This window comes from Zingiber officinale, chromosome 6A, assembly GCF_018446385.1.
Source record: "Zingiber officinale cultivar Zhangliang chromosome 6A, Zo_v1.1, whole genome shotgun sequence".
Taxonomy (NCBI): Eukaryota; Viridiplantae; Streptophyta; class Magnoliopsida; order Zingiberales; family Zingiberaceae; genus Zingiber; species Zingiber officinale.
In genome coordinates this window covers 15,356,089-15,428,177 of record NC_055997.1, presented here as the reverse complement: position 1 = coordinate 15,428,177, position 72,089 = coordinate 15,356,089, and the positions used below count along the sequence as shown (strand labels likewise).

At 37.1% G+C, this 72,089-nt stretch overlaps 3 protein-coding genes, 1 long non-coding RNA gene and 1 pseudogene across 12 annotated transcripts; 4 read left to right on the top strand and 1 right to left on the bottom strand.

Annotated features, from left to right (window-relative positions):
* Window positions 1-13,708: 13,708 nt before the first annotated feature.
* Window positions 13,709-14,362, top strand: LOC121994639 (probable E3 ubiquitin-protein ligase ARI2). The gene has a single exon (XM_042548601.1). It carries the CDS (start codon window positions 13,709-13,711, stop codon window positions 14,360-14,362), a length of 654 nt encoding a protein of 217 aa, XP_042404535.1.
* A 3,179-nt stretch (window positions 14,363-17,541) lies between these two features.
* LOC121995928 lies at window positions 17,542-18,347 on the top strand (annotated as a pseudogene).
* Window positions 18,348-33,717: 15,370 nt separating this feature from the next.
* LOC121995929 lies at window positions 33,718-35,784 on the top strand. Its single transcript, XM_042549717.1, has 3 exons — window positions 33,718-34,130; window positions 35,102-35,285; window positions 35,363-35,784. Exons 2-3 carry the CDS (start codon window positions 35,118-35,120, stop codon window positions 35,669-35,671), a joined length of 477 nt encoding a protein of 158 aa, XP_042405651.1. The 5' UTR covers window positions 33,718-34,130; window positions 35,102-35,117; the 3' UTR covers window positions 35,672-35,784.
* Window positions 35,785-36,186: 402 nt separating this feature from the next.
* LOC121995923 (protein FAR1-RELATED SEQUENCE 5-like) lies at window positions 36,187-47,029 on the bottom strand. Of its 9 annotated transcripts, none has more exons than XM_042549711.1 (10): window positions 46,887-47,029; window positions 46,580-46,784; window positions 46,145-46,511; window positions 40,262-40,366; window positions 38,066-40,170; window positions 37,913-37,972; window positions 37,738-37,830; window positions 36,888-36,983; window positions 36,721-36,782; window positions 36,187-36,498 (listed from the first exon to the last, which is right to left on the bottom strand). In XM_042549711.1, the coding sequence occupies exons 4-9, from the start codon at window positions 40,347-40,349 to the stop codon at window positions 36,732-36,734; spliced, it is 2,493 nt and encodes an 830-aa protein (XP_042405645.1). In that variant the 5' UTR covers window positions 40,350-40,366; window positions 46,145-46,511; window positions 46,580-46,784; window positions 46,887-47,029; the 3' UTR covers window positions 36,187-36,498; window positions 36,721-36,731. The 9 variants fall into 9 exon arrangements, 8 of the variants coding, with proteins under 8 accessions (XP_042405645.1, XP_042405643.1, XP_042405646.1 ...); XM_042549709.1 differs by having other exon boundaries at window positions 46,145-46,471; XM_042549712.1 differs by having other exon boundaries at window positions 46,145-46,464.
* Window positions 47,030-59,907: 12,878 nt separating this feature from the next.
* Window positions 59,908-62,857, top strand: LOC121993756. Its single transcript, XR_006115396.1, has 2 exons — window positions 59,908-60,274; window positions 62,658-62,857. It is a non-coding gene; the product is annotated as an uncharacterized LOC121993756 (long non-coding RNA).
* Window positions 62,858-72,089: the final 9,232 nt, after the last annotated feature.

The window sequence follows — 72,089 nt, the reverse complement described above, 5'->3', positions numbered from 1 at the left end:
CCAAGGATTTTTTTAATACCTACGATCCAATCACTTCCTCCCACGGACTTTATGTTCTCTCGACCTTATAGTTATTTTATATTTATTGAATAATATCCAAATTTTAGATGTGAGACTAAATATCAATCTATAGGAATTATCTTAGCGTTTCACTAATAGAGTTAATAATTAATTAAAATTTTAGTTTAGTTTAGTAATTTTAAAATTAATATTCTATATAGACACACTAGGAAATTAATCAAAATTTTAGTTTAGTTTAGTAATTTTAAAATTAATATTTCTATATAGACCAACCAGGTAGAGGTCAAACCACTTTCTACTTAAAAAACAGACGCTCTATCCACTGAGCTATAAGCACACGTCTTAATTGTCTCGTTAGTATTATGTTTTCTCAAACTTATTATTTTCTTATTTCATTAAAAATAGTATAAACACAAACCAAACTTAACTTGTTTTTTATCAAGCTCAACTAACAATATTATCCTCTACGATTTATGTCACTGTTGACCTTGGGATAGATTAATGGGAGATGTTTGGAGCGAGTGCGGTCGTCTTTTTGCTGGCTCTATAATTTATGTCAAATATTTATCTAATATATAAAATTATATGTATTATCAAAAACACCAAATATATTGATGAATATTTCCTTTATTACAGTCATACTTGTTGGCCAACACGACCATTTGCCATTTGAGAAAATACCCAAATGAACGAAGCAGACTTGCAAGTCTTGGTCCTCAAATTATTACCTTATTAGGCTTGTCGGCCGTTCCAACCCTAGCTTCACATATATACTTCAATTTCTCTCAAGTTTGTTGGGTGGTAAGAAGTTGGATGTATTCCTAAACAATTTAGGATTTAATTTTTACACTTGATACACCTACAATAGGGTCATCTTAATGTTCCATGAGACTCAGAATGTCGGAGTATATCTTCTCTCATGTCTTAGTCACTTGCAGAAGTGACCCTAGGTAATTTTTGTTTTTACACTTAAAAACCTAATTTATGTTGGGACTTTCGGGCCACAAAAATCACTTTTTGCGTTGCGGAAACCCCGAAGTCTTGTCACGGATCCGTGCGAAGATATATAAAACTTTACATGTACATGTTTCCTACCCTAGATCTACACTAGATCTACAAGAAAGTGAGTATACCTTTGAAGCGAAGCCCTTCACAAATCCCGCTCGTCCAAGGTCCGTCGGATCTCAGGTGTGTTCAAATGTACACACCTTTAGAAGTATCCACACGAACAAGAGATGAAGAAGAAATCTTAGAGTATGCTAGCACCCCAAAGGAGTCTCAGGAAGGATGAGAGGGAGAGCAAGAAGGAAGAGAGGAGGAAGAAGATGATGCCTTGAATGAAAAATCTATTCATTCCATCACTAAAAGTGGTCGGCCACTTCAATGAGGTTTGTAACCTCCATGGACAGGGGCGTAGCCAGAATTTTCGATTAGGAGGAGCAATTTTCAAAAATTCATGAAATGAGGAAGGAATAACTTACAACTCTTGGAAGATCATTGATTTTGAGAAAAATAGAGAAGATAAAATAGAGGGGAAGAAGTAAAAAAAAAGAACTTTACTTTCTTTGTTAGCAACCTTGACTAGTTTTGGTGAGCTCGGCAATAACACAAAGAGAGCAAGGTAAGACAAGACATGACTATTTTACTGTGCCAATAAAGTCCTAAAAAATACCAAAAGAGGAAGAAGATAGGGGGGTTGATGGTTGCAATTGATCTTGTTACTAGAAGAGGGCAGCAATTGGTGTTACATTTCTTGCTTGCTGGAGAAGAGAAAGGAGAAGAAAAAAGCTCTTGTGCTTTAGAAGAGGAGAGGAAAAAATTGTAGGTTTTCTAATGTTGGAGAAGAGAAGGAGAAGAAGCAAACGAGGAAGAAGAGGAAAAAAAATAAAAGAGAGGAATGAGCGAAGGGGTGGCATACGGTACAGTTAGGATGTAACATGTATAGGGAGAAGAGGGAGAGAAAAAAAATGAAAGGTTGGGTCCAAAATATCCTAATTCTTTTTAAATCGTTTGAATTCGTTTGAACTCGTTTAAACATTAAACTTGGTTCGGTCATAACTCAACTTCAAATCAATTCCAATTTGAATCAACATAATACTTATCTCCATATCTACTCGTTAAATTTAGTTCAAACTCGATTCAATTTTAATTTAGCTTCCTTACTTTGTGCCCTACGATTTAGTTCATCAATTTATTATTATATATTTTATTTTTTAAATTTAATACTTAACATTTCAAATCGTGATATTTCCTTGTAGAAGTGGTACCAATGGATAACTTAGATCACGAACTTTCCAAATATATGACCAATTTTAATTTTCTAACTACTCAAAGTGATTATATATATATATATATATATATATATATATATATATATATATATATATATAAAATGTGAGAGGGGGCGGTCGCACCCCCTCTCCTTAAGGTGGCTACGCCCCTGTCCATAGAATCTCAAGAGTCAAGACTCTTGGTTTCCCTCATGAGGTGGCATACCATGAAGTTGCCTTGATGATGTGACACATCATCATTGGCCAACCCTATGCCAAGTCACAATGACATGACATTTGGTCAAGTCAAGGTCAAGTCAAACTTGACCCTTCATCTTCCCTCTCAAGTCAAGTCAAACTTGACTTAAATTCTCCCATGGTTGATTAAATCCAACCTTTGATTTAAGTCAATTTAATTTAGTGAATCTCTATCGATTAAATTAAATTGATTCAATGAGTCATAATCTAAACTAAACTCATTCAATACATGAAAAAAATTGAGTCCAACTCAATTAGTCTAATTTGAATTACTCTTAATCCAATTTGGTTCATCATATGAACCTATCCTCCATCTAATTACCCTTTGTGTGTGACCCTATAGGTTCTTGTAACATTGACAATGCTCCTAAACCCATTTAGAAGCATAAGTAATGAGCGGTATCTAGCAACACATCATTACTACTCAAGTTACAAGAATGTTGAGATCCAACATCACCTTGTGACTACTAATTGTGACCCTTCACAATATATGATAATGTCCTTCTATCCTTGACATCTAGATTGATTAAATTGAGGCATAGACCGTGTCATCCTCTAATCAATCTATATCTTGAACTCCAAGTAGACTCACTATAAACAAATGAGTTCAATATCTCATATTGACTCATTTGGGCATGACCATGCACTTAGTGGTCTCACTCTATAAAAAATGATGATGTCACTCCCGTCATATAGGAGGGATAGATCTCATTTACATCACTCACATCCCTCCGCATAATTTGTTACATACCCAGTAATCGCCTTTATAGTCCACCCAGTTACGGGTGACGTTTGACGAAGCCAAAGTATACAACTCCTTATGTAGGGACCATGGTGATTTCAGGTCCAAGGACTAATAGTCATACTAATAGTCACATGAGAAAGTATATGAAACTCATATAACGATTCATGATACTTTCTCATGGCGGGTCATTCAGTATACATTCTCCAATGCACACCCATATGTCAACTTGATATCTCTATATCCATGACTTGTGAGATCAAGTCATCGAGTTGACCTACATGCTAGTCTCGTCGCATTAACATTGTCTCTGAATGTTAATACTTAACTAGGAATGATTAAGAGTAGTGTTCTCTATATTATCTCACTATCGATTCAACCAATCGATTGATATAGATATGAACCTTCTACTCAAGGACGCTATTATACTTAGTTATTTGACACCAATACAAGTAAGTATAATAACCATAAAGAAATGCCTTTATAAGCATATAGGAATATGATACATCGAGTTCATACAACAATCATCATATGATTGACTCTAGGGCTCTAACTAATAATCTCCCACTAGCACTAGTGTCAATCAGTGTAGGCTCTAAGACCCAATGACCTAGTGTGACCATCATGCTTTCTCTGTGCCAAAGCTTTGGTCAAGGGATCAACGATGTTAGCCTCTGTGGGTACTCTGCAAATCTTCACATCTCCTCTATCGATAATCTCTCGAATGAGATGGAAGCGCCGTAGTATATGTTTGGTCCGTTGGTGTGAGCAAGGTTCCTTAGCCTGCACAATTGCTCTATTGTTGTCACAATAGAGCTCTATAGGATCTGCTATGCTAGGAACCACCCCAAGCTCAGTAATAAACTTGCGGATCCAAACTGCCTCCTTTGCTGTTTCTGATGCAGCAATATACTCGGCCTCTGTTGTAGAATCAACAACTGTGTCCTGCTTCAAACTCTTCCAGCTCACAGCACCACCATTAAAGCAAAACATGGACCCAGACTGCGATCTATAGTCATCCTGGTCAGTTTGGAAGCTGACATCACTGTAACCCTTTACAGCTAGCTCATCATCGCCTCCATATATCAAGAAATATTCTTTAGTCCTTCTCAAGTACTTAAGAATATTCTTGACCGCTATCCAGTGACACACACCTGGATCTGACTGGTATCTGATCGTCATACTCAAAGCATACGACACATCAGGGCGAGTACATAGCATGACATACATGATAGATCCTATGGCTGAAGCATAAGAAATCTTATCCATGCGGTCTCTCTCCTCTCTAGAAGAGGGACTTTGAGTCTTCGAAAGACTCACACCATGTGACATCGGCAAAAATCCTTTCTTGGAATTCTGTATGGCAAACCGTAGCAATACCTTGTCAACATATGTACTCTGACTTAGGCCAAGCAATCTCTTAGATCTATCTCAACCTTCTTGTAGACACAGGGTTCATCTTTATTCTTGATGAAATCAAACTATTTGATCGCATCATCGAATCGAAGATTCCAGCTCCGAGAAGCTTGCTTTAGCCCATAAATGGACTTATGCAACTTGCATACTCTGCCAGTATGCTGTGGATCTACACAACCCTCAGGTTGTGTCATGTACACATCCTCGAGCAAGTTTTCATTCAGAAACATGGTTTTGACATCCATCTGTCAGATCTCATAATCGTGGTATGCTGCAATAGCAAGCATGATCCGAATAGACTTAAACATCGCTACTGGAGAAAATGTTTCATCATAGTCAATACCATGAATTTGCTTGCAACCTTTAGCTACTAAACGACCTTTATAAATAAGTCTATCCATATCAGTCTTTCTCTTAAAGACCCACTTACACCCAATGAGTTTGATGCCTTCAGGTGGATCAACCAGAGTCCATACTTGGTTGGTGTACATGGATTGCATCTCAGATCTCATGACCTCTAGTCACTTCTCAGAATCTGGTCTCTTCACAGCCTCCTGATAGGAGGTAAGCTCATTCTCAACGAGCATAACGTCATCATGGTCAGACAAGAGAAATGAGTATCTCTCAAGCTGACGACGTACCCTATCAGACCTGCGAAGAGGTAGGTCTATATGAACTGGTTGTTGTTTCTCAACTCCTTGTGGAACAATCTCATCATCCACAACACTTTGTGGTTCCAGTTCAACTTCCATCAAGGTTTCAATGCTATGGTCCATATCTTGAACTTCTTCAAGATTGAACTTACTCCCATTAGTTTTTCTAGAAACAAAATTCCTTTCTAGAATATCCCAGTCTTAGCCACAACTACTTTGTGTTGACTGGGAATGCAGAAGTAATATCCCTTCGTTTCCTTGGGATATCCTATAAAATAGCACTTATCGGATTTGGGTCCCAGTTTGTCCGAGACTTGACGTCGAATGTAAGCCTCACAATCTCAAATCCTCATAAAAGACACCTGGCATCTCTCCCAGTCTATATTTTATATGGTGTCTTTATCACAGTCTTGGATGGAACACGATTAAGTATGAAGGTTGTTGTGTATATAGCATAGCCCCAAAGAGATATAGAAAGATCTGTGTGACTCATCATAGATCACACCATATCTAATAGGGTACAATTCCTCCTTTAAGATACACCATTCCACTATGGTGTTCCAGGAGGAGTGAGTTAGGATAGATTCTCACACTCAGCTAGATAGTCACGAAACTCATGGCTAAGGTATTCACCACCTCGATCTGATCAAAGTATCTTAATACTTTTGCCAAGCTGGTTTTGTACTTCATTCTTGAATGGTTTGAACTTTTCAAAGGATTCTGACTTATGTGTCATCAAATACACATAACCATATCTACTGAAGTCATCAGTAAAGATAATGAAGTACCTATAACCACCTCTGGTAGTGACATTGAAAGGGTCACATACATCACTATGTATAAGTCCTAACAAATCAGTCACTCTCTCGTTGTGTCCACTAAAGGGAGTCTTGGTCATTTTGCCTAGTAGGCATGACTCGCATGTCTCATATGATTCAAAATTAAATGAGTCCAACAAACCATCTTTATGGAGCTGGGATAAGCGTTTGTCATTTATATGACCTAAGCGACAATGCCAGAGATAGGTTTGGTTCATTTCATTTGATTTGAACCTTTTGGTATTTATGTTATAGATGGGGTTCTCTAAGTCTAGAATATAGAGTCTGTTCATCAGATGTGCACTACAATAGAACATATCGTTTAAATAGACGGAACAACATTTGTTCTTTATGATAAATGAAAAGGCTTTCTTGTCCAAACAAGAAACTGAAATTATGTTCTTAGTAAGAGCAGACACATAACAACATTCATCTAATTCTAGTACAATCCCAGAGGACAGAGATAGAAAGTAAGTCCCTACAGCAACAGCAGTAACCCATGCTCCATTGCCTACTCGTAGGTCCACCTCACCTTTCGTCAATGCCCTGCTATTTCTCAGCGCCTGCACATTAGTACAAATATGAGAAGCACATCCGGTATCTAATACCCATGATGCAGAAATAGATAGATTGACTTCTATAACATATATACCTGAAGTAAAAGTCTCACTTCTCTTCTTCTTAAGATCTTCTAGGTAAACTTTGCAGTTCCTCTTCCAGTGCCCGGTCTGACCGCAGTGGAAGTAGATAGCATCCTTGGCAACCCCTCCTTTGAGTTTCAGTGCCTTGCCTTTGCCCTTGTCTTGTGACTTTCCTTTGCCTTTAGGCTTACCCTTGCCCTTATGCTTTTGTACCATCAAAATGGAGTTGGGCCTTACCTTCTTAAGGTTTAGCTCAGTAGTTCTCAACATGCTTAGCAGCTCGGGCAGTGGCTTGTCAATTTTGTTCATGTTGTAATTCATGACAAATTGTCTGTAGCTCTCTGGTAAGAATTGCAAGATCAAGTCTATGACTAGCTCTTGGCCAAGTGAGAATCCCAACCTCTGTAGATTTTCTATGTACCCAATAATCTTGAGCACATATGGACCTACGAGAGTCCCATCTTACATCTTGCACTGAAACAGTGCCTTGGAGATCTCGAATCTCTCATGCCTTGCTTGTCATTGATATAGTTGACGAAGATGTTCAATCATATCATAAGCACCCATCAACTCGTATTGCTTCTGAAGCTCAGAGTTCATGGTCATGAGCATAAGGCATAACACATCTAATGCATCATCTTGATGCTTCTTATAAGCATCTCGGTTAGTTCGTGTGGCAGTGGCAGTAGGTGCCTCCGGAATGGGCTGCTCCAGGACATACAGTTTTCGTTCTTGTGTGAGAATGATTCTCAAATTTCTGTACCAGTCCAGGAAATTAGCTCCATTGAGCTTGTCCTTGTCAAGGACAGAACGCAGGAAGAAGGAGTTCGTGTTTGTCGACATGACAATCTACAACATAAATAAAGCAGAGAATAAATATCATATTCCACTAATCATTTAATTAGACCTTTAATTAAATGATGCCCCTACTGAATTATAGAATTTTTGTAGAATTGGGTCATGGATGTGGTCAAACCACACTTACTAGATTCTAACCAATGAACTATAATTCATGCGGGACAAGATCCACATCATACTACGCCTTGAGTTAACTTTGGCTAAATCGCCCAAGACTTAGTATGATCGGTAGATAACTAATTATTAATTACATCTCTACGCAACTCTTGTTTATATGATCAAGATCCTCATTTATATTAAAACTTGAGTTAGCTTTGGCTAAATCACCCAAGATTTAATATAAATGTGAGTTTGTCCTATTTTCCAACCATTGGAAAAATACCTATAGTTATACTCGATCCAATTGAGTTAACTAGTTATACTTAATCCAATTAAGTTTGTACACACCCAAACTTTGATAGGCGGGACCAAGATTGTCCCTCCGCACCCTACCAAGATAAAATGCGTTGCATTGCTTTGACAGATTCAACAACAACAAATGATCGAGGTAGTGATGGGTATCCGAACTTGGTAGGCATTTCGAGTTGAGTTGATTTAGATCTAATCTAATCATGGATTCGTATCTTATACGCATCAAGGTACTAATTAATTACTCTACATTATCATGCATCACATACACAAGCAATTAATTAAATTTTAATTAGGTCATGGCCCTACTACAATCTTCTCAAGCCAATGAGAAGATCGGACGGTTAACGTAGGGTCAACAACTTCTCCAAGCTCCTCCCTTTGACCACCATGTGTTGCTTGCACCCTCCTCGTCGTTCCTTCTCGAGTCGACCTTCCACCGCCCCATTTTTTTTTGTACATTACAGATATGAAACTCGAATTACATTCGAGTATAAAAATCTATTTACAACAGGAAATAAAAATGAGGGAGGTACGACACACAGGTCGTATAATATATACAACACGCACATCACACAAAATGATGCGCAAGCCATATTATGAATTACAACACATTTAGTCCAATCAAATTGGATTTTTGGGCCATGACCATAAAAAAATCATACATAATTCTAAATTATGTATTTATATAAATTTCTATAATTTTACTACTGTTTTTATAATTTTATGAGTTAAAATTTCTCGACAGTCCCGTTTAGCGATTTTCGGGCGCGATCGCGGGACAATGCCCCTTGCGGGGTTAGGGGCAGTGCCCCTTTTCGTGAAATGAGTATCACGAGTGTCCTACTACGATCTAACAGCGTCTTAAGCCGCTGTCCCAAAACAATTTGGGCGGGACCTAGCCGTTTCGGAAAGTTTTTCTCGGTAGTCGAAGGCTACAAGTGTCCTAGCACTTGTTGTTTCGCCTCTACGAGAAAAATACCCATAAAATCTATAAAAATAGTAAAGTTACAGAAACTTACAGATATGATATTTTTCATAAAAATACAAATGAAACAAGTACACGCTTCGCACGTGGCTCTGATACCACTGTTGGGACTTTCGGGCCGCAAAAATCGCTTTTTGCATTGCGGAAATCCCGAAGTCTTGCCACGGATCCGTGCGAAGATATATAAAAATTTACATGTACATGTTTCCTACCCTAGATCTACACTAGATCTACAAGAAAGTGAGTATACCTTTGAAGCGAAGCCCTTCGCAAATCCCGCTTGTCCAAGGTCCGTCAGATCTCAAGTGTGTTCAAGTGTACACACCTCTAGAAGTATCCACACGAACAAAAGATGAAGAAGAAACCTTAGAGTGTGCTAGCACCCTAAAGGAGTCTCAGGAAGGATGAGAGGGAGAGCAAGAAGGAAGAGAGGAGGAAGAAGATGATGCCTTGAATGAAAAATCAATTCATTTCATCACTAAAAGTGGTCGGCCACTTCAATGAGGTTTGTAACCTCCATGGAATCTCAAGAGTCAAGAATCTTGGTTTCCCTCATGAGGTGACATACCATGAAGTTGCCTAGATGATGTGGCACATCATCATTGGCCGACCCTATGCCAAGTCACAATGACATGACATTTGGTCAAGTCAAGGTCAAGTCAAACTTGACCCTTCATCTTCCCTCTCAAGTCAAGTCAAACTTGACTTAAATTCTCCCATGGTTGATCAAATCCAACCTTTGATTCAAGTCAATTTAATTTAGTGAATCTCTATCCATTAAATTAAATTGATTCAATGAGTCATAATATAAATTAGACTCATTCAATACATGAATCAAATTGAGTCCAACTCAATTAGTCTAATTTGGATTACTCTTAATCCAATTTGGTTCATCATATGAACCTAATCCTCTTGGTTCATCATATGAACCTATTCTCCATCTAATTACCCTTTGTGTATGACCCTATAGGTTCTTGTAACATTGACAATGCTCCTAAACCCATTTAGAAGCATAAGTAATGAGCGGTATCTAGCAACACATTATTACTACCCAAGTTACAAGAATATTGAGATCCAACATCACCTTGTGACTACTAATTGTGACCCTTCACAATATATGATAATGTCCTTCTATCCTTGACATCTAGATTGATTAAATTGAGGCATAGACCATGTCATCATCTAATTAATCTATATCTTGAACTCCAAGTAGACTCACTATAAACAAATGAGCTCAATATCTCATATTGACTCATTTGGGCATGACCATGCATTTAGTGGTCTCACTCTATCAAGAATGATGATGTCACTCCCGTCATATAGAAGGGATAGATCTCATCTACATCACTCACATCCCTCCGCATAATTTGTTACATACCCAGTAATCGCCTTTATAGTCCACCCAGTTACGGGTGACGTTTGACGAAACCAAAGTATACAACTCCTTATGTAGGGAATCATGGTAACTTCAGGTCCAAGGACTAATAGTCATACTAATAGTCACATGAGAAAGTATATGAAACTCATATAACGATTCATGATACTTTCTCATGGCGGGTCATTCAGTATACATTCTCTAATGCATACCCATGTGTCAACTTGATATCTTTATATCCATGACTTGTGATATCAAGTCAACGAGTTGACCTACATGCTAGTCTCGTCGCATTAACATTGTCCCTGAATGTTAATATTTGACTAGGAATGATTAAGAGTAGTGTTCTCTATATCATCTCACTATCGATTCAACCAATCAATTGATATAGATATGAACCTTCTACTCAAGGACATTATTATACTTAGTTATTTGACACCAATACAAGTAAGTATAATAACCATAAAGAAATGCCTTTATAAGTATATAGGAATATAATACATCGAGTTCATACAGCAATCATCATATGATTGGCTCTAGGGCTCTAACTAACAATTTATGCATTTAAAAACCTAATTTATACACTTAAAAGTATATAATAAACTAGATAAGTGCACTTAAAAAGTATCATATTTCATAATTTTTTAAGTGTGAATTGTGATGGTAGTAATTTGATATTTTGCTTGCAACGAAAATAAGAAAAAATGTGGAAAAATTTCTCATGCAATTGCTATTAATCTATTTTTCCAACTTTGTTTGGGTCCATTCAATTCATAATTTATCTTTTATATAAAATAATAAAGAATATTTCAAAAGAGAAGAAAATAGTAAAAAAGAAATATTATTCGAGCGGAGATAAGAAGGTCCTTTGATAGAATTACTGACGATGGAGGAAATGTATGATATATTTTAAGACGGTAGAACGTGACATAAGCTCGATCCCATAATCATAGATTTCTATCGTAAAGCGGATCTTATCAAGTATATGAACGAATTTAGATAATAAGAATTACTTGTGTTGAGTGCCGACATAATTAAAAACTCGATCTTCACCTCTTTCGCTCTACGAAGGAGGTTAAGGACATCATTTGATAGAATCAAAGATGATAGAGAAAAAACACATAACCCTTATGATAGAATGAGATGATTGATAGATTATTTAATTATAAAATATTATGGAAAAAAATGAAATTGAGTCTTATATTCTAGCAGTAGGTGGAATTTTAGGAAAATGTAAAATTGTAATTAATCTGGAATTAATTGATAGATTGAATGGGGAAATTAGAAGCAAAAATCAAAGCATCATTAGAGCAAAATAGAAAAGTTCCTTGCACACATAACGGCGTGATGTAATATTGTACCGAATGAATCATCCTTTTACCACGTGATGTAGATGGACAATGCTATTACTAGTCCAATGCGATATTATGATTTTTAGTTGATACGGATATATCTATGGATCCAAAGGGAACTATGGAGAAGTGGGAGAATATTTTAGGGGGTGTTTGGTTTTTTCATAGGAATAGGAATCGGAATAGGAATCATTGTATTGTGGAATGTGAATGAGCATGAGCATGGATATCACTCTTAAAAGTAATGTTTGGTTAGTTGCATATTTTTTATCGGAATAAATCAAAATTTTCTTTTTTACCCTTAAAGGAAAATACTAGAAAAAAAATAGATGTGATAGAAAGATGAATGTGAGAGAAAAATATGATGAAAGAGAATGATGAGAGAGAAAGTGTGATGAGAAAGAATGAAGAGAGAGAAAGTGTGATGAGAGAAAATGAAAAAAGAGAGTGTGATAAGAGAGAGCATGATAAAAGAAGATGAGAGAGAAAATCTGATGTGAGAAAAAGTATGATGGGAGAGGATGAAGAGAGAGAAAATGTAATGAGAAAAAAATTAGGAGAGACGGTGTGATGAGAGAGATTGAGGAGAGAGAAAGTATGGTGAGAAAGAAAGTATAATGAGAGAGAAAGTGTGATGAGAAAAAAAGAGAACAATGAGTATGATGGGAGAGATTGAGAAGAGAAAAAGTATGATGAGTAAGAAAGTATGATGAAAGAGAAAGTGCGTTGAGGAAAAAAAGGAGGGAGTGTGACAAGAGAGATTAAGGAGAGAGAAAGTGTGATGAGAGAGAAAGTGTGATGAGAGAGAAAGTGTGATGAGAAAAAAAGAAAAAAAAGAGTGTGATGGGAGAGATTGAGGAGAGAAAATATGATGAGAGAAAAAGAAAAAAGAGAGTGTGCTGGAAAAGATTGAGAGAGAAAGTATGATGAGAGAGAAAGCGTGATGAGAAAAAAAAGAGAGTGTGTGATGGGAGAGATTGATGAGAGAAAAAATATGTGATAAAATGATGAGAGAGAAAATATGATGAGAGAGAACAAGGAGAGAGAAGTGATATGAAAGAATAAATAAATAAATATATTTTGATATTTGATATTAAGGGAGAAAATTTTAATTTTAGGTAAGGGTATTTTTGAAATAAGGAAATATTTTGATTGATGAAAATAGGATAATGACTCATTGAAAGGGAGATACATGAGAATGAGTTATTACCCAATTTCAAAGATTCATTTTCTTATTTATATTCCTATTCCTATAATCCAAATAATAATAATATCAATCAATCATTTCTATTTCTATTCGCCACTCATGTTCTTCTAAACTAAACATTCCTCTTTGCACAAGTTAAAGATTTGGGTGTGTTCGCATAGAAAAGATTTTGCTTTTCATCATTGGAGGCGTTCGTTTTGATTTTGCTCTCCGCCAAAGGAAATTTTAAGGGGGTCTCGGGCTTGCAACCAAAAAAGGGGAAGAGGAAAGGTTTTTGGAAAACGCTCCATCTCATACCTTCTCCTGCCAAGTCTGCCTCTCTCCCGTCCCCGTCACCTCTTCTCCTTCATTTCCATTTTCGTCTTCTACTCTTTCCGAGGTCTCGCGATGGTCGTGCCGTGCCTTTCCCTTCTCCAACCCAACCGCTGCCTCCGCATGCGAGGTCTGCGGCGCCCCCGCCGTCTTGCCTAGGGCCTCTTTCCTCGCGGAGTTGGAGCTCGAACCCTGCGAGCTCGCCGATCCCGCCATCGCCCGCATCTACCGCCCCTACTCTCTATTTCCTCATCTCGTTTCCTCCTATCTCACTTTTGCTTCGCTTGCCTTCCTCTCGAAGCTGCTCCGCTGCCATCTCCCAATTCCATCGCCTCTGCCCGAGTCCATCCGATCGCAACGCCTCCCTTCGATTCGCCGTCGAGCCCAGCATGGCAGACGAGGAGGACTACCTTTCGTCGAGTGATTTGAAGGATTGCTACCTCACTGATCATGAAGGCGTTATCGAAGAGAATGTCCTACAGGGCCTCGAAGACGGGCGCGAGGAAGAGTGCCACTGCTCACTGTCGTCAGTTATCACAAAAGAGTCCCTTCTAGCAACACAGAAAGAGGATTTGCGGAAGGTGATGGAGCTGCTGGCTCTTAAAGAGCAGCATGCGAGGACCCTTCTTATTCATTACCGCTGGGATGTTGAGAGGATCTTTGAGTTGCTCGATCAAAAGGGAAGGGACAGATTGTTCTCACAAGCAGGAGTAACCGTTGTCGATAACAAAGGCTTATCCACTTCAGTGAATCCTGTCACCTGTGATGTATGTTTTGAGACCGTTCCTACAGATGCAATCACTGAAATGGACTGTGGGAATACTTTCTGCAATGATTGTTGGACTGAGCATTTTATAGTGAAGATAAATGATGGACAAAGCCGTCGCATTAGATGCATGACACCCAAATGCAGTGCTGTATGTGATGAGGCGAGTATAAGGAATTTGGTCAGTGCAAGGTGTCCAGATATTGCTGATTGTTTTAATAGGCCGTCGGCGCTGCAAGCAGTAGCGATCAGACCTCATCGCCGCCTCAGGCCTTAGGGCCACTGCTACCACGGATCCCGTGCAGTGCTTCACGTCGGCTCTGCTCCTTCTAGTCGCCGCCTCCAGCTTCAGCCATCGGCCGACCCATGTCTTCCACTGCCACCATGGAGTTGCGCTGGATGTCTCCTTCGCTGCCTCACACGGAGGCACTGGGTTTTGATTCGCCGCCTCATGGAGGCCGACGTCGATATCGGTTGACGACTCCGACACTGCTCCTCTCCCCTTCTCGTGTATACATGTCGTCGCCACACAACCCCGAGCCACATCCGGTTCCCATTGTCGCAAACGACCTCTGATCTGTACTATCGTATGCTTCCGACGCCGATCCGCCTTTGTACCACTATTACGATTGTGAGCTGTGGGTATTATTCGGCCTATGAGCCGTTATCTTGTTCTGGCCTGCGTGTCGTTGCCATATTTCTACCTATGCGTCGGTACTGTATTCTGACTGTGTGTTGTCTTCCGGATCCATACCGCACTGGGCTCTGTGTCGTCGCCTCCGGACTGAGCTTCCCATCCAGCTCACATTTATCTACTCTTCTGGATCACGACGACTTGATCAGCTCACCAATCTACTAGAGGGTGTTGCTCAGGGTACGTCAACATACTCATTATTTAGTCATTTCATTGCTCTACTATTATTGGACTGCTTATGTGTTTTTGGGACATACCTTGAGCATCGAGGTACCAGGGACCAGGACAACCTGGTCGCTGGTTACTGGTAGTATTGACCGGAGGTCTCATGACGATTTGGTCAACATTAGAGACAGCTCATCATACCCTCCACCTCCGAGGCATGACAATTTGATCAGCATTCCAGTCACGTCATTTCGACAATTCTATCTTTTTAGATTCCAGATAGATCAACCATAAAATACTCACACATTTAAAAAAATATATAATAATGACGACTCTAATTTTATTCAAGACCTATGCCTTAAGCCTTACCTTGTCTATGATACTTGAATTACTAGGGAAGCTGGGGAGCCATACAAGGAGTTACCGTGCTTGAATTTTTTGTATGGATAAAATACGAGGCAAACTATCTATCTTAAAATTAGTTGGAGGTTAAGATATGAATACTTGATATTTATATAAAAAATTGTCATTTAAATCTCATCTACCCTTAACCTTCTCCTATTTGTAACCACAGGGAAGTTTATGTTGAGAAAAAATAATTTGTTGTCGGAGATTTTTGGAGACTTAGTTGAATTTAAAATTACATAAAAGTTAAATTCAATTTACAATAGAGATGACCTTCTCCTAGCAAGGGCTGGTTTCTACTATGTACCGAAGAGTGGCAGATCGTACTTAGTCGTCGAGCGGACAGATCTGTTAAGCAGTAGGTCTGTGTTGCAAAGTCGAGCAGTCGAGAGCACAGAGTCCGATTGGACAGAGCAGTCGTCCAACCAGAGAGACAATCGAGCAGTAAGGCAGACCGGGCAATACGGTCACGCAGGCAGACATGCCTAGCGAGAGGCAAGTCGGTGAGCAGACAGGCCTGGTGAGAGGTAGGTCGGGCGAGCGAAGCGACAGGGAGGCGTTCGGGTGAAGCGACAGGCCGAGCGGTCAGAGAAGTTGGTCGGATGGATGAAGAGACCGACCGGGCGAGTGGAGAGGTCGGTCAAGCGAAGGGGTCGACTGGGCGGACGAAGAGACCGGGCAAGCTGACCGAGGCCTGTAGAGTCGCAGTTTCCTTGAAATACATTCTCCCCACCTCACTCATTATCACTCGACCGTTTCGATTCTGCATTAAATCCGTTACACAACATCAAAAGGTTGGTTGTTCCACTTGACATGCACATGAGTTAACATGATTCAGTGTATTTCGGGCCCTGGATTTGCACTCCCCCTGGGCACCCACGCGTGAGAGAGGGCTTCTCCTCATACATTTGTTCACATTCTCAATGCATGTGAATCAATATAAACTAACCAACATACCTTGAAACTCTCAAAGTGGGACTAAAATCTCATTCACAATAAAGCTTCTATCCTCTTCCACCTCTTCTTTATTTTCCATTTGAACCTTCCCTTGTAAAGATTTGATTACTTACTAGTTGATAGTAGACATGATGTCCTTAAATTATACTGTCGTCTATATAAATAGTACATTTTTTGATTAATTAATCATTAAAAAAATTCATCTGTTAATTTATTAAAACTGAATCTCAATTCTTAAAAGCTAATTAAAAAAACATCCTGCCGTTCTACTGTTGCTTTCAGGTGCTATCATCTTTCGTTTTACTTCGAATGATACGAAGAAAACAGGCTCAATCTTGTTAACCTCAAATATACCATATTTTATTCTAGTTATACATATTTAGAATGTTTTATATACATGACAAAAATATTGTGCAAATTTCAATTGTTTTTAATAAAAATTGAGAAATCAATTAGATACTTTATTTTAACATAAAATTAGTATATTATGGAAATTTTAGTAAAAATAAAAGGTGATATTGAATTAAAAAAATTATTCAAAATTATGCTATATTTATATATTCACATTTTTTTTAATGAAGTTAAGAGATTGAAAATTAGGAGACATCATTATGAAGAGAAGGTAAATTATCAAAATGAATGCTAACGGGTTTGAACCTGAACCCGTTGGATAAAAAAGATCCGGTAGTGTCGTGACAATGAAAGTATTTGGAAGCTTCCTCCGCCCTAGGAATCGAGGAATGCGTGCTCGATCGTTCCTCATTCATGAGTCTGTTTCGTCTGCATCTCCTTCCTCGATTTGTGACTGTTCGAAGTCTCTCTTCGCCTCGTCCCGATCGGTTTCGGTTCCAGGTACTCCTTGATCTCTACTCTCACTATCGATTAGGTTTTTGTTTGTGAGTTCGTGAGATTTTCTTTTGTGGGTGAACTCACATATTTGCCCTCTTTCGCGTCTGAGATCTGTTTATGTCGTCAAGTTCAACCCTAGAACGATAGAAGATACGAGTATTATTATTTGGGAATTATGATCTCGCAAAGGTATCTCGTTGGATCATTTGATTCTGATTCCGCGTTCGCGAGCATATGCTAGGGTTTGGTTGTTCGACGATTCATTGAATCCCGTTGAATAATTCGTTTAATCAGTGTTTTCAATTCCGATCAGGTTTTGTTGTATCTTCCTCGTTGGTTGTTTCTTTTCTTCTCGTTTTGTAAGTTTCGATTTTGCGGCTTCATAGATGGCAAGTGGAATTGGGGAGTCATCGTCTTCGTCTAGTGGGGATCCGCAGAGCTCTTCCTTCAGCGAAATAGTTGCAGCAATGATGCAAGTAGCTTTGAATGCAACATCTGCTTCGAGTTGGCCCAAGACCCTGTGGTGACCCTCTGTGGTCACCTCTACTGCTGGCCCTGCCTCTACCAATGGCTCCATAGTCACGCTCAATCTTCTGAATGCCCTGTCTACAAGGCCATCGTCGAGGAAGAAAAGTTGGTACCTCTCTATGGCTGAGGGAAGAATTCCACAGACCCACGGTCGAAAATGTCACCTAGTATGAACATTCCTCACCGCCCAGCTGGGCAGAGGCCTGCAACGACGCCACTGCCGCCGCCCGACCTAAACAACTTTCACCATGGGAATCCATGGTTCATGGGCGGAGCTCCGGTGGGCAGCACTAGGTTTGGTAACTACTACACATTCTCTGCTGCCATCGGTGGCTTGTTCCCGGTGCTTAGCTTTCAAGTTCATGGGTTCCCTGCTGCAACTGTGGCTTATGGCCCCGGCACTGGTTTTCCTTACGGGTATGGCCATGCATTCCAGGGGGGCACCATGTTCATGGATTTCCCCGGGAAGTTCACAATGGACAACAAGCTGATGTCTATCTCAAGGCATTGCTATTTCTTGTTGGTGCTCTGGTAATTGCTAGCCTTGTTTGGTTCTAGCCAGTTTATCTAAAGTACTGTCATTGTTGCCGTGATATCATGAATTGCTGTTGTTGGTGTTCTTTATAGGTTGATTGTGAATAGAATCCCATTGAATTGATTGTTCTTTCTTAGTACTTTTGCTAGTTTTTGATTGTTTTTCTTAGTACTTTTGCTAGTGCTGAGCATCTTTATCTAAGATGTTATTACTTGTGCTCTGGTAAGCTGTAATTGTTATCACACATCGTATTTTTTCCAAAGCATGAAAGAAAAAGAGAAACAATACTGACAAGTGTTCAGTTGCAACATGGTTTGCAAAATTGTGATCCGGATCATACGATCCGGAAACACTAAATCAATCAATCTGGATCAATTGATCGAATTTTATAGTAAAATTGACAATGGATTGCATGAATCATATAATTCATGTGAAATTGTTGATCTTGCATTACAAATGATCCAGATGTGTCACTAGAACCAAGCATCCTTATCAGCATCTCAATGGGCAGCAACTATATAGGATGGCGCAAGCGTGCGCAAGGAGGCTGCACCAACAGCTTGTGGAGGGGATGTGAATTTTATTGTCTGTTTCTCTTGGCTGTTCTAGCGGCTTGCGGAGGATGCACAAGGAGGTGCCGATGGCCGCTGTTCTCTCTGGGCAAGGAGAGGAGAGCAACAAACAGCACACTAAATTGATTTAAACTTTAGATTTTTAATTAAAATTTAGTTATAAGCAGCACACTCAATTTAGGCACCTGAACTTCAATCCAGGCGTTGCCTAGACCTCAATCCAGACGCTCAAATAGATTTTTTTTAAAAATTTTTTAGATATATTATATATATTTAGGATTTTAAATTAAAAAAGAGAGGTGTTTTTCACACCCCTCTCTGACATGTCCTTGCCCGGTCCTGTCTTAAATTTTGGAGGTGCTTATGCTTATACCCTTATTCGTTTTAAATTTTTAATATATGTTTATAATTTTTTTTTTATTTTTTTAGTTATAGATTTTAGGAGCTATTATCTATACAAATTTTAAAAAAAAATATAAAAATATGGATCGAAATAAAAATTATATATATGAAACTAACAAGAATACTAACCATTAATAGTAAACACATTTATAAATTAGGAATAAATATTTTTTTTTAAATGAAGAATATATGTAATAATAAAAAAAACAAAATTATATAAAAATAGAAATATTAATCAATATTACCTATAAATTTTGCTCCCAATGCATTTGGTAATGTACCTATTACTTCGTACCACAAATGAACACGTGTCATATAACGAGTGACTCATCTTTTAGCTTCGTACGATGAATGTTGTCACCACTATGTTAGAATAGGTGTTACAGGGTAATGAGAGTATAAGAAAATTTATACAAAGTAATTGCCAACATGGGCAATAACTATTTCTCAACGCTCTTGGTTTGGAACTGGAGGAGTTCGTAATGACATGTGAGTAAAACAACTCTCAACATTCTCACCAAATGTATGCAGTACAAGATTATACCTTGATGTGATGACAATTCCCAAAGACATAGAGTCCATCTAATACATATCTGGTGCCCACAACTCGAACCAATACATTGAGAATAATAGATTGGCTACCAAATTTCGATCTAGATAAAGTTGATCATATGGATTCTTATTTTGTTGAATCTCTTCTATAAGCTCGAATCATACTTGAAACCAACCTTTTTCACCATACCCAATTAGTGGGCTATTGCCCTGAATCCACAATGACCGTTAGGTTGAACGTCAACAGTGTGAGAAATATAATGCTGTAGAGGAACAAGTAATTTCTCAATATAAGTATCAAGGATAAGTGGAACTGGAGAGTGATCATGGGTCGTTTGAATATTGCAAACCTTCGACCCCCTTCCACGTCTTCCTCTCCCTCGAGATGTTGTAGTTAGTTGAGAGACCCTAGATCCTGAAGTGGATGCATCTGTAAAAGAAGGTATGCGACGTCTACTTTGCTCATCTCTACCTGTAGGTCGACCTCTATGTTCTGTGTTATACGAAGGGGTCCGAACTATACTTGAGATAAATCTATCAGATCGAAAAACTTATCTATCATATGCTTTCACATATGTGGATTCATCCCATCTAATATATCAACAATGTAGGATGTCCTGTTGGGTCGTGCTCCCTCATCATTAAATCGATGTACGTGCATAGACAATCTCCTCCAATGAGTGTTGATACTCTGTATCGGAATTGGAATGAAAAAGTAACAGTAACGTGCAAGATCGTGCTCGCATGGTATTCCGTATACAATTTTGATAGAACAGTTGCATCTACCAGCTAGCTGGTGAGATGCTTCCTCAACGCATTTTAGCTGATCAAAAATCAACTTCATTGCCTCTAATGCAATCAGACACCTTATTTGATTGAAAACGTCATATGTAAATGTTGATGGCATGGAATATTGAGAGATCTCTCGAACAACTTCTTAATATCCCCGAACTGAATTCTCAGCATCTTATATATTTTTTAAAAGATGTTTGTGTTGGGATCGATGTGCCCGCTAGAGGGGGGGTGAATAGCGTCTCACCCAAATCAATGACTTCCTACGTATTCGTTAGTTGCACAGCGGAATAATATGAAACTAAATACGAATATGAAAGCTAAAGACAAAGAAAGGAAATGCAAACCAATGCACGTCAATGTAACATGGTTCGGAGATAACTTGCTCCTACTCCACGGCTGTCCGTAAGGTGGACGATCTCGATCCTTGGGTGGATTAACCCTCGGCAAACTCCGACTACTCAAGCAACTCCTTATAAGTGGAGAAACCTCACCACAACACCAACCAAGAACACTTGGACACAAGAGAACCTTGAGCACGTTTGGTGACTACTAATTAGGCTTTAACCAAGTCTAATTTCGTCACCTTGACCGGTCATACCAAGCTCCTTCTTATAGAGCTTGGAACAAATCAGCAACCTGATTTGCCCGTTACCAGTCGACTGGTCCATGCACCAGTCGACTGCTACAGTAACTGCTACGGTAAAACCCTAAAACTAGGATTTTACTCCGAGTACAATCTCTCATGCACTCGTTCTCGCCCGACCAACCTAGACCTAGCCTTCTAGCCTCCTCCATCAGCCTCGCGTCCCTCGGATGTCTCCCCATCCTTCACATCTTGCCTTCTGGAGCTTCCTTCGGCCTTGTCTATATTGTCGGGTCTTCCTTTGCCAAGAGGCTCCTCACCTCCGGGACTTCATCCATTGTCAAGTCACACTTGGACTTACGTTGCCAAGACTACATGCTTGGACTTACACCGCCAAGACTCATTCTTGGACTTTCCTCCCTTACCAAGATCACACTTGGGCTTTCCTTGTTGTACCTATATCCTGCACACTCATAATGTATATCAAATACAACAATAAACCTAACTTAAACATTTGCCCAAATATCAAAACCTAGGGCACCTAGATTGCTTCAACAATCTCTCCCTTTTTGATATTTGGCAACCTTTTTAAATTAGGGAAACATAAATGCAATACATATGCAAATAAATATGTAAATCAACTCATGCATAAATAATGTAACCTAAATCCCTAGGCTCCCCCTTCACCTAAGCTCTCCCTTGAGCTAGGATTTCCCGCAAAGGTAAACTTCTCCCCCTTTGCCTAAACAATCGCTCCCCCTTCACTTAAGCTCCCCCTCGAGCTAGGATTTCTTGCAAAGGTTTATAGGTTTCTCACTTAAACCTAAAATTCTCCCCCTTTGCCATACATCAAAAAAATCTCCAACAATATTCCAATTGTTGAAAACATGTCATCCAAATTGACCCTAAACTCATGTATTTATCCCCCATGGATCTCATACATTTAAACGAGTTGACACGGTCAAGAATAATGTTGAAAAACACTTTTAGGCTGGTATCAGTCGACTGAACTAGGTACCAGTCGACTGCCCCCTTCGACAGAACCTTACAGAAGCATTTTGTGGTCGAAATCTACTGTTACCGGTCGACTGGTATCGGCAACAGTCGACTGGTATCGACAAAATGAGCTTACAGAAACATTCTGTGCTCAAAAACACTATTACCAGTCGACTGGTATATGCACCAGTCGACTGGCACCCTATTTCTGCAAAAATCAACCTTTTCAGGCCAACTTCAGAAATGCACCAGAATTCCCTAGACCTCCAAAACCCCCTAAATTTTGTAGAGAGGTCTATTGTACCCTTGTCTACTTGGGAAAAATACATTACAAAATGTATCTATCACCAATCCCAAGATTGACACAAAATCCAAAACTAGCTACATGATTCAATTGAACCTTGACCTAAAGTCCTAGTTTTGGCTTCCTCTTGATGTACCTGCCCATACTAAATCATAATACATCCCTAGCATTATTTTATATGGCATATATAAATCAAAAACTAATTTTCATGCAATATGAACCCAATTCATATTTCCATGCACGAATCACATCCCAATTGTGCCAACCCACTAGGTTAGAGACTTAAGTCTGTCTCCTAACCACTTGGCACATTTGATAACCCATCTACCATGGGTCCCAGAGGCTCTTCCTAACATTAGGAATCTTAACCTTAGTCACCTCTCTTGGTTAATCATCCACTATGGCTAGGCCACTTCGGTGCACCTCGGGTGACACTTGACCTACTAAATTCACCTTCTTAACCTTAGACACCTTGTTTTTGGTTAATTTCTTCTTGTCCTTAACCTTGGACACCTCATCCTTGCCATAATTATATGCCACCCTAGCATACTCTTTTTTATTGGCCTTGGATGACTCTCCCTTGTCCTTAGTTACACCTCCCTTACCAATGTCATGTGCTACCTTAACACTTGAACTCATTTTGGTCTTGGAGGGACCTAATTTGACATTTTTAGGTCTTTGACTACCCAAATACATGTCAAGTCCTTTAGGTCCAATAATGAACCTCTCTAGGACTTTCTCCATTTCCTCAAGCTTTGCCTTCAATACTTGATTTTCTAATTCTAGGGTTCTAACCCTAAAGTCAACATGTCCACCTTAGACATGCCTAGACCTACCCACCTTCCTAGGCATATGTCTCCCTTTCTTGGGATTAATGCTTAGGTTTTCACCCACTTTCCTTCCCTTAGGCAAAATGGTTTTGGTCTTATTAGGTCTACCCTTAGTGTATGATTTCTTAGGGTTATCTGCCATGTTAACCCTATTTCTATCATTATACCTAAATCCATGATTATGCTTAGGTAAATAATCTACATTATTTCTAACAAGCATATAAGAATTGGAGATTGGATTAAACTTCAAAATAGGGATTACCTTCCCTTTTACCTTTGAAACTCCCCCTAAAAATATGGTCAAACTTCTATCATTGCACCAACAATGACTTGGGATTTCTAAATAATTAGGAAAATCAAAACTCGAACTTTTGAGGTTCAAAATTCAATAATGAAACTAAACCTCAACCGAAACTTCACTTTGATTTTTCTTAACCAATCCATACTTGTTTTCATCATGAAAACTCATGTAGACATTATTTTTGATACTTTATCAGGGAAAAATAGTTTTCTATGAAAATACTTCCTATTTTCAAAGATTGACACAAATTTGAAAACTCTTGAAAACTTCAATGTTTTCTCCTAGTTTGTGTCTAACTTTCCAATGATGATTACTATCAAAAGATAGTCTTCACCAAGATTTTTCAAAAGTATTTTGAAATCTTTTTCAAAACCAATATCCAACCACGTTCTTTGGGCTCAATGCACATGACTTGTACATTAGCTTTCCCAATGATTGAAAGACACATAACTATGTGTTTTGATGAACTTAAAACTCAACAAGATGCACTAGATCAACATCTTGAGTTTAGTTCATCATCTTAACATCTCACTTGTATCTAACGTGAATTAAATACATACAAGTTACCTTATAGTTCTTTGTGAGATGTATATTTGGTCTTGCCCTAAACTAAGGGATCATGTATCTCTATCTAGGCATTGTAAAAATCATGATCATCCATCTAGGATGTCACTTGATATGATCCCTCTTGTTGGGGGCACTTCCATACATAATAAATGCCTTTTGTCCTTAATTATAAGGAAATTGACATACTATATGATGATTAATGACATACATCAAAATAAGCAATTTTCAAAAGCAAAGCATGCTATAGCTACATGATGTATGTATGACATGACATGATATTTTTATATTTTTCATAATAAAATGAATGCAACATATAATGTCATGACATATAATATGGAATCAATCATGGTATTTTAGCATAAATAAAATATACCTAGATAATCTAAGTATCCTTAAACCTTAGCTAAAACCTTAAATTTAAGCCTAGATTGCTTTTCTCTTGAAAGAATGCCAAAACCTAACTTGGCATTTCTTTTATCCCTTTTCTATTTGTGCCAATTGAAATTAAGAATTCAATCCTCAAATATTTGTTGGCACATATTACTCTCTTTAAGGATCAAACATTTAGATTGAGACTTAATTTTGCTCTTAATCCTTTAAGAACATGCTAAGATCTCAACTAACCATTTCTAATCCTTTTCAAGTGTGCCAATTTACATGTATTTCAATTCCTTAAGATTTGACATACTTTGTTCTTCCAAATAGTGATTACTTTAGATTAAGGTTAAAAATCTCCCTTAACCCATCAAAAGGAGACCAAGATCCCAACTTGTATTCCTTGTATTTTTATATTTGTGTCAATTTAAGTTAAACTCAAATCCTCAAATTTTGACACAATTTACTCTTCTTAAAGAGTACACTTAATAATCCTTTTCATTTTCAAAGGTTAACAATAACCTTGAAAATGCTTTCAAGTGTCAACTTTTATCAAGGTTGTGTTAACTACCCTTCCAATTGGAGTTGACACTCTCTAAACCCATCTAGGGTGTAGAGACTATGCTCCTAGGAACCCAAAACCTATTGGTGCTCCTTGGATGCTCTAGGTACTCACTAGGGATGACTTCCCTAGATACCTTCCTAAGGACCTTTCTAGGCTTCTTAGAAGTCTTGGTCACTTCCACTAGGTTACTTCTAGGGCTAACTCCCCTTGTAACCTTATTTGTGATTTTTTTAGACTTATTAGAAGTCTTAGTCACATTGGTCTTTGCAAAAGTACTCTTAGGGACAACTTCCCTTGTACTTTTAGCTTGACCACTAGTCCTATGTTTGGTTCCATAGCTATATGGAACCCTATGAAAGGAAGTCACATCCTTCTTGGCTTTGGATTTGTATCCCAAACCTCTATAGCCATTGGATGACTCTTGTCTAGCTTTTCCAAGGTTGTGCTCACTTTGCCCCTTAAGCAAGTTTTCCATTCTTGCTAAGGTTCTCTCTAAGTTATCAAGTCTTGACCTTAAGACTTGGTTTTCCCTTACTAAATCCATAGATTTGGATTTTTGTTGATTCCTATGAGTATTGCTAGCCTTAGGCTTATATCTAAAGTCCTTAGAATTGTTGCCTAAGTAGTTATCTACCTTCCTAACCTTAGGTATGGTAGATCTAGCATGAGGAGGTATATATTTGTCCTTAGGTTTATCATGCATTCTATTTTCATGATAAATAGCATTATAACGATTTAAATTTAAACTAGCATTCAAATTAGGGTTTACCTCCCTTACCCTTGAAGCTCTCTTCTTCTCCCACTTCTTCAAGTGCGCCAATTTCTTGAGCTCTCCTCTCCTTGGGCACTTTGTGTGGTAGTGACCCCACTCACTACATGTAAAGCACCTAATGTGCTTCTTCTTCTCCTTCTTCTTCTTCTTCATACAACTCACATTAGTTTCTAAATTAACTTTAGTGAGTTTAGAGTTTACCTCCTTTACCTTCTTGAGCGAAGAACACCTACTCTTGTAGTGCCCCATCTTACCACACTCAAAGTATTTGATGTGGTCCTTTGTGCTCTTCTTGGTAGTTGAGGTGGAGGGTTGAGCTTCCAAGATCTCCTCTTCCTTGGATTGCTCTTCTTCCTCTTCACTTGAAGATGTGGACGGTTCCACTTCTTCCTCCCTTGATGATGTGGATGATACCTCCTCATCTTCCTTCTCCTCCTCGGATGTTGAGATCGTGTCAACATTCAATTGGTCCTTCTCTTCTTGAACCAATGAACCCTTCTCCTTGGGCTCTTCCACTCTTTGGAATTGTGACGGGTCTTCATGATAGGCAATGATCTTTTTCCAAAGATCACATGCACTTATGCATTCACCTACACTCACAATGATATTAGAAGGTAATAGATTTAACAAAATTTTTGTTACCTCCTTATCCGCCTCCGCTTGCTCCCTTTGTTCCTCAGTCCAATGTCGAGGTTGGAGGGGCTTCCCCTTTTTGTTCGTAGGAGCTTCAAATAGGTCACTCAAGACAACCCATTGGTTCCAATCCATTTGGAACCATGTCTCCAACCGATTCCTCCAATAATTGAAGTCTTCTTTGTCATACGGAGGTGGAATTCGGATATCCCATCCGAGCGGTCCTTCGGACTCCATCTTTTTCTTCCTCTAGCTTCTTGCTCTCTTAGCGATTATTCCGTAGAAGAGCGCTCTCACTCTGATACCACTTGTTGGGATCGATGTGCCCGCTAGAGGGGGGTGAATAGCGTCTCACCCAAATCAATGGCTTCCTACGTATTCGTTAGTTGCACAACGGAATAATACGAAACTAAATACGAATATGAAAGCTAAAGATAAAGAAAGGAAATGCAAACCAATGCACGTCAATGTAACGTGGTTCGGAGATAACTTGCTCCTACTCCACGGCTGTCCGTAAGGTGGACGATCCCGATCCTTCGGTGGATTAACCCTCGGCAAACTCCGGCTACTCAAGCAACTCCTTATAAGTGGAGAAACCTCACCACAACACCAACCAAGAACACTTGGACACAAGAGAACCTTGAGCACGTTTGGTGACTACTAATTAAGCTTTAACCAAGTCTAATTTCGTCACCTTGGCCGGTCATACCAAGCTCCTTCTTATAGAGCTTGGAACAAATCAGCAACCTGATTTGCTCGTCACCAGTCGACTGGTCCATGCACCAGTCGACTGCTACAGTAACGCTACAGTAAAACCCTAAAACTAGGATTTTACTCCGAGTACAATCTCTCATGCACTCGTCCTCGCCCGACCAACCTAGACCTAGCCTTCTAGCCTCCTCCATCAGCCTCGCGTCCCTCGGATGTCTCCCCATCCTTCACGTCTTGCCTTCTGGAGCTTCCTTCGGCCTTGTCTATATTGTCGGGTCTTCCTTTGCCAAGAGGCTCCTCACCTCCGGGACTTCATCCATTGCCAAGTCACACTTGGACTTACGTTGCCAAGACTACATGCTTGGACTTACACCGCCAAGACTCATTCTTGGACTTTCCTCCCTTACCAAGATCACACTTGGGCTTTCCTTGTTGTACCTATATCCTGCACACTCACAATGTATATCAAATACAACAATAAATCTAACTTAAATATTTACCCAAATATCAAAACCTATGGCACCTAGATTGCTTCAACAGTTTGTAGGGGTGACATGATATCTCCCAAATATAACTTTAGTCTCGCTTGTGCAGACTTTGCCCTGTAATAAAAAAATGTATTGTGTTGTAATAATGAAAAGAATTGAAATAGTACAATAATGAACTAAAATGAAATAATAAAGCTATAAAGTGACTATACCTTTGATTTGAATTACTCCCAAGGTGCTTACATGTATCAACCCATGCTGAAATAAATCGCTCTGTGTAAGAGTGTAACCATGTCTCCCAAAGGTAATTTAGAACACCCTCAAATCATCGATACTCCTTGCGCATGACATCCCACTTCTGTCAGTAAGACCACTGTGTCGATGAATTAATGAGTAAGTGTCATGACGTATAAAAACGTTACCACTCCAGACCAAGCATAGGGGGTGAATTTCTTTATTACACACTAGTTTATGTGTCAAATACAAAGGATGTGACGTGCATTGGGAAAACATGTTTCAATGGTATTAATAAGCGTCAAATCCCCATCTGAAACAAACATCAATGCAACAATGCCTTTTTATCAACCATCCACTTCTTTAAGGTACCTAATGTCCATGTTAGTTGTTCTGTACTGTCATTACTAAGATATACAAACATAAGTGAGTAAATTCGCATTGTAGATGTGATACCCACAACCTCCAATAGTGGTACCTGATACTCATTGGTCTTGTATGTGACATCAATGATTCACACATATGAAAAGTTGACAAACAACTCTAAACTTTTTGGATGACCCTAAATAATATCTGTGATTTCGTTGGTGTCTAGATTTGTACGGTAATTATGGAGGTATTCTTTCTTGATTAATTGCTCCAAGACATACTGAATAAAATTTAGGTCGCTCCGTTTAGCGGATTTGTTTATGAAAATGACATTGTAAATGCTTTTTATTCCCATAGTGTTTGATGAGTCTTTTTTCCTTCAAAATACTAAGAATTTCAAGAGGTGTTGTGCTGTTGGTCATGTCGAGTACAAATTATTTCTCTATTAGTTTTAACCTACACGGGTACTCATGACCATCAATTATTCTACTGATTGATGATTATGAAAACCACAAACAACTCTTAAACCCCATATCACACCATCTGGAGGTATTGGTATACCTCGTAGCTCAAATAGACATTTATAATTTTTAGTCCCAGTATTTTTTTAAGGATTGCCCATCAATTAGATATCGTGGCGTTTGTACTTTCCACCTCTTTTACACATAAGATGGTACTTTGATAGCTTGTCACCTTTTAAATTAGCAGAATTTTTAATAACCACTATAATATTATTCTTCAGACCAACCGTCTTCGCCCAATTTATCATATATTCTCTATTTTTAAATATCTATATAAAAAATATATAACAAAGATGTATAAGTGTGACATTATCCAATCTTAACATAATTTCTCTATTTATAAAATAAATAACTAATATGCATAAAATAATGATAATAACTAACCTTATTTGTGATAAATTCAGTTGTATAATCGAGATTGTTGTTGGATATACTCTCTCCACTATGAACATCATTCTTAATTGATCAACTATATAAAAATAAACCCCAATAGTCATCCATAATTGTCTTCTATGAATTATGAAAAGTAATGGCTAAAAAAGATAATTATGTTCTAGGAAGAGAGAAGGATAGACTGAGAGGAAGATAGCAGTGGAGGGAGGTGTGACTGAAAATAAAGTGTGAGAGGAGAATTTAAAGGGGGAGGTTCTGACATGTGTCAAGAGTTGAAGGGTGGATAATTTAAGTGGAGGAGAGATTCTAATATGTGTCAAGGGTTGGAGGGGGTAATTTAAAGGGAAAGGGATGTTTTGACATGTGTCAAGGATTGGAGGATGGGTAATTTAAAGAGAACGAAAAGTTCTGACATATGTCAAGGGTTGGAAGGGGGGCAATTTAAAGGGAGGATAGATTTTGACATGTGTCAAGGGTTAGAAGGGGTAATTTAAAGAGAGGAGAGATTCTGACATGTGTTAAGGGTTAGAGGGGGTAGTTTAAATGAAGAGTGGTGTTTTGACATGTGTCAAGGATTGGAGTGTGAGTAATTTAAGGGGAGGGAAAGTTCTGACATATGCCAAGCTTTGAAGAGGGGTAATTTAAAGGGGAGTGTTTTAACAGGTGTCAAGGGTTGGAGGATGAGTAATTTAAGGAGAGTGAGAGGTTCTAACATGTGTTATGTGTCAAGGGTTGGAGTGGGGCAATTTAAAGGGAGTGGAAGTTCTGACATGTGTCAAGGATTAGATGAGGGTAATTTAAATGTCGAATTAGGAATGTAATTTAAAGGAAAGGTGAGATTATGATATGTTAAAAATTATATAAAATAAAAAATAAAAAAATTGATGGAAAAAATAATAAATAAAATTGATTTAAAATAAAAATTAAATAAAATTAAAAAAATACAAGTATTGATGAAAAAGATAATAAACAAAATTGATTAAAAAAATAAATCAAATTGAAAAAAAAATACAAGGAAAAAAAAGGGGGCTGTCAGGGGTGGGAGAAGCAATTTGCTTAAAAAAATAGACATTGAAGGGGTGTGGATGAAATCCCCTTGAGTCTGACACTCCTTACACCTACACACAAACTCTATGTTGTCATTCTCCCCTTCCCATAGTAAGCCAGCCAATAGTACCCTAACCTAAGAAGTTCTCTTAGTTAGTGAATGCCCATTAATGTGACCACCGCATGCTCTTGCATGAGTTTAATGAATGATTTATTAAGCCGTGTCATCACATCTAAGGTTGGTTCTGTCGAAGGATCTACGGTACAATACATTTCCTAGAACAAAAAATAGCCTCTGTAGGGCAACACCAATCGCCATTAGAGAATTTAGAATAGGGAGTAAATGTTTTTGTTAAGGATATATTATATATATTTAGGGTTTAAAATTTTAAGATTTGGAAATTAGGTTATAATGAGTTTGAGTCAATAAGATTTTTTTCTAGGATTTAAACTTCCTTATCAGGGGTGGGAGAAGCAATTTGCTTAAAAAAACAAATGTTGAAGGGGCGTGGATGAAATCCCCTTGAGTCTGACACTTCTTACACCTACGAACGAACTCTATGATGTCATTCTCCCCTTCCTCATAGTAAGCGAGCCAATAGTACCCTAACCTAAGAAGTTCTCTTAGCTAGTGAATGCCCATTAATGTGACCACCGCATGCTCTTGCATGGGTTTAGTGAATGATTTGTTTAGCTGTGTCACCACATCTAAGGTTGGTTCTATCGAAGGATCTACGGTACAATACATTTCTTAGAATAAAAAAATAGTCTCTGTAGGGCAGTGCCAATCGTCATTATAGAATTTAGAACCGGGAGCGAATGTTTTTTTTTAAGGATATATTATATATATTTAGGATTTAAAATTTTAGAATTTTAGAAATTAGGTTATAATGAATTTGAGTCAATAAGATTTTTCACTAGGATTTAAACTCCCTTTTAGATTATAGTGTTCAAAATTTAAAATTTTAGATACATATGATATATTATATGTATTTAGGGTTTAAAATTTTAAAATTTAGGAGTTTAAACTAATAAGATTTTTCTTTGAAAGTTATAGTATTCAAGACTAAAAATTTTAGATATTTATATGATTATTCTTTTTAAGAAAATGTTGATTTAAAAAATTAATTGAATCGAGACACCTGAACACTATAGCATGCAGAAGCCTACAATCCATAACAGAGCAATACTATATATATAAATTTTAAAAATTATAAATAAATTTTATTTATTTATTATATACATTTTCAATCTATTATTTATTAATATCATTATTGATAATTTGATTTAACTTTTTAACAAATTTAATAAATATCAAATTGATTTAATCTTTATTTATCAATAAATATTAAATTAAATTTTAAAATTTTTAATAGGATTGACCATTCAATTCTTATACAAACTACTCCAAATTATGGTTGCAATACTCCTTGTGACTCGACATTGACCATTAGGACATGAAGTATAAAGGCAATATTACGCATTCTGAATTCATTTTACAATATTTTGAATGAAGTTACTTATTACAGAAAGATATATACAAGACACTCTATCTGAAGCACAAAACAGAAACAACGTGCTTGATTCACCTAGTTGGCTCGATTTGTTGGCCTTTAGCATTGCACAATCTGTTCTGACTACACGTCAATTGTAGGTTTGCCAAGTTTATTTGGCTCGCTTGCTTCCGTTTGGATCATATAAAAGAACTATTTTAACAATAACAAAACAACAATGTAAAACCTTATCGAAACTCCGCAATCAGATTTTGTAGATAACGTTCTATAAAAGAAATTCAATAGAAAAAAGATTGAAGTTCCATAACATGACGAGGATGATCGGACAACAAATATAATGGAGAATGGAGAACAACAATCTACATTGCTAAAGAAAACTCGGATTGGCATTCAGAATGAGTAGGAGGTTTAAATACTGTCAGAGAAAGAAATTCTCAGGCGAAACATGGGATCTTCGGGGTTTGGATCTAGGTCTCAATTCATTTTCTAGGATCGTGGTGATCCATACCGCTTTGTTTGTTGATTTATAGCCGGAAGAGAAGCGGAAGGTGATAAAAGTGTAGATTAGGCATTTGATCCAATCGTTCTGCATTTCCTTGATCTTCATATTTCGTGATAATCGTTAGATTTTGCTCAAGCTGAACAATTTTTCACCTTTTTATATAATCATTTCTCTGCAATTGTTTGCTAAACTCATTCGTTTAGAATCGATTCAGATTGTTACTGAAATGTAACAGCATAAATCCTCTGTGTCTAGGTGATACAATATGTCGATAAAGAATCAATGGTCCATTGCTTCTCCTCCACCACTTCACGCCAAACTAAAATATCAATCATCTGTCCGTTTGAGATTCTCGAATGGGGCTGATACGGAAGTTACAACATTCAAGCAGGATTCAAACAGAAGGTTAGCTGATTACTGCAATTATTGACTACATGTTTAATTTCTCTAAAAAATGTTAGAAAATGGCATTATTTCATGCTCGCAGAACTTGCCTTTTGAGATTCCATTTTTTACTGAGACTTTATGAGGTTTCAACCCCATATGGTCATTGATTCCCTTGGTTTGCAGTACTATCTGCGCATCAAAGAAGCTGCTGCATCTGGTGTTTCATATCTTATATTTCATCTCCACCAACTTCTAATTGATTTTCTATTACACTTTGAAATTAAACTACAATCCCTTGTTAAATTTTCTTTAACTAAGGTCCTTTCTTTTGTACCGAGCAGGTGTAAATATTTTGATATGCACAAACAGGTTGTTCCTTTAACACAGAAGCATGGACTTGGCAAAAATCAATTGGAGCTAGGAGACGAACTTTGGCAGATAAAGATAAGATAATTCCTATACACTAGGAACAGGTAGTTCAGAGGAGCACTTGAATTTTGATATACAAGATAATTCCTATGATGTTTATCGGACTGAGCTAGGTTTCTCCATATACTCGGACAATCAGTTTCACATTTTCTGTGTCTGTGTCTGCAGCTGTATTGTATATGTATTCCACATTTCTATAAACCTTTGCTTGAAGTAGTAGTTTTTTTTTTTTGTTTTCTATAACGAAAATTATTCATAGTGAATCTTTTTCAGTGTGTCGCCGCAACCATGGCAGACGATGTCCTATGCTCCTGTCGCTGGCAACTGTGTCGCGGCAGAGGAGTGTCGGCGATCGCGTGACAGTAGAAGGATGTGGCGGAAGAGCCACGTCGTGATGGGTTCTCTCAATTGTCGGATTGTCATGGTCGGCAATGAGCAGCCACTACAGCTGGCGCGTTTGTTGAGGCGACATGGGGTGGGGATTGTGTGGCGGTGGTGACGCTGTAGAAAAAAACAAAGCAAATTAGGTTTCGTATTAAAAAATTCATAATTTTTTTTATTACATATTTGTAAGAGGACTCTCGTCATTGGGGGGCGGATCTTCTGGTCCCAAAATCCCTGGTCCCTCTCTGGTCCGCACAAGTGATATAAAACTCTCTCACGTGCCAAATACGTGCCGAGCTCCAGCGCCCAAAACTCCCTCCCTGCCCTAGCCTCGCGATTTCTTCTCGTCGCCTCCTCCCAGCGTCGCCTCCCTGGTCCCTCCCTCCTCCCAGCGTTGCCTCCCTGGTCCCGTCGCCTCCTCCCAGCGTCGCCTCCTCCGTAGTGCCAAGCTCCAGCACCCAAAACTCCCTCCCTGCCCTACCCTCGCGATTTCTTCTCGTCGCCTCCTCCCAGCATCGCCTCCTCCGCAGTGCCAAGCTCCAGCGCCCAAAACTCCCTCCCTGCCCTACCCTCTCGACGACCAGCGCCGCCTCCCTCCCTCCGACCTCCACTGCCGCCTCCTCCCAGCGTCGGGGACCTCCAGCGCCGCCCTCGTCGCCTGCAGCCTCGTCGCCTGTTTTGTTTAGGTATTCTCCAGCAAACCTAAATTTCTCTGTTTGCTTTGAACATTAGGAAAAGAAGCTAATTTAGGTATTTTCCTTGACATATTTTCTGTTATTCTCCCGCAAGCCTGAATCTTTAGAAAATTGTATCTGATCCCACTGATTGGAATTAAGAACCATACTTAATTGCTTCTGGCATTTTGTTTGTCTTGTCATTTTAACAATGTTAAATTTTATATGATTGCATGATACATATTGTCAAAAAGGTATTTGCATGATCCATGTGGAATTGTTTATGAAATACCAATAACCAAAGATTAATTTTTGAAAGGATTAATCTGAGAACTTATCCAGATTTAAATAACAAGCATAGAAGAAAGTTTGATAAAGTAGTAAACTGTTGATCTTCCAGGTATCTCTCCATTCGTAGCTTAATATTTTTGAGGCTTGCTAATAGGATAAAATAACTTTCCAACACAATTGCAATCTCCTGTAACTAATATGCTATCCTAAATTACTGGAGAGAAGTGAAAATAAGACATAAATACAATCAAAATATACATGCAAACGAGAATGACAATATTGTAAAAATCTACTTTAAGATACTACCTTGGATTAGGAATTCCTTTTACTACTTTTTGCCCATATTTGTGCCATTTGTAGCCATCATCAAGAAGATCAACCTCACTTCTTGTCTGGACGATGATCCTAGGCTCATTTGTAGTCTTTTGAGAAGATGCTGTCACGTTCCTACAGCTCAGAGAAAGACAATTACACTACCTGAAAACAACATAAATGTTAAAAAATTTAATAACATTTCAATTATCTTTCATCAAGATTTTTCATCAGTAAAGAGAGTTCTATCAAATGGTTTTGATGATTATGAGTTATTGAATTTAACACTTGAACTTGAAGGTTATTTTTATCTTTTTTTTTCTGTTGAAAAATACATATCTTACTCTAATTTGTCTTTTTTGCATATTGGTATTGTTCAGATACAAGAAAAAAAACATGGCATCTGGCTCTTCATCAGCATCATCTTTCACTCGACGACGTATGAATGATGAGCAAGGTGAAGCTCCTCACATATTATGTAATTGTGGGTTACGAGCTATTCTTCAAATATCATGGACAGAATCTAATCCAGGAAGACGATTTTTTTTATGTCCAAAATATAAAGTAAGTTTTTGTTATATCAACATGGTATTGTATGTTTTTTAATTATTGAGTTTTGATTAAGTTGATTTGAAATTCAGCAAAGGGGATGTGGCTTCTTCTCATGGTATGACCCAGAACCGTCAGAGAGAAGTAAGACAATTATTAACGAGTTGAAGAAGAATAACAACAAATTAAAGTTGGAGATTAGTGAATTGAAGAAATGTACTAGTTACGAGGGTGGCGTTGAATATAAGGATGTTCTGGATGATGTGAACAACAACCATGTAATAATGCAGTTGAGTGATGAAATATGTTCATTGAATAGGAAATTTAGAGTTGCTATTAGAGTTACTATCGTTGTAGTTGTATGTACTTGGATTATGATGATGAGTATGTGGTTGATGTAATTTATTTTTTAATGTAACTTATGTTGACGGACCTCTAGAATACTGCATTTCTTTGCAGATTCAAACTCTAATTATTTTAACATTTCTAGTAGTATTTCACCATTATTGTATCAGCTCTGTGTGCAATCATTAGCAACATGCTTTGGCTTGTTTGATTATGAGCTATATTCATGCATTTTTGTAGGACGCCGGAGGAAGAAAAAAACCACAGCAAGAGCAGAAGCATATTCATGCATTATCATAAGCCGTCATATTCATGCAGAAGCATATTCATGCATTTCGTGAGCCATAATCATGCATTATCATTCTTTTTTATGAAGTTTCATTTTTCATGAGCCACTGGAGGAAGAAATAAAACAAAGAAAAGAAAAGATGGCCACAGATTTATCTACATAGGAGGAAAAATAGAAGAGCATAAGCAAAGGGAGAATATATCTTTTCTTCAGTCCAAAACCACATTAGCTCAAAACGAACTGAATGCAGATGTAAACACATCACAATATAGCAAAACGAACTGAATGCCAATCAAACACATCACAATCTCATTCACTTATCACCATAAAATAATATCATCACAAGATCAAATGCCCATCCCACATCAATACATTCACAATAAAATTCTGATAACCAAACCAAATCTTTACAAACAAATCAATATAAACTTTAGTTTAACACTAATGGAAAATTCAAATACTAATGGAAAAGTTCCCACATGTCTAAGTACTTGTTGAGAAATTCAACAGCAACTTTCATATCTCCTCGTGCTTTTGCAATATCAACCATTCTCTTGTAAATTATCTGCTAGCAACCATTCTCTTGTAGATTATCTGCACAGTGTAGGTATAAGACTTACAATTCGTTGTTCAAGAAATTCATAAAAAAAAGCCATAACATCTAAAGAGAAAACAAATATTAAAAAAACCCAATTAACTTGGTTAAGTCACAGAGTTGCATTTAGCACCATATTTATTGTGAGTATTATGTCATCTAACACAGATTATGCCATAAACACTTTAATCACAAAACCGAAAGTAAAAAATTCACCATACCCTTTGTAGCATTATTCCAAGTAATTTGTCGGAAAATAACCAAGATGAGATGGTTGATGCACCTATGACATAATAGTAAAGCATTATCAAGTGCATACTCAACTGTAAACTATTTAAAAAACCAAGCTAAATTACTAAATGGTGTAATTTGTATTAAAAATAAATACCTGAGAAAGTTGTGATGTCAATAATGGTGGGAATTGAGTCTCAGTCCTACTAACACTATCAACACAGCTACCAATTGTTGGCACGGAATTTATAGGCTAAAACAAAAAAAATAAAATACAATTTTAGATAGTTATAATATAAATTCTCTTAGATTAACTTTCACATCTTTTGCATCAGGCAATTGAACAAGGACGTAGCCCTTGTCAATACGCTGTGCCCACTTGATTTCAGGGAAACAACTGACATGTAAAATAATTCATAAGAAAATCATTTTTTATTAACTATAGACAATCAAACTAGCAAAACATCCTTTATACTATATTAAATTAACATACTAATACTACCATCATTGAGCTTAAGGAAAAGCTACATAAGGGGATGAGAAAATCCTTAGTGCCAATGTTCAAGCACCTTAAACTTTTCCACGTGAGAATTTTGATCAGGCATGACCCAGCTAGCATCTCATCAAAACGTCAAGTGATATCTGATGAACTACATGCTCGGCTATTGCACAAATTAAAACATGGACAAAATAATGAGTTGAGAAAAAACTTTCAGAAACAAAACAAAAAAAAAAGTGCCGTCTTTCAGATACTTTACAGGAACATGGTATGCACTTTCTTATCTAGCTCACTTATTAGTATTCACTCTAACATCTTTGCTTCCTTATTTATTTTTTATCCTAGATAGAATCTAATGCAAAATCACTTCTGTTAATTGCACTTAATACTAACTTGCTGCAACATCACTTCTGTTAATTACAACTTGCAAGCAGTGCAGCAATGGCAAATGCTGCTAACTACAACATCAGTGAAAGCAATTCAAGTTGCAAGTAGGAGGAATGAATACCTGAGAAAGTTGTGATGCTAATAATGGTGGGAATTGAGACTCAGTCATACTAACATTATCAACGGAGCTACCAATTGATGAGAAATTAATAGACTACAACAAAAAAATAAAATACAGTTTTAGAAAGTTATAACATAAATTTTCTTAAATTAACATAAGTCAAACAAATACTAACTTGTTGATTGATCCGGTCACATTGTACGATGGCCATACTGGAAATAGTTTGATCTACACCCTGTGTATAGAAAAGAAAAATTAATTTAAGTTGTTCAAATTTAACAACAAATAATATCAATAAATAAAAATTTAGAAGTTATGGAGTAAAAACCATTACAATCGTTGAAGCTTGATTTGTTTTGCTCGATGCTTTTCTTTTCCTTGAAGTCTTCTCTAACCCACCTTTCAACCTTTTACCTGAGATTGTTTTCTTCTTGGTTTTAATTCCTTTCACTCCAGTAGAGTTCCCTTCACCATAATCAAATTCCCAAGATTCTTGGCTCACTTTTGATTGTTGGATATTAGATTCATTAACTTGTAACTTATCATCCACCATCTTACACAAGCTCAACATAACATCTTTAACAACCTTGTAAGTGTCATCTCTTTCTGCTGCCTTGGTAACCAACTGAACATTCAACCCACACAAATCTTTGTATCGCATGTTTTGAAGTACTTTTGGATCCAAACTAGCATTGTTGGTCATTGAATCATTAACTCCAAAAAATCCAATTTTTGCTTTTCTTGTCCACCTTTTCAGTACATACTGACTTGGGATCTTCATGATATTATTCCACGTAAATATTTTCAGAATATGAGAACATAAAATTCCAGCAAATTCATATTTTTTGCAACTACACTCAATTTTTTCAGACTTCTTATCAAGTGTAACTATATGATGGTGTTTCTTTTTTAGAGGAGTAACTTTATATTTTGCAAATGTATCAGCATCCTCACAAATTTCAAGACTAGAATCATGAGATGAGCACCATTCTTGTTGAAAACACTTGTATACCTCAGGAGTATAAATTTCACTAGCATACTTTAAAATCTCAATTGGAAACATTAAATATGGAACAGTTGTACTTGATCTGAAATCAGCTTTTAATTCCTCATATCGACGATCATCAAGGAGTCTTTGGAAGTGATTGAAGAAGTCTAAAAACTTGTGTTTATAAGTGACATATTTTTTCACAATACTATTCATGCTCTCACTTCTTTGGGTTGTAGTCATATCTGCACAAAACATTTGCCGTCCATATACTAAAGCCCACTTTTCCTTTATGTTGTACATGCGCCTCAACCAATCATTATCTTCAAGTGCATACTTGGCCAACATAATGTTCCATGCTGAAATAAAATCTTCCTCTTCATCAAAATCATATACACATGAGGCAAAATCTTTAGCAAAATCTCTAAACTGAGAAAAAACTCCACTCAAATGTATGGCGACATTTTGATAAATGTGCCAAATGCACAAACGATGATGTGTTTCAGGCCATCTAGAAGCTAATGCCTTTGCCATTGCTGCATCTTGATCCGTAAGAATAGTAATTGGTTTTTTCTCACCCATAGCTTTAGTTAATGTATTAAACAACCACTCAAAAGTCAAACTAGTTTCATCATATAATAAAGCAACACCAAAAAGTATCAATTGTTTATGATAATTAACACCCACAAACAACGCAATTGGCCGACCTTCATTGTTTTTTCTGTAGGTTGTATCAAAACAAACAACATCTCCAAAATTAGCATAATCAGCTCTCATCTTAGCATCAGACCAAAAAATATTAGTAATCAAATCATCTTCATCAACTTGAATAGCATAAAAAAAATTAGGATCATCAAACTGCATTTTCTGCAAATACTCCAATACACCTCCTGTATCCCCAACTCTCATATTTATTGTTCTTTTGGATCGCAAGTAGTTTTTGTAATCCTCAGGAATAAATCCTAAATTCTCCCTCCCACCTACTTGTCTCACCATAAGATCATGAGATGCTTTTGGGGGGATTCCCACATCACTTGCAAACTCAATCTGTTTCGCTGCAGAAAAAGATATATTTCTATGACTTCTATAGAGATGAGTTTTGTTTGGACTTGAGAGATAATGATTATGCTCTTTAACAAATTGCACCACAGTAAACTTGCTTTTTCTCCGATTACTAATCTTCATTTTAGCCTCACAACCAAATCTAGTTTCATCACGACTTGCTTTGACATAAATATCTCGTTTGTCTTTTCCTCTTTTGCCTTGGGCACAACAATAAAAAACTCTATCAAGTAATTTACCCGATTTATCATTGTGGATTTTACCTCTCCTTATGCCAAATCCAACTTTTTTAGCATATGACAAATAAAATTGATATGCATCTTCTTCTGTATCAAATTCCAACCCCATTTGTGGTATATCCAAATCCGTTTCAATATTTAAGCCTATAAAATCAAACAAACAAAAAAAAAAGAATTTATCCAGTAAAATTCGATATATTGAAACTTCATACATTCCCAATATGAATCTTATTACCTTCATCAATAACATCAAAGTCCCCTTCCCGACTAGCTTCATTTTCGTTAAAATTCAAATGACGACAACTCGTAGATTCACCCTCCATGATAATTACTTGAAACTCTGGGACATCAATGAATATAGATAATATAATCACACTAGCAACTAGCATATGAAAAGGAAGGTCGTGTACGTTTCATAATCTTAACAGAATATATATTTAGGACCAGATATAGGAAAACCCTAAACTAGCAACTAGCACATGCAACTAACAGAATATAATCTTAACATAATCTTAACAACTAGCAACTAGCAACTAGCAACTAGCACATGCAACTAACAGAATATAATCTTAACATAATCTTAGCAACTAGCAACAAGCAACTAGCACATGCAAAAACTTTAGGACCAAATATATATTTATCCTTGCAACGTAATGTAAACGTTTCATAATCTTAACAGACAAATACTTGAAACTTAGAAAATGATTCTTCCATGATAAAAAAAAGGATCTTTGAAGAAGGTTCTCGGAGATAAACAGAGACTTCATGAACAATAGGAAAAGCTGAAATTTTTAGAAGCAAACAGAGTGGAGAATACCTAAACAAAACGGAGGTGAAGCTGGAGGTCGGCAGGAGGTGGAGGACGGGAGGCCGCAGGCGACGAGGGCGGCGCTGGAGGTCCCCAACGTTGGGAGGAGGCGGCAGTGGAGGTCGGAGGGAGGGAGGCGGCGCTGGTCGTCGAGAGGGTAGGGCAGGGAGGGAGTTTTGGGCGCTGGAGCTTGGCACTGCGGAGGAGGTGACGCTGGGAGGAGGCGACGAGAAGAAATCGCGAGGGTAGGGCAGGGAGGGAGTTTTGGGCGCTGGAGCTTGGCACTGCGGAGGAGGCGACGCTGGGAGGAGGCGACGGGACCAGGGAGGCAACGCTGGGAGGAGGGAGGGACCAGGGAGGCGACGCTGAGAGGAGGCGACGAGAAGAAATCGCGAGGCTAGGGCAGGGAGGGAGTTTTGGGCGCTGGAGCTTGGCACGTGTTTGGCACGTGAGAGAGTTTTATATCACTTGTGCGGACCAGGGAGGGACCAGGGATTTTGGGACCAGAAGATCCGCCCCCCTCGTCATTGTACCCATCACCTCATATATATATATATATATATATATATATATATATATAAGAAAAAAAAATTCACTGTAATTATCTATATTATTTTTAATATTAATCCTCATTATTTATAGATTCTATAGTAAACTCAATTATTTTAAAATTATATCATATTAAATAAATATATTTTAAAATATTTAAATTATTATTATTTTTAATAATAATTTTACTTTTTAAAAAATAATCTTAGTGTTTTCAAAAAATATTATTAATTGTTTTAATATATTTGTTATTATTTTAAAAAATATATAAATATATAAAAGAAAAGATACTAGAGGGATGAACAATATAACAATTTTCCTTTTCTCATAATTGAGATGAGTGTTAAATAGATATTATAATGTTCATTTAATATCACATTATGGATGCCCTAAGATTAAGCTCTTGTTTTTTTATTAATTAATTAATACATTGTTTTTAGTTAATGACTCCATGCTGGAAATTAATTGGGTTTAGTTTACTCAACTTGGGTTGATTTAAACTGGACTGGTTCATTGAACCAGACCTACCAGGTTAGTTTAAAAAGATGAGTTTCATTTAATTAGATTCTCATATGGTTCAAACTATTAATTGGTTTAACTTAAGTAATTTTATCTAAATCAAAATTATTTTGGGTTAATTTGATTAAATGAGTCTGGGCTAATCATAAATTTGACTAGTTTGATTTATTAAGATGGATCTTTCCATATTTAATTAAATAGGCTAAATTTATTTTATTGGGACTGATTTAATCAAAATTGGGTAAGATTTATTAATAAGTCTGAAATTTACTTAAATGAATTTAGGTTAAATAAAAACAATATAGATAAGACATCCCTATCTAATTAGATTAGTACTAATAGGACAATCGACCAAGTTCAGGGTTCATCTTCTCAATCGATCAGTCTAGTGTGTTAGTCCACTAGAACTCCTCAAATAAAGAAAATTATTTTTTCTTATTTGTTTATAAATTCTATATGTTTGTTCTATGTATATGTGTAAATTGAATTGAACTGGTTGTGTTACTTTGTTGGTTTTGTACCAATATTATTATTTTCAATTCTAGATGTCAACGATGATATACACGATGACCCATCGTGACGCACAACGAATGAGCTAAGGGAGCAGATTGAGGAGATGGAGTTTGACCCAGTTCATGGACTCCAAGGACATATTGGACAACTTGATCGATTATTCTAGAAACTCGAACGAGAAGAGTTTCCAATTCTTGATAACTTGGTTTTGCTCCAATTTCTACCAATACAACTCAATATAGTAGCACACTAATTATGAGGGCAAGGACGTATCTCATATGCACAATTGTGTATAAAGCTACTTCATCATATGGATCAAGATGATCCCGAAAAGTTTGAGGAGAATCCATAAGAGGATCCGAATGTGGACCAAATTAAATGGAGAATTCTGAAGTTGTCCTACCTGAGATTGCCCCAAACGAGTCTAGGTTAAAAGGGATAGTATTGACCACCACACTATTATTTGTCCTAGTGAGAGTGATGTTAACTTATCTATTTTATTAGAGTTCTATTGTTATTGTCATTATGTATGAATAGAAATAAGCTCATTTAGTTTATGAGTTATGTAATAATTTTTCTGTTGTTATAACAGAATTATTTTATAAAAAATTATGTTATGTGTTAACAAATTTGAAAATGATTAGTTCATGTTTAATCTAATGATTAGTTCATTTGTTAGGATATGTGTAATAGAATTAATCAATGTGTAGGATTGAAAGCGTTAGAGGAGGGGGAGGGAGTGAATACTGCTCGTGATTTTTTTTCACATTTTTCACAAGAACTCATAGAGAAAAACAAATAATAATAAATGCAACGAAATAAAGAATTCACTATAAACTTGAATAATTGAACCAAATTGCATCTATTTTGAATTGATCTCAATTAGAGATTTTCTAACTCACCTAATGGGTCGATTAAGACCATCCTACAAGATGATGAGTTTTTAATGGACCATCCTGACCTACCTAACAACTCTACTCAGCAATAATAAGAACTTCACATCTCCTTCGTATATAGCTAATTACCTCTTTGAGTTAAAAAAAAACTTATTTGTTAGTAGAATAGGTTCGCGATCGTTGAACATTTTCGTTAGACAATTCACTATAAACTCGAACAATTGAACCACATTGCATCTATTTTGAGTTGGTCTCAATTAAAGATTTTCTAACTCAACTGATGGGTCGGTTGAGACCACCCTACAAGATGATGAGTTTTTTAATGGACCATCCTGACTTACCTAACAGCTCTACTCAGTAATAATAAGACCTTCCCATCTCCTTCGTATATAGCTAATTACGTCTTTGAGTTAAAAAAAACTTAGGGGGCGTTTGATTTAGGGAAATAAGAGTGGAGAATGAGAATGAAAATCATTGATTGCCATTGTTAATGTTTGAATTATAGGAATAGGAATGCAAATAAGGAAATAAATCATTGAAATTGGATAATAACTCATTCCCATATACCTCCCCTTTAATGAGCCATTACCCTATTTTCATCAATCAAAATATTCCCTTATTCCAAAAATACCCTTGAGTTAAAACTAAAATTTTCTCCCTTAATATCAAATATCAAAATATATTTATTTATTTTTTCTTTCATATCACTTCTCTCTCCTTGTTCTCTCTCATCATATTTTCTCTCTCATCATTTTATCACACACTTTCTCTCTCCTACCGCACTCTTTTTTTTCTCATTACACTTTCTCTCTCATCATACTTTCTCTCTCCTCAATCTCTTCCATCGTACTCTCTTCCTTCTTTTTTTCTCATCATACTTTCTCTCTCCTCAATCTCTCCCATCACACTCTCTTTTTCTCTTTTTTTCTCATTACACTTTCGCTCTCATCATATTTTCTCTCTCATCAATCTCTCTTGTCACACTCCTTCCTTTTTTTCCTCAACACACTTTCTGTCTCATCATACTTTCTCTCTCATTATATTTTCTCTCTCCTCAATCTTTCACATCACACACACTGTTCTCTTTTTTTCATCACACTTTCTCTCTCATCATACTTTATCTTTCACCATACTTTCTCTCTTCTCAATCTCTCTCATCACACTTTGTCTCCTCATTTTTTCTCATTACATTTTCTCTCTCTTCATCCTCTCCCATCATATTTTCTCTCGCATCATATTTTCTCTCTCATCTTCTCTGATCATGCTCTCTCCTATCACACTCTCTTTTCTCATTTTCTCTCATCACACTTTCTCTCTCTTCATTCTTTCACATCACACTTTCTCTCTCTTCATTCTTTCTCATCACACTTTCTCTCTCATCATTATCTTTCATCATATTTTTCTCTCACATTCATCTTTATCTCATATCTAATTTTTTCCTCTTATTTTTCTTTAAGGGTAAAAAAGAAAATTTTGATTTATTCCGATAGAATAAATCAAACAACAAGTTTTAAGAGTGTTATCCATGCGCATACCCATTCTCATTCCACAATACAATGATTCTCATTCCGATTCTATTCCTAACAAAGAACCAAACACCCCCTTATTTGTTAGTAGAATAGGTTCGCGATCGTTGAACATTTTCGTTAGACAATTCACTATAAACTCGAACAATTGAACCAAATTGCATCTATTTTGAGTTGGTCTCAATTAAAGATTTTCTAACTCACCTGATGGGACGGTTGAGACCACCCTACAAGATGATGAGTTTTTAATGGACCATCCTAACCTACCTAACAACTCTACTCAGCAATAATAAGAACTTCCCATCTCCTTCGTATATAGCTAATTACGTCTTTGAGTTTAAAAAAATTTATTTGTTAGTAGATCACACAATTACTATTTGAATTATGATATATCCATTTGATTAATTTATCATTAAAAAATTAATTGTAATTTCAAGACATCCACACCAAAAATTGAGTAATATATTTTATATTTTAATAAAATACCCATGGAATATAAACCCGTTCTATTAACCTATTTATAAGGTAAGTGAATTACTATAAGGTAAGTGAATTACTATAGAAAATGGTCATGAATCCACAATCTAATTGAAAGGCTCCACATATGTCTCAGCCCTCCATGATGGGATACAATCTGATTTAATGGATCATAATTAAACGTCTGCATCACTATAGGTTCCGATTCTATTCCTAACAAAGAACCAAACACCCCCTTATTTGTTAGTAGAATAGGTTCGCGATCGTTGAACATTTTCGTTAGACAATTCACTATAAACTCGAACAATTGAACCAAATTACATCTATTTTGAGTTGGTCTCAATTAAAGATTTTCTAACTCACCTGATGGGGCGGTTGAGACCACCCTACAAGATGATGAGTTTTTAATGGACCATCCTAACCTACCTAACAACTCTACTCAGCAATAATAAGAACTTCCCATCTCCTTCGTATATAGCTAATTACGTCTTTGAGTTAAAAAAAATTTATTTGTTAGTAGATCACACAATTACTATTTGAATTATGATATATCCATTTGATTAATTGTAATTTCAAGACATCCACACCAAAAATTGAGTAATATATTTTAAAAAAATATAATTAAACGGCTGCATCACTGCAGTAGATGACCCGGAGATTTTCCTGGATCTAAAGATCCTATCACTTCATTCCATTGGCTATATTTTATATGTCGTATAGTTATATTTTATACTAACAGAGGATTGTGAAAATTTTAGATGTGGGACTAAACATCATCCTGCAGAAATTATCCATCAGCCTCCTAGCAATTGATTCAACTGAGGTCTTACCATGAGCAACACGGAGCGATCGCGAGCACAAACCGCCGATGCAGATCCTGAGGCCAGAACCTCCTCATCTGCAGCCTGTTGAGGATGCAAGCCACAGTGTTTTCCAGGTACCACCGCCAGAGATGCTTCCGGGGATTCTTAAGTACACTTATGGCAACTAACTGGATGGTTATTGATGGCCGGAGTCACAAAGCCATGAGTGATCACGGTAGAGCACAGAGAGAGGTCAGACAACACGGCGGCAGTCTCATCTTCCGCCTTGGAGCTGTATAGTTCCAATACTGGCAGGGACACATGTCCGCCGTTCCGAGAATAACATACTGATTTCTTCAATCGGAACCAAAGGAATCCATTAAGAGCAAAAATCCTCCGAGAAATGAACAAAGATTCAATTTTTTTTCCTAAATAAATGGCAAAGAATTATGTATTTCCAACCTCTTTAAAGTTCATCTTGTCATGTTTTTGGTATCTTCACTTTCCTCACAGATCCAGAGTTGGAACGAGCTCGTCCAGTTCTTCTTATCTCTGAAATCCGAGCTGCTCTCGTTGATTTTGCCCTTAATCGGCGTGAATTCCTGGAACACACGCCCGAAACCCTCGGGGCGGAACCGATCGATCTCCCTCTTCAACTCCCCCATCACTACGATCGAAATTCCCAAACAAAAGAAGACTAATTTTAACCTAAAAGGATCCTGGCGAAATCAAATAAGGGAAGGACAGAAGGGAGGAGCATCGGACCGACCCTCGTAGACGAGACGCATGCAGAGAGGGAGCTCGCGCTTGAAAACTTCGATCTTGCGCTTCTCCTCCTCCAAACTCTTGATGGACTCCTCCAGCCGCGACACCTGCCGCCCTCTCGCCCTGCTCTCTGTCACCGCCTTCTTCACGAACCCGACAGCGACGGCCCGCATAGGGTACAGCGTCAACTCTGATCTCATATACTGTTAGAATTTCTTGTTGAAATTAATTAATGAAATAACAAACCTAAATGAATGAATATTTGAAGTACAATTATGGTTGCTCATTTTAATTTGGAGCTTAGTAGTTTTTTCAATTTTCAGAATTGAAAACAAGTTGTCTTTTGATACATGTCTGTTTGACAAGAGCCATATTTATTCATTGTGACTCTTGGATGCGATTATTCAAATCTATAAATAGAGAAGAGATATAATCTCTTAGTTCCAAAATATTTTCTATTATTGTTTATAGAAAATATTGCAAAGGCTTGTCATATCTCAAAAATTATTTGTCATTGCTCCCTTAGGTAACATTGAGAGGGGACGAATTTAATTTTTAGGAAAATGTACCTTGTACATGTTTCAAGTCTTCAGCCGTTTGTTTCCTAATTTTAGAGATCACTTCATATCATTTTTACAACAATCTAAAAATTATATTTTGTTGGATCTCCGAAGAAATAATAGAGCGTAAACCAATCATGACAACACAAAAGTTTATGAATCAAGACATGGTCAAACTGAATAGGTTTGACGGAACGAACTTTATACGTTGGCAAGACAAATTGAAATTTCTATTGTAATGAAGATCTTGTACATTCTTGATCCAAATTTGGAAGACATTCCGAAACCAACTGATAAAGAAGACAAAGATCTAAGGGCCAAAAGAGAGAAAAGGAAAGAAGATGGTGGCAAAAAGGCGAATACGCTCGCCCTCAGCACCCCCGCCAACCCGTCCCAGGGCCAACACAGAGGAGGTAAATCACGGGCGACTACTAGCCTTTGGAATAGTGACTAGCACATAAGGGAGACATTTACCTCGACTTTGCCGAGATTTAAACCCCAGACCTCATGGTGGCAACAGAGAAAAGGAAAGAAGATGAATTGATGTGTCGTGGTTATATTTTAAATGCCTTGTCCGATCGTCTCTATGATCTCTACACAAACACTGCCCCTGCTAAGGAAATATGACAAGCATTGGAAAATAAGTATAAAGCAGAAGAAGAAGGTACCAAGAAGTTTTTAATTTCAAAATACTTTGATTTTAAATTTCTTAATGATAAACCATTGCTGCTCCAAGTACATGATTGCAAATTATTGTTAACAAAATGAGAGCTATAAAGATTGAGTTATCAGAATCTTTTCAAGTCGTTGCAATCATAGCAAAATTGCCATCTACTTGGAAAAGTTATCAGAAAAAGATTCTTCATAATTCTGAAGATTCTTCTTTAGAACAAATACAAAAACAAGATGAATTGATGTGTCGTGGTCATATTTTAAATATCTTGTCTGATTGTCTTTATGATCTCTGCACAAACACTGCCTCTGCTAAGAAAATATAGCAAGCATTGGAAAATAAGTATAAAGCGAAGAAGAAGGTCCAAGAAATTTTTAATTCCAAAATACTTTGATTTTTAATTTTTTAATGATAAACCATTGCTTACATGAATTACAAATTATTGTTAACAAAATGAGAGTGGTAAAGATTGAGTTATCGGAATCTTTTTAAGTCGGTGCAATCATAGCAACATTGCTATCTACTTGAAAAAGTTCAGAAAAAGATTCTTCTTAGAACAAATATAAAAATATTTGCGTATTGAGGAAGAATCTATGACAAGATAAGAATGAAAATTCTTTTGAAGGCACTTCTAAGGCCAACGTCATAAATCAACCAATGAAAATTAACAATAACAATAAGAAGAGAGGAAATCCACTTCGTCCGAAAAAATATATAGAGAAAGCCAAAGGAAAGCCTAAAGGAGCATGCTTTGTTTGTGGAAATTTGGGCATTATGCTCGAGATTGTAGGTTTAAAAAGAAACCAAGTAAAGAGCAAGCAAAGATTAACTTCATAGACATGGACAATATTGTGGCAATTATAAGTCATGTTAATGCTATTCAAGGAAAAGTGCCAAGATGGTGGTATGATACATGTGCTACTGTCCATGTTGCATATGATAAGTCATTGTTCAACACTTATCAAGAGATTGAAGACGAGCAAGAGATTCAAATGGGAAATGAAGGGAGTTCGAAAGTAGTTGGCAAAGGAAGTATAGTTTTAAACTTTCTTCAAGAAAAACAGTAACTTTGACAAATGTCCTTCATGTTCCAAACATGAATCATAATTTGGTTAGTGGTGATCTACTCAGCAAAATAAAGAAAATTGATCCTTTCGGCCTCTAATAACTTTGTTGGGAAAGGATTTTCTTGTGATGGATGGTAAAATTATGTACTAATGATAATGGAATAAATAAATGCATTTCTTCTCCTTACATGATTGACTCTTTTCTTTATGGCATAGTAGATTAGCACACATAAGAAAATCTACAATGAATAGAATGATTAAATGTGACATTATATCTTGTGATTTAAATAACTTTAAAAAATGTGAAATATGTGTTAAATGCCAGATGACTAAGAAACCATTTCAAAGTGTTGAAAGAAAGACTCAAATTTTGGATCTTGTTCATTCGGATATCTGTGAATTAAACGGAGTGTTAACAAGAGGAGGAAATAGATAGTTTATAACATTTATATATGATTTTTCAAGGTACACATTTGTTTATTTAATGAAACATAAGGATGAAGCCTTTAAAATGTTTAAAGTATATAAAGCTTTAGTGGAAAACTAACTTAATAAAAAGATTAAAATACTTAGGAGTGATAGAGGTGATGAATATTTTTCGAATGAATTTAATTTATTTTGTGAAGAAAATGAAATTTTACATCAATGTGTTGCACCTTAAACTCCTGAACAAAATGATTTAGCAAGAAAAAATAAAACTCTTGTGGAGATGATAAATGCTATGATAATAAATACAAAATTGACATTTAACTTATGGGAGAAGCATTACTAGCGGCATGTCATATTGTGAATCAAATTCCTCTTAACAGGAATAATATATCTCCTTATGAGATATGAAAAGGAAGAAAGCCTAATATAGGTTATGTCAAAGAGTGGGGGTGTCTTGCTTATTGCAAAAACTCGAACTCAATTAGGTCCTAGAGGAATCAAGTATGCATTTGTGGGATATGCCACAAATAGTAAAGCATATAGACTTCTAGATTTAGAAGCTAACGTGATAATAAAATCAAGAGAAGTGGATTTTTTTGAAAATTTAATTATTTCATAAAATAATTCTAAATTAATTCCATATAATGAGTCTCAAGAGGAAATTTCAAAAGGATCAAAAAATAATGTATCTTCTAAGGTTGATGAACAGACATGTGAGCATAGAAGAAGAAAAAGAATAAAGAAAATAAAACATTTAGATCTTAATGAAATTAATTCTCAACTAATATCTCTTTATTTGGTAGAAGGAGATAGAAATAAGATAGTAAGAACAATTCCAATTGTCTTACAAATTGAAAGTGATCCTACAACTTATAAAGAAGTTATGGCTTCAAGAGATTCTATTTTTTTTGGAAAGATGCCATAAACGCTGAAATGGATTCTATTATATCAAATCACATTTGGGATCTTGTTGGTTTACCTTCTGGCTCTAAACCTATTTGTTGCAAGTGGGTGTTTAGAAGAAAGTATCATAGTGATGGATCACTTCTAACATTCAAGGCTAGGTTAGTAGCCAATGGGTATAAACAACAAGAGGGAATTGATTATTTTGAAACATAGGCTCCTGTTGCTAGAATTACAACCATAAGGATTTTATTTGCATTAGCTTCTATTCATGATTTAATTGTCCATCAAATGGATGTAAAAATAGCATTAAATAGTGATATCGAAGAAGAGGTCTACATGGAATAACCTGAAGGTTTTGTTCTACCAGTAAATGAGGAAAAAGTATGCAAATTACTAAAATCCTTGTATGATTTGAAACAAGCCTCAAAGCAATGACATGCAATATTCGATTCTACTATTTTTTCAAATGGTTTTGTTCACAATGCCATTGATAAATGTCTCTATAATAAATCATTTGATGATTGCATTATATTTATTTGTCTTTATGTTGATGATTTGTTGATAGTAAGTAATAAAATGGAAAGCATAGTAGAAACAAAGAGGTTTCTATCTTCTATATTCAAAATGAAGGATCTTAGACATGTGGATACCATACTTGGTATTAAGGTCACAAGAAACAGTGGGGGGCTATGAACTAAATCAAGCACATTATAGTGAAAAGATGCTTGATAAGTTCAAATATTTGAATCTCAAAGAAGCTAGTACCCCAATTGATCCAAGTGTCAAGCTAATCAAGAACGATGGAAGAGCAGTGGCACAACTTGAGTATGCAAGTGCAATTGGTAGCCTAATGTCTGCATTGCAATGTACACGACTGGACATTGCTTTTGTAGCTAGTAAACTAAGTAGGTTTACCAATAATCAAACAATGATCATTGGAAAGCTATTGGAAGAGATTTTGGTTATTTAAAGAAAACTAAAAACCTTGCTTGCATTATTCTAAATTTCCTGCTATATTAGAAGGATATATATATGCTAGTTGGATATCAAGTGTGGGAGATAATAAACCTACTTCAGGGTGGGTGTTTACTTTTAGAGGAAGTGAAATATCTTGGAGATCCAAGAAACAAACATACCTAACACATTTCACCATGGAGTCAGAATTTATTGCATTAGCCAAAGCATGAAAAGAGGTTGAGTGATTAAGGGATCTTTTGTGTGAAATACCATTGACTTCAAAAAGTATTGGTTCAATATCAATCTTATGTAATAGTCAAGCCACTCTAGCAAGAGCATATAATGATATTTACAATGGAAAGTCTAGGCATATAAGCCTAAGACATACTTATGTGAGGAAATTAATTAAAAGTGGAATTATTTCTCTTACATATGTGAAATCCAATGAAAATTTAGCAAATCCATTTACTAAGCCTCTTATAAGAGAATTAGTAAAATCTTCATCCAGGAAGATGATATTAAAACTCCTTATTGAAATAAACTACCAATAATGGCATCCCTGTTGGTGCGGTTAACACTAACAATCTAACTCAAGTTCTGATGAATGACAAAGTAGGTTAAGTTAGTTTTATTGTGATCTAACACTTTGACGAAGTGTGCAGGAGAAGCCTAGACTGGTCGACGGGCTGACCGGATGTCTGACACAAAGTTCAGCAAAGTCAATGGGTCGACCTGATAGCTGACACGAAGCCCAGACTGGTCGATGGGCTGACCGGATGTCTGGCACAAAGTCCAGCTAGGTCGACAAGCTGACCTGATAGCTGGCACGAAGTCTAGACAGGTCAAAGGGCTGACCGAACGTCTGGCAGGTAAGTTAAGGTAAGTCACTGGAGGGGAGTGACTGTGAGGACGTATTCCCGAGAAGGGAACTTAGGCGCCGATCCAATTTAGAATCATTTCGGAACTCTAAGTTGAGATCTTGACTAGATTTCGATCTCGGTGAGATGGAATCTAATTAATACTCCTGTTTAATTATAAAAATTATGCTAACACTTTGTTTTGCAGGATATATAATTTTCATTTGTACTTCAGACTAACGTTTTCTTGCAGGGAGTTGAAGCTGCTGGAAAACAGAGGTCTGGGCGCCCGGAAGGGATTCGGGCGCCCAAAATGCAAAAGTTATCCTCATTGTGCTTCACCATGTGGAGCTTCATTATTGGCTGGCTACGTCGCACTCCAGGTGCTCGGAAGGGATTCGGGTGCCCGGAGCATCCTATATAAGGAGGTGAGCCCTGGAGCAAAGAACACAACTCACAACTCGATCTTCCAACGCTTGCTCTGTCGTACTATGCTCCTGCAACACTTCGAAGCTACTCCGACATCAAGAGGCTCAAGTTTTTCTTTTCAATGTTGTCGGTATTCCTTTCTAATAATTCATGTACTTAGTTTTGTAATAACTTTGCAATTATTTGTAATTGCCCAACGAAAGCACTCAACGAGTGCAGGCCTTAGAGTAGGAGTCGACCAGGGCTTTGAACCAAGTAAAACGGTTCGTGTTAGCGTTGTGTTTTCATTTTTCCACTGCGTACTCGCTTAAACGTTTTCGATCAATATTCACCCCCCTCTATCGACTTTCACGATCCAACAAGTGATATCAGAGCAGGTACCGCTCTGATTTAGTGTAACCACCAATCAGACATGGGTGAAATTCTTAATTATTTTTTTTTAGTTTTCATTTTTACGTTATCAATCTAAACTGGTAGCGTTACCTTTTTGGAATTTTTTTTCGTAGTAATTAAGCTGAATTGGTGCAACACCAATTCAATTTTTCTTTAATTTTATTCCGCACTACTAATCCAATGCCGAGTCTTGAGATTCTTCGTTTCTTTATTTATTTGTGTGCAGGATAAAAATGTCTCAGGTTGAAGGCGTTAGCACAGTACGCCCCCCCCAATTCAACGGGGACGACTTCCCCTACTGGAAGAAGTGAATGGAGGTCTACTTGAAGACCGACTTCAACCAGTGGTTCAGCGTCACCACAGGAAACAAGGTGTCAGTTGACAACTCCGGAAATCCACTAGACCTGGAACAGTGGACTCCGGACATGAGAAAGAAATGCTCAACGGACTACAAAGCTCTCAACACGCTGTAATGCGTGCTGACAAAGGAAGAGTTGAGCCGAGTGGGACCGCACCAAAATGCGAAAGAATTATGGGACAAGTTGATTGAACTGCACAAAGGAACGAGCGACGCCAAGGTAACTAAGCGTGACCTTCTAATAAATAAAATATTTAATATTAAAATGTAGAAAGGAGAAACAGCGAGTCAACTTCATGTAAGGATCAAAGACATCCTTAACGGACTCCACGCGATAGGCCACCAAATGGAAAATCGAGACTTAATAAGGTATACTTTAAATGCCTTTCCACGAAATACATTATGGGCATCTATCGTGGATGCCTACAAAATTTCAATAAATTTATCTAAATTAAAACTAGATGAACTATTCTACGAACTTGAATTACACGAGCAGACTAACGCTGGAACCGAGAAAGGTATTGCTTTGTTTGCAGGTCCCTCCAAGGAAAAGAAAAAGACCAAGCCTGACCCTAAAGATGAGTCCGACCAAGATTCTGAAGATGAAGAGTACCTGGTGAACCTGGTAAGGAAGATGTTCACCAGGAGGAAGAAGAGCTTCAACAAAAAGGACCTGTAGGAGATCAACTCCCCATCTGAACGAAGGAATGTGACTTGCTTCGGTTGCAACAAGAAAGGTCATTACAAGAACAAGTGCCCGAGATTGAAGAGCGACAAGTTGAAGACATCAAAAAAGAAGGCTCTCAAAGTGACCTGGGACGACTCATCCTCAGATGAATCGGAGACCGAAGATCAAAAGCACTAGAGTCACCTCTCGTTAATGGCTCACGAAGTAGAATCGGAGGATGAATTAGAAGATGGGTCCGAACCCGAATCGAGCCACGAGTCCGTACTCATTTCCGAAGGTCCCGAAGAGGTATATTTTAATTTGAATAAGAAATTTTTTAAAATTATTGTTTGTTTAAATAAAAAATTAACTGTAATAGAAAATGAAAACAAATTGCTTCTTGAGGAAAACCAAAACCTCAAGGAACAAATCATAAATTCTAATCCAACTCAAGACCTAACACTTGAGGAGAAAAATTTAACATTAAAAACAAAAAATAATAAATTAAAAAGTATTTTAGAAAAATTTACAACAAGATCTAAAAATTTACATCTTATGTTAAACAGTCAAAAAGCAGTCTACAATAAAATCGGACTTGGTTACAAGTCAAGTTCAAATAAAATATTTAAATCATTAATAACCCAACATAAACAATAGAATAAAGCTTAGGTTCCGAAAGCGTGCTTAACCACGTAAGTAGGAATTAACTAATATTACATACCTAAAGATAAAATATACTATATAAAATCTGATAAACCAAATCAAAAATCAAAACACAAACCTAGACCAACAAAATCAAAATTGAAAATTTTTGGAACCCATCAAAAATCATATTATCATCAAGTTAAATATAATTATTAAAATAACAGACATAAACCTAGAACTAAAATTTTAAAATATAGGCCAATAATTCAGGGGAAGACTCCAGAATAGTTGACACCTCCAAAAATAATCTACCCGACAGGGTAACCCAAACTAACCTACCAGACAAGGCAATTAGGATTAGAGTAAAAAGGGACAAAATTTAACTTGACCTACGGTACTGGTGAAGTTTTGGATGATAGTACGTTAGGGAAATTTTATCTATACATGTCTAGGAAGATATGGTTTCGACCTGGTGCATTTATCTTAGTGGAACTAACCAAAGCTACTCTTTACGGATCCTAACTAGTTAGACCAAGGTTTTGTATTAAGTTCAGTGGATAGGACTATTTGGAAAATCTCGAAAGCATGGTTACTCTAATGATGTCCAAGTGACTCATCATAGCCCAGAAGTTTATCCAAAGAATATCTATTTGTTGAGCCTAAAGCTAAACATGAATTTAATACAAAGTTAAACCAAACCCTGAAACTGAACTTAATTCATCTCACAAAAATTATAGAATTCCCTGATTAAAAATATAGATCGGGTGAGATGACTAAAGACTACAAACCAAATTAAATTAAATTCAAATCAAATTAAATTTAATTTAAATTCAAATAAAATTAAATTAAAATTAAAATTAAAATTAAAATTAAGTTTAAATTCAAATTAATTTAACTTAAAAATTAATTTAACTTAAAAAATTGTTTTAAAATTAATTTAACTTAAAAAATTATTTTAAAATTAATTTAACTTAAATTGTTTTTTAAAAAAATTAATTTAACTTAAAAAACTTTTTTTAAATGAATTTAACTTAAAAAATTATTTTAAAAATTAATTTAACTCAAAAAAATATTTTAAAATTAATTTAACTAAAAAGAATTATCTTAAAAATTAATTTAACTTTTAAAAAATTATTTTAAAATTAATTTAACTTAAAAAAATTATTTTAAAAATTAATTTAACTTAAAAAATTATTTTAAAATTAATTTAACTTAAAAAATTATTTTAAAAAATAATTTAACTTAAAAAATTATTTTAAAAATTAATTTAACTTAAAAAATTATTTTAAAATTAATTTAACTTAAAAAATTATTTTATAATTAATTTAACTAAAAAAATAATTTTAAAATTAATTTAACTTAAAAAATATAATTTTTAAAAAATTAATTGATCTTAAAAAAATAATTTTAAAAATTAATTTAACTTAAAAATTATTTTAAAAATTAATTTAACTTTAAAAAAATTATTTTAACTTAAAAATTATTTTAAAATTTTTTATTAATTTAACTTAGAAATTATTTTAAAAATTATTATTAATTTAACTTAAAAAATTATTTTAAAATCTTTTTAACTTAAAATTTATTTATAAAAAAATTAAAAAAATATAAAAAACCTTTTTAACTTAAAAATTTATGTTAAATTCTTCTTAACTTAATTTTTTTTTAAAACATTGTTCTTAACTAAGCAACTAAAGAATCATGTTAAGTAAAGTTAAGAACTGAACTTAAACTAACCCTATCTCCTACCTATTGTAGGATACCAAGTGGATTTTGGACAGTGATTGCTTCAAACATATGACTGAAGATCACATCAAATTCACTCAACTTACCTACAAAAGCTTAGGAACAGTTACCTTTGGGAACAACTGTAACGCCCCGGCCCGGGCGGGCCCCACCCGGACCGAACCAGGAACGACACCAGAATTACCTATCGGTTTGATGACTAGCTCCACAGACCACCGGAGGTCCTTTCAGCGTGCTTTATCCTCACTCGCACGCACCTTGAAAAACTTCCCAGGAGGTCACCCATCCTCAGATTTCTCCAAGCCAAGCACGCTTAACTTTGGAGTTCTTAAGTTTGGGCTTCCGAAAAGGAAGGTGCACCTTGGTGATATGGATAGTACCATCTAACCTTTTAAGTCATATTTAACCAGAATCTCAGAACCGGGGTATTACAATCACCCCCACTTAAAGACACAACGTCCTCATTGTGTAACCACAAATCACACCACAAACAAATCCCAGAATCTCCCTCGCTAGGTGGTGCCCTGGGTGATCCTACCACAGGCGCACTCACAGTCGCAACGCCCCGGCCCGGGCGGGCCCCACCCGGACCGAACCAGGAACGACACCAGAATTACCTATCGGTTTGATGACTAGCTCCACAGACCACCGGAGGTCCTTTCAGCGTGCTTTGTCCTCACTCGCACGTACCCTGGAAAACTTCCCAGGAGGTCACCCATCCTCAGATTTCTCCAAGGCAAGCTCGCTTAACTTTGGAGTTCTTAAGTTTGGGCTTCCGAAAAGGAAGGTGCACCTTGGTGATATGGATAGTATCATCTAACCTTTTAAGTCATACTTAATCAGAATCTCAGAACCGGGGTATTACAATCACCCTCACTTAAAGACACAACGTCCTCACTTGGTTACCAGGATTCATAAACTCTAATACTTAAGCCTGGAGGTTTAGAGTTCGAATTCTGGGGGAGGCAAAAATCCACTGACCAGGGGTGGAAAGTCCTAGTGAGTAACGACACGGTCAAGGGTCGTCGGTCGACGACATGAGAGGTCGCCAAATGGGCCAACGACATAAGGGCCGACAGTCGACGACCCGAGGGTCGCCAAATGGGCCGCCAAATGGGCCGCCAAATGGGCCAAGAGGGTCGGGTCGTTACAACAACAACAAACTCAAGGTAATTGACATAAGTAATATTGAACTTAAAATTGACTTTATTATTACAAATGTATTACTTGTTGAAAAACTTTAAGTATAATCTTCTAAGTATTAGTCAATTGTGTAATACTAGATATAAGGTTAGGTTTCTATCTTCATAATGCTTAATCAAGCACTTAGATAACCCCACGATAAGTCTAAAAGGGTTTAGAAAAGATAACATCTATGCAATCAACTTAACCACTTCTTCAATTAAGTGTTATTTTACACAAAAAGAAGAAACTTGGTTATGACATAGAAGAATGTCACACACAAACTTTAGAAATATAAGCAAATTAAAAGGGCTACTTAGAGGATTACCAAAATTACCTAACTTAGACTCAATAATATGTAATGCTTGTCAACAATAAATATAAACAAAATCTACTCACAAACCAACTAATCAATCCCAAACCAACTCAATACTAGAACTTCTATATTTAGACTTATTTGACTCCCATGGGGTTAAATCAATAAATGGAAGTTTGTATTATCTAGTAATAATAGACGACTATTCTGTGTTCATCTGGGTAAAATTTTTAAAAAATAAGGATGAAACTTTTGAAGTCTTTACAAACTTTTGCAAGTAAGTTGAAAATGAAAAAGACCTTAAAATTAAAAGAATTAGAAGTGACAATGGAGGTGAATTTAAAAATCAGAACTTTAATAAATTTTGTCTTGAAAACAGATATCATCACAAATTTTTGTGTCCTAAAACACCTCAACAAAACGGAATTGTAGAAAGAAAAAATAGAACACTACTTGAAGCCTCTAGGACAATGCTAAATGAGTATAATCTATCTAAGTACTTTTGGGCAGAGGTTGTTAGTACAACCTGTTATGTGCAAAATAGAACAACACTAAATAAAACACATAACAAACCTTCTTCGAAATATATTATAATAAACAACCCAATATAAAATACTTTAAGGTATTTGGGTGTCCGACCTTCATACTAAACACAAGAGAACATTTAGGAAAATTTACTTCTAAAATAGAAAATAAAATCTTTGTAGGATATTCACTAAATAGTAGGGGTTGCAGAATATACAATAAGATTACACTAAGAATTGAAAAAACCACAAATGTAAAATTTGAGGAATCCAAACAAAACTTAGAACAAACCCAAATTCAGCCAATTGAGTTTATTCAAGGCAACAATAATCAAGAAAGAACCAATGAATATTTAAATCACGAAGAAGAAGAAGAACCTCAGGAGAATCAACCTCAGAGGACCATAAGAGTCAACCCAAATCATCCAATTGACCAAATAATTGGTGATCCTGACTTAAGGGTTCAGACTAGGTCATCCTTTAGAAACCTAAGTCAAATCTCCCTGATTTCAAAAATCTCACCCAAAACCATAGTCGAATTTTTACTTGATCCAGACTGGGTCATAGCTGTGTAAGAGGAACTAGCTCAATTTGAAAAAAATAAAGTTTGGGACTTAGTAGCACCACCCAATAATAAGAAGATAATAGAAACAAAATGGGTGTTTAGAAATAAATTAAGCGAAACTAAGGAAATTACTAGAAACAAAGGTAGACTAGTTGCTAAGGGATTTAGTCAAGTAGAGAGGCTTGACTATGATGAAACTTATGCCCTAATAGCAAGATTAGAGACCATTAGAATGTTACTCAGTTATGCAGTCCATAAAGGGTTTAGACTGTATCAAATGGATGTCAAATCTGTCTTTTTAAATGGACTAATAAAAGAAGAAGTCTATGTAGGACAACCATCAGGGTTTGAAAGTCTAGAACACTCTGACTATGTTTTTAAGCTAAAAAAGACTTTATACGGACTTAAAAAAGCACCTAGGGTATGGTATGAAAGGTTAACCTCTTTCCTAACATCAAAAGGGTTTAAGCAAGGTCAAATCGACCCAACCCTATTTGTTAAAACAATAAAAGAGGATATTTTTTGTAAAATACGGTGCCTAAAAAAATAATTAAATAATAAAGTTTAATGGATGAATAATTTTAACGGAATTTTTAAAAATTTTTGGAAATTTTTGGGGATTTAATCGGAGCCCGTAGGGCGTAGTTTGAGGGGATAAAATTATAGGCTTTGGAAAAGGTCTATTTAGAATACCTATTTATTAGGGAGTTGATTGAGCAATAGACTTAGGTTTTTAATTTCCTTAAACCTAAGTTCAAAATTATATAAAAACCTAATTTCCCTCTTCTCCTTCACCGCCGCATCTTCCCCGAGCCACCCCGCGACGCCGCCTCCCCGAGCCCTCATGCGCCGCCGCCTCGCCTCCTTCGCCGGTCTCCAGTCTCTTTCCTCCTCACTCGAGCAGCACAACTGACGACCTCTTCTCACGCGGCCACCACAGCCGCGATCGCTCCCTCACGCGAGCACCGCAGTGCCGCCTCCTCTGCCCTCGCCGAACCTCGCTCCCTCACGCAAGAACCACAAACGCCGCCGACCACCTCGACCCGTCGCCGGCCGAGACCTAGGTTAGGGGGTGAATGAGTCTCCCGATCCTCCTTCCTCTTCACTAATCTGGATAAGGGGTAAGCCATAGTTCGATCTCATCTTGTTGTAGTTGTTCTCTAGTTAGATGTGGATTTGGGGCTTTTGATTGAATTTGATGTGTTGCGTTCTTCTCACTAGTTGGGTTTCGGTAAATTCTTGTTGTAGAAGTTTTAAGCCTTGATCGATGATGTTTTTGTTGATCTATTGCTTTGAAAACGTTGAGCAGATTTGGGACCAAGATCGATGATGTTCTTGTGACCTATTGCTTTAGTAACTTAGAACGAATTTGGGAATGTGTAGGTTTGATTCGATGATGTGCCGTTTCTTCGATAAATTGTGGTTTCTCTGTGGATTTAATTCAAAGGTGTACTGCTTTATTGCATAACTTGGGATGATTAGGAGTTGTGGTTTGACTTTGTGATATTGTTCTTGCTACCTTGCGGTGTCTTTGGATTTTGAACAAAATTGGTTAGGAATGCTTAGGATTTTAATGCTGTGAATGGTTCTCCGAGATGATTTTTGAATTCTGAGATAGATTTGAATAGGGATGGGAAACTTAGAAGATGTCGATGCGTTTGTTTCGATTGTTGAAATGTGTCACGATTTAGGTGTATGCTTTGAATTCGTGATCGTCGTGATGTTCTTATCGGATGGCAGATTTAATCGGAGTTTCGCATGGTTTCTAGATTTTGTTGTGTCTTCTGTTATTGATGGAGTTCATTTACCGGTGGATTGTTCGGTTTGTGAGTCTTGTGGTGTTCGCTTGGCTATGAAAGGGTTCATATTCAATTTCCTTCATGTGTTGATGTTGTGAGCTCTTTGTTGGATACCTGTTTGTTTAAATGCCTATTTGGGATATTGATTGTGGATTGAAGCGTATTTTTGGGATTTCTGCAGGTGGTTTTCAACTTAGCACAGATTTTATTGGGTTGTAACTATATTTGATTTATACCCTCTTGAGATAGTATCACATTGGGTAGGTTTGTGAGTTAGCACTTGTGCTCAATGCCTTTTCTGATTTTGTGGGTTCTGATCTATAGGTCGAGTTTTTCTTCTCGTTAGTTTAAGTGCCAGCATTGGTTGATGAGTTGTTTGATTCTTGTGTTTCTAAATGTCCCAAGTAGATGATGGTGGGGGTTTAAACCATGGCGAATCACACATTTTGTTCTTCTGGTGCTTTAGAAATGCTGTTTAGATTACGGGCGAACCCAATAAGGTTTTTGCTCGTGGTATTGGCTCTTGAAAAGTAGTTGGGAATTTTGATAGATTTGGGTGAATCGAGGTTCATAGATGGATTGGGGCTTTTCCCTAATTAAGTTGGGTTTCGGTTTAGCTTGTGTCGTTTATGAAATTAGCTAAATTATACATCACGTGATTTGCAGGACGTTGATTGAAGACGGTGGACACGATCTATAAAGGCGGATACTTCTTGCTTTGTTTTCTTTTAGTACTATGACCTTGGTGCATGAACTATTTTGGATAAGAAACTGTTTACCTTGACTCCGCTCTTATTTTTCCTGCGCTTGATACTTCCACGCAATCTTTGAGAAATTCATTTCCATATCTATACAGTCTCTTTTGTTGTCCATGATCGGTAGCAGATACTAGATATCATATTTGTATGTTTTGACTGTTGCTTATTTATGTACGATATTGAGCATGCTGGCTTCATGTAGCATACCCGTTTCCATTTATATATATATGATGATTGTTGCATTGTTCATATCATGTCATTGCATGCATGCCGCATCCTCGGCCACTCGAGAGAGTGGTAGCTGGAGTTGATGCTGCTTGTCCTGTCGTGCCGCACTCGGCCACTCGTGTGAGTGGTAGCTGGAGGTTGCTATGTGGCTAGTTAGCTACTCAACACCTATCCGGTCACTCATGGGAGTGGCGGCCTTTGGTTGGTACAATTGTCATTGATCCGCCTCTCGACCATCTGGTCGTAGTCTGAGAGGTGGGGTGGGTGACCATCCGTCGCATAATCTGTTGTTATATACCTTTACTTACTTATGTTGTTATTGTTTACTTATGCTGCTGTGGTATATTTATGTTGCCGTTGCTTCTTGCTGTTGTTCACTTATGCTGACATGCTGTCTTATGTTAAGATATGCTCACGTTGTAGGTGGTTAAACCTTGGTTTAGTAATTGGAAATGTTTATATACCTTACCCATTACCTCTGTAGTTATGAGCAGTACTGTAGCAGATTAGTACCATTTCTGACTTTCTATATCTAGCCTAGGATATCGTTCCAGGTATGAACCTTTATCATGGTTTTATTTTTGTATCTGCTATTCTCTTATGAGACTGTATTCCTTTTGGGTATTCTTTATTGGTTGATTATGTTCACGCACTATCTCTTTTCTATACCCGCTGAGTTCCAATACTCACCACCCCACAAAATGGTTTTCTTTCGCCAGGTAGCAAGTAGATGAGTCATGGATGCTTGGAGAGATGTCGGCTGCCAGTCCTGGGTCCTGCGTTATATCGGTTTTATTTCTGCTTTACTTGTATTTTTAGTATACAGTAATTTTAGTATTGTATGAATTGGTTTGTGTTCTGGGTCAAGTCTGTGATTATAGGTATTTTTGTTAGTGTCGTTGTTGGTTTTACGTTCGTATCGTTTTATGTCTTCCGCTGCGCTGTGCATGTTTCTAGTCGTGTGGGTTGTTGTTAACTGTGTGGTTGTTTTTATTCATTTATGTCCAGCCAGGTTGGCTGTGTATATTAATTGCGTGGTTATATTATTTCTATTGTGTATATATTCCAGCCGAGTGTGGCTGATGTATATTTTGTATGTAGTAATGTTTCATATTGCCCGTCGTACAGGGGAGGTGCTGTCGAAATTTCGTCGGACAGAGACCCCCCCCCCCCCCCCGGGGGCGTGACAATTTAGTGGTATCAGAGCCATTTTTCGATGCCTGTTTTTCGTGTTCTGGATTTTTGAGTTAATTTGATACCAATTTAGTGGTATCAAAGCAGGTATACGATGTTTGTTTGTTTTTCGTATTCTAGATTTTGATCTTGTTGTGATTTACAGTTTGTCGAGTTAATCTGATACCAATTTAGTGGTATCAGAGCAGTTTCGATCTTGTTTCGATTTATGATTATTTTCGAGTTAATCTGATACCAATTAGTGGTATCAGAGCATGGTTCGAGTCAAATGCTGTGTTTTGTGTTTTGAAATTTCGATCTTGTTTTGATTTATGATTTTCGGTGTTTCGATTCTTTTATTTTCCCTTTGTAAGTTGATCCCTCGATGTGACTTTCGAGTTGTGGGACCAGGCAGCGGCAGGAATCTCCAAGCTATAGGAGGTATGTGGTATACCGTTATCATACACTTTTGTTAGTACTTGGTTAGTTGTTTATACCATGTGTGCTTATTTAGTTGTTTATATCATATGTTTATACCATGTATGATTTGTGGTGTCAGTTATTGGTTAGGTAAGATATGGTGATATGTTGTCTTTTGATGATCTATTAGTTGTCTTTTGATGATCTATTAGTGGATATTAGACTTGATGGTCTATTATTTATTCTTTGATGTTGATAGTAACTTAAAGAGTATAATGCCTTGATATTTATGGAGTTGGTGATTTTAGTTGAAGGTTAGATTACATACTTTGTGCCAGTGATCTTATGTTTGGATATGTTTGTTGTACGGACATGAGGAGTCCTTGATATTGCTATTTAGGTTTACAGTGCCCTAGATACTTTTATGGACCCGATGTATAGAGTGTCGATTTACTCGCGTTGGTTTGGTTAGTAAAGGACTGATTCACTCTTATTAGCTTGATCAGTAGGAGACCGACTTACTCTTTCATAGGTCTAAGGCTCCCTATATATATAGCAATTATGGAAAGGAGAAATGCAGAGGATGATATTGTGAATTTTGAAGTCTGATTCTTTGTGTGTCAACAAGTGAAGACAGAATATCAGAAGTGGCGCAGTCGAAGCAAGCTGAGTCCATAACCCACAGAAGTATCCTTTTCGGATAAGGATTTGATCATGATATTATGATGGATTAGTATATGAGCATGTTACTCAGTAGTTATCCTGGTATGAGAAGCCGTGAGTTGAGTAGTAAATTTGGGGACCAAATTTTTATTAGTGGGGGAGAATGTAAAATACGGTGCTTAAAAAAATAATTAAATAATAAAGTTTAATGGACGAATAATTTTAACGGAATTTTTAGAAATTTTTGGGAATTTTTGGGGATTTAATCGGAGCCCGTAGGGCGTAGTTTGAGGGGATAAAATTATAGGCTTTGGAAAAGGTCTGTTTAGAATACCTATTTATTAGGGAGTTGATTGAGCAATAGACTTAGGTTTTTAATTTCCTTAAACCTAAGTTCAAAATTATATAAAAACCTAATTTCCCTCTTCTCCTTCACCGCCGCATCTTCCCCGAGCCACCCCGCGACGCTGCCTCCCCGAGCCCTCATGCGCCGTCGCCTCGCCTCCTTCGCCGGTCTCCAGCCTCTTTCCTCCTCACTCGAGCAGCACAACTGACGACCTCTTCTCACGCGGCCACCACAGCCGCGATCGCTCCCTCACACGAGCACCGCAGTGCCGCCTCCTCTGCCCTCGCCGAACCTCGCTCCCTCACGCAAGAACCACAAACGCCGCCGACCACCTCGACCCGTCGCCGGCCGAGACCTAGATTAGGGGGTGAATGAGTCTCCCGATCCTCCTTCCTCTTCACTAATCTGGATAAGGGGTAAGCCATAGTTCGATCTCATCTTGTTGTAGTTGTTCTCTAGTTAGATGTTGATTTGGGGCTTTTGATTGAATTTGATGTGCTGCGTTCTTCTCACTAGTTGGGTTTCGGTAAATTCTTGTTGTAGAAGTTTTAAGCCTTGATCGATGATGTTTTTGTTGATCTATTGCTTTGAAAACGTTGAGCAAATTTGGGACCATGATCGATGATGTTCTGTGACCTATTGCTTTAGTAACTTAGAACGAATTTGGGAATGTGTAGGTTTGATTCGATGATGTGCCGTTTCTTCGATAAATTGTGGTTTCTCTGTGGATTTAATTCAAAGGTGTACTGCTTTATTGCATAACTTGGGATGATTAGGAGTTGTGGTTTGACTTTGTGATATTGTTCTTGCTACCTTGCGGTGTCTTTGGATTTTGAACAAAATTGGTTAGGAATGCTTAGGATTTTAATGCTGTGAATGGTTCTCCGAGATGATTTTTGAATTCTGAGATAGATTTGAATAGGGATGGGAAACTTAGAAGATGTTGATACGTTTGTTTCGATTGTTGAAATGTGTCACGATTTAGGTGTATGCTTTGGATTCGTGATCGTCGTGATGTTCTTACCGGATGGCAGATTTAATCGGAGTTTCGCATGGTTTCTAGATTTTAGTTGTGTCTTCTGTTATTGATGGAGTTCGTTTACCGGTGGATTGTTCGGTTTGTGAGTCTTGTGGTGTTCGCTTGGCTATGAAAGGGTTCAGATTCAATTTCCTTCATGTGTTGATGTTGTGAGCTCTTTGTCGGATACCTGTTTGTTTAAATGCCTATTTGGGATATTGATTGTGGATTGAAGCGTATTTTTGGGATTTCTACAGGTGGTTTTCAACTTTAGCACAGATTTTATTGGGTTGTAACTGTATTTGATTTATGCCCTCTTGAGATAGTATCACATTGGGTAGGTTTGTGAGTTAGCACTTGTGCTCAATGCCTTTTCTGATTTTGTGGGTTCTGATCTATAGGTCGAGTTTTTCTTCTCGTAAGTTTAAGTGCCAACATTGGTTGATGAGTTGTTTGATTCTTGTATTTATAAATGTCCCAAGTAGATGATGGTGGGGGTTTAAACCATGGCGAATCACACATTTTGTTCTTCTGGTGCTTTAGAAATGCTGTTTTGATTACGGGCGAACCCAATAAGGTTTTTGCTCATGGTATTGGCTCTTGAAAAGTAGTTGGGAATTTTGATAGATTTGGGTGAATCGAGGTTCATAGATGGATTGGGGCTTTTCCCTAATTAAGTTGGGTTTCGATTTAGCTAGTGTCGTTTATGAAATTAGCTAAATTATACATCATGTGATTTGCAGGACGTTGATTGAAGACGGTGGACACGATCTATAAAGGCGGGTACTTCTTGCTTTGTTTTCTTTTAGTACTATGACCTTGGTGCATGAACTATTTTGGATAAGAAACTGTTTACCTTGACTCCACTCTTATTTTTCCTGCGCTTGATACTTCGATGCAATCTTTGAGAAATTCGTTTCCATATCTATACAGTCTCTTTTGTTGTCCATGATCGGTAGCAGATACTATATATCATATTTGTATGCTTTGACTGTTGCTTATTTATGTACGATATTGAGCATGCTGGCTTCATGTAGCATACCCGTTTCTATTTATATATATATGATGATTGTTGCATTGTTCGTATCATGTCATCGCATGCATGCCGCATCCTCGGCCACTCGAGAGAGTGGTAGCTGGAGTTGATGCCGCTTGTCTTGTCGTGCTGCACTCGGCCACTCGTGTGAGTGGTAGCTGGAGTACGAGCAGCAGGGACCCCCTTCGCTGTGTGGCTAGTTAGCTACTCAGCACCGTCCATCCGGTCACTCGCGGGAGTGGCGGCCTTTGGTTGGTACAGTTGTCATTGATCCAGCCTCTCGACCATAAAGGGGTCATGGTGAAGAGAGGTGGGCGGGGTGGCCATCCGTGCATACGCTGTTATTATGTCTGCTTTAGCTGCTGCTGTTTACTTATGTTGTTATTGCTTACTTATGCTGCTGTGGTATATTTATGTTGTCGTTGCTTCTTGCTGTTGTTCACTTATGCTGACATGCTGTCTTATGTTAAGATATGCTCACGTTGTAGGTGGTTAAACCTTGGTTTAGTAATTGAAAATGTTTATATACCTTACCCATTACCTCTGTAGTTATGAGCAGTACTGTAGCAGATTAGTACCATTTCTGACTTTCTATATCTAGCCTAGGATATCGTTCCAGGTATGAACCTTTATCATGGTTTTATTTTTGTATCTGCTATTCTCTTATGAGACTGTATTCCTTTTGGGTATTCTTTATTGGTTGATTATGTTCACGCACTATTTCTTTTCTATACCCGCTGAGTTCCAATACTCACCACCCCACAAAATGATTTTCTTTCGCCAGGTAGCAAGTAGATGAGTCGTGGATGCTTGGAGAGATGCCGGCTGCCAGTCCTGGGTCCTGCGTTATATCGGTTTTATTTCTGCTTTACTTGTATTTTTAGTATACAACAATTTTAGTATTGTATGAATTGGTTTGTGTTCTGGGTCAAGTCTGTGATGATAGGTTTTTTTGTTAGTGTCATTGTTGGTTTTACGTTCGTATCATTTTATGTCTTCCGCTGCCATGTGCTTATATCCAGCCGTGTGGGCTGTTGTATTATGCTTTAGGTTTTATTCATTTATGTCCAGCCGGGTAGGCTGAGGACATTAAACTGTGTGTTCTGTTGTTTGTATTATATATATATATTTTCCAGCCGTATGTGGCTGATGTATATTTTGTATGTAGTAATGTTTCAGATTGCCACCCGTACGAGGGAGATGCTGTCGAAATTTCTTCTGGCAGGGACTTCTCTGGGGGCGTGACATTTTTATAGCTCAAATCTATGTAGATGATATAATTTTTGGTTCAACTAACTCAGAATTTTTAGAAGAATTTTCTAATCTAATAGAACAAGAGTTTGAAATGAGTCTAGTAGGAAAATTAACTTACTTTTTAGTATTACAAATAAAACAAACAAATGAGGGAAATTATATTTATCAACAAAAATACACCAAAGAATTACTTAAAAAATTCGGGATGGAAAATACTAAAGAAATACAAACACCTATGTCAGTTAAACAATCTTAGATGACGACCCCAATGGAAAATCTATTGACTTAAAATACTATATGAGTGTCATAGGTAGCCTACTGTACTTAACTGCAAGTCAACCCGATATTTTATTTGTAGTTAGTATGTGTGCTAGATGTCAAACTTGTGCTAAAGAATCTCATTTGACTCAAGTCAAAAGTATCTTTAGATACCTTAAAGGAACATCAAATGTAGGAATTTGGTATCTTAGGACTAACAATTTTGAATTAATAGACTATTCTGACTCAGATTACGCTGGGTGTAAATTAGACCGAAAAAGCACAAGTGGTGGATATCAACTACTAGACCCATCACTTGTCAGTTGGTTTAGTAGAAAGCAACATTGTGTTGTTTTATCTACAACTGAGTCAGAGTATATAGCGATAGGAGAGTGTGTCGCACAACTATTATGAATGAAGCACACCTTAAAAGATTTTAATTTAAACTTTACAAATGTAGAAGTATTAATTGATAATATTAGCTCAATTAATTTAACAAAAAATCTTGTGCATCATTCAAGAACCAAACACATTGAAAATTGACATCACTTTATCAGAGATCATGTCACTAAAGGAGATATTGAACTCAAATACATTGATTCCATGTCTAATTTAGGTGATATATTTACCAAACCCCTCTCTGAAAGCGAGTTTAACAATTTACGTCAAAAATTAGGAATGTGTTTAATAGACCAAGATTCTTAAAGTTTAAAATTATTTTCAAAATTTCTTAATTCTAGGATAAAAAAACTTTTTTAAAATTTCTCATTTTTAGAATTTCAAAAAAAAAAATCTATTTTAGCCTTAGATTAGGTCAATGTCTTAGAAAGCATGTTCTTATAAGGCTAGAATTTGAGCATCTCACCAACACACTAGAACTACCTTGTTTGTGATTGTTAAATATAGAAAGGGGTGAGATGCATAGACAGATTGTCTGGACTTAAGATGCTTATATCAGTGCATCGATATAAGTCTGGGTGTTAAATATGAAACAAATATCAATCAGGTTAAGTTATTCAGTTTAGTCAAACAATAACTAATTACAGTTGACTTAACCTGACTAATCAAGTGAAAGTTGTGTTGGGTTTTTCGGGCCGCGAAAACCGCGTTTTTGCGTCGCGGAAACCCCGAAAGCCCCAAAGCCAACGGATCCGTGCAAAGAAAAATTTCTAAAACTACGAATACGAGTTTCACACTCCAGATCTACAGTAGATAAGTGTTATACCTTCGATGCGTGCCCTTTTCGTAATCCCGCAAGTCCAAGGTACGCCGGATCTCAAGATTGTCAATGTAGACAATCCTCTAGTAGTATCCACACGAACAAGGTGTGTTCTCTAACACACAAGGATGGAGAAGAGAGCACCCAAGTGTGCTAGCACTTTCTAGGGGCTCTCGGGTAGGATTTAAAAGGGGAGAAAGGAGAGAAAAGAAAAGGAATCTCACATACTCCTCTAGGTACCCTCCTTTGTGACCTTCACTTCACCCTTTCTCTTGGAACTCAACACATTCCTCTTCACCTTGCTTGAAACTCTCGGCCAAGAAAGAGGAGAGGGAGAAGAGAATGGCTAGAGGAAGGAGATGAAATGAATGAGACTAATGAATGAAAATTCATTCCCACTCATTCACTTGTGTGGCCGGCCACATGAGTAACTCCCACTCATTTAATGTGGCCGGCCACATTAATGGGAATGGAGGCTTGTAACCTCCATGATGTGGCATACCATGATGATGTGGAGCATCATCATTGGTCCACATCTTGCCATCTCACTAATGATGTGCCAATTAGTCAAGTCAAACTTGACTCTTCCTCTTCCTCTCAAGTCAAGTCAAACTTGACCAAATCTCTTCCATGGTTGATCTAATCTAACCATTTGATTCAAGCCAACTTAATATAATGAATCTAATTCATTAAATTAAGTTGATTTAATGAGTCATAATCTAAATTAGACTCATTGAATACATGAATCAACTTGAGTCCAACTCAATTAGCCCAATTTGGATTACTCTTAATCCAATTTGATTCATCAAATGAATCTAATCATCTTGGTTCATCATATGAACCTAATCCAATTGGTTCATCATATGAACCCAATCTCCATCCACTTGTTCTTTGTGCGTGACGCAATAGGTTCTTGTAACGTTGGCAATGTTTTTAAACTCCTTTAGAAACATAAGCAATGAGCGGCATCTAGCAATACATCATTGCTACCCAAGTTACAAGAAATGTTGAGATCCAACATCACCTTGTGACTACTAATTGTGACTCCTCAAAAAATATGACAAGTGTCCTTCTATCCTAGACATCTAGATTGATCAATGTGAGGCATAGACCGTGTCATCCTCTAATCAATCTAAATCTTGAACTCCAAGTAGACTCACTCGATCAAATGAGCTCAACATCTCATGTTGACTCATTTGGGCATGGCCATGCACTTCGTGGTCTAACTCTATCAAGAATACCAATGTCGCTCCCATCATATGGGAGAGATATATCTCATATATATCACTCACATCCCTCTGCATAATTCGTTATATACCCAATAATCGCCTTTATAGTCCACCCAGTTACGGGTGACGTTTGACGAAACCAAAGTACATAACTCCTTATGTAGGGATCTATGGTGACTTCAGGTCTAAGGACTAGTAGTCATACTAATAGCCACATGAGAAAGTATATGACACTCATATAACGATCCATGATACTTTCTCATGGCGGGTCATTCAGTATACATTCTCCAATGCATACCCATGTGTCAACTTGATATCTTCATATCCATGACTTGTGAGATCAAGTCATCGAGTTGACCTACATGCTAGTCTTATTGCATTAACATTGTCCCTGAATGTTAATACTCGACTAGGAATGATTAAGAGTAGTGTTCCCTATATCATCTCACTATCGGTTCAACTAACCGATTGATATAGGTGAGAACCATCTACTCAATGACATTATTATACTTAGTTTATTTGGCACAAATATAAGTAAGTATAATAACCAAAATCCAAATGCCTTTATTTATATAGAATATGATACAATAAGTCCAAAAAACAATCATCTAATGATTGGCTCTAGGGCTCTAGCTAACAATCTCCCACTAGCACTAGTGTCAATCAGTGTAGGCTCTAAGCCCAAATGACCTAGTGTGACCATCATGCTTCCTCTGTGCCAAAGCCTTGGTCAAGGGATCTGCGATGTTAGCCTCTGTAGGTACTCTGCAAATCTTCACATATCCTCTCTCGATGATCTCTCGAATGAGATGGAAGCGCCGTAGTATGTGTTTGGTCCGCTGGTGTGAGCGAGGTTCCTTCGCCTGTGCTATAGCTCCATTGTTGTCACAATAGAGCTCAATGGGGTCAGCAATGCTAGGAACCACCCCAAGTTCAGTGATGAATTTGCGGATCCAAACTGCCTCCTTTGTTGCCTCTGATGCAACAATGTACTCGGCTTTTGTCGTATAATCAGCTACTGTGTCCTGCTTCGAACTCTTCCAGCTCACAGCACCACCATTAATGTAAAATACGAACCCTGACTGCGATCTATAGTCATCCTGGTCGGTCTGGAAGCTAGCATCACTGTAACCCTTTACAGCTAGCTCATCATTGCCTCCATATATCAAGAAATATTCTTTAGTCCTTCTTAAGTACTTAAGAATATTCTTGACCGCTATCCAGTGACTTTCACCTGGATCTGACTGGTATCTGCTCGTCATGCTCAAAGCATATGAGACATCAGGTCGAGTACATAGCATGGCGTACATGATCGATCCTATGGCTGAGGCATAAGGGATCTGATCCATGCGGTCTCTCTCCTCTCTAGAAGAGGGACCTTGAGTCTTCGAAAGACTCACGCCATGTGACATCGGCAGAAATCCCTTCTTGGAGTTCTGCATGGCAAACCGAAGGAGTACCTTGTCAATGTATGTACTCTGACTTAGGCCAAGCAATCTCTTAGATCTATCTCTATAGATCTGTATCCCTAGAAT

What these genes read in the sequence shown, in the direction of transcription:
- LOC121994639 (XM_042548601.1), top strand. Translation starts at nt 13,709, where the DNA reads ATGGCAGACGAGGAGGACTACCTTTCGTCGAGTGATTTGAAGGATTGC.
- LOC121995929 (XM_042549717.1), top strand. Translation starts at nt 35,118, where the DNA reads ATGGCATCTGGCTCTTCATCAGCATCATCTTTCACTCGACGACGTATG. An exon ending in TTTTATGTCCAAAATATAAA is followed by an intron (nt 35,286 to 35,362) that starts GTAAGTTTTTGT and finishes TTTGAAATTCAG; the next exon opens with CAAAGGGGATGTGGCTTCTT.
- LOC121995923 (XM_042549707.1), bottom strand. Translation starts at nt 40,415, where the DNA reads ATGCTAGTTGCTAGTGTGATTATATTATCTATATTCATTGATGTCCCA. An exon ending in GTGACCGGATCAATCAACAA is followed by an intron (nt 37,831 to 37,912) that starts GTTAGTATTTGT and finishes TTTTTGTTGTAG; the next exon opens with TCTATTAATTTCTCATCAAT. An exon ending in TGACATCACAACTTTCTCAG is followed by an intron (nt 36,783 to 36,887) that starts GTATTTATTTTT and finishes ATTATGTCATAG; the next exon opens with GTGCATCAACCATCTCATCT.